The sequence below is a fragment of the Phaethon aethereus genome (genome assembly GCF_964289735.1).
Source record: "Phaethon aethereus genome assembly, chromosome: 2".
Lineage (NCBI taxonomy): Eukaryota > Metazoa > Chordata > Aves > Phaethontiformes > Phaethontidae > Phaethon > Phaethon aethereus.
In genome coordinates this window covers 53162202-53234290 of record NC_138582.1, presented here as the reverse complement: position 1 = coordinate 53234290, position 72089 = coordinate 53162202, and the positions used below count along the sequence as shown (strand labels likewise).

The window sequence follows — 72089 nt, the reverse complement described above, 5'->3', positions numbered from 1 at the left end:
AAAGAAGAAATATGACATAGGGCACTTTGGTTTATACACACCACAACCAAAAGCATGAAAACATTACACTACCAGTATACTTGAGGGAGAGAACAGGTTCACCTTCACAATGCTTCTCTTCTGCAAGCATCTAACACTATATAGACACACACTAACTGAAGGACCAGCTTCTCTTTGAAAGGTATCAAGGTCCACTTTGTGGAGTGTTAAGCTGCAAATAAGAGTTAATGGCAAAAAATTCAAGTTTTGCCTTCTTACATTACAAAACTGATATCCACATGGTTCAAGTCATTTTGCAATGTTTACTTCTTATGGACCACAACACCACATCCTCTACAAGGATCCCCTAAATCTTAGGGGAACTTGTTTCAAGCTCCTCTAGCTCAGAATCCTTCTGTCACCTAAAGGAAAGCATCTTGTCATTTCCTTACCAGCCTAGGACACACCTCATTGCTACAAGATGATATCTCCCTCCAAAAACATTACATAAAGCAGTGTTGGTAAGGTGTGAAGGCCATTACCTACCCACCTGGAAATCATGAGTCATTACTAAACAATCATCTTCTCCAGTGGTAATAGAAGAATGAATGCCTAGTTTTCTGTCCAAGCTCTTTAAAGGTTGTTTGAAGAGGCTATGAAAACAGAACCTCAGCACACACACACACAGGATGACAAACTTGTGAGGTTAAAAAGGGTTAAGCATAAAACTGGACCTAGAAAGTATGTTTCCAAGTTGGTTAGAGAGGGGAAAAAAAACCCCACAAACCATTAAGGCTTACAAGACAGTCCTTGTTTCTCCAGAGGAATGTGGAGTATCTCACTCCTATCTTGGACTACAGCATAAACAAAACATGACTGAGTAGGGGAGTGAAGGTTTTACACTATTCTTTCCTGAAGTATCAAGAAGTCCATCTTACTCTAGTCCTTAGTTTTAAAGAAAGGTGTAGTCTTAATATTGGCACATCAATAAACAGCAGATCTTACTGCACACAAACTATTAACTGCAGGAGGCTGTCACCTAGCATAAGAAACACTGTAAGCAAACCGAATGGGACACTGAGGACACACGCAAGCCTCTGCACAAACATGTGACTGCATGGCTACTCACATGCATACAGCATTGCATAACCAGGGCACACCACAGGAACGCGGCACCCCGGGCAGCTGCTGCTGTGTGCAATACCAGGGGACTAGTACTGGGCAGAAGTTGAAGTTTGCTAAGCCCCAGCACGCCCGCTTTCGCACCGCAGGTGCTGCCAGGCGGGCCTGCTCTGTCACTGGGCTGTCCCGCCCGGCACCGACCCGAGGAGTGAGGGGAAAGGGGAGGGAGAGCACCACCGGGGGTCAGGAGGGGACACCGCGGTACCACGCTGCAGCTTCACGCCGCCCCGAGCCCAGCGGCCTAACCCACACCCGGCGGCTGACGGGACAGCCGCCTCCTTCAGCCACGTTCCCCGCCCGGGAAAGCCCCTGCGTCTCCCCTGAGCCCTGGAGCAACACCCGAGGGGATCCCGCTCCCCCTCCTCCCGAGGGTGCCAGAAGGTCCGGCCTCCCCAGGGAGGGACTCACCCGCGCGGGCGACAGAAGCAAAAGGAAGAGGAGGACGAGCAGGCCGAGGCCGCCCTGTCCGGGGCTGCCTTGCGGGCTCCCCATGACGACGCAGGCAGGGGTTCGGGGGAGCCAACAAGGCTCTCAGTCACAACACCAGCAGACAGCGAAGAGAAGAAGGCGGAGGCAGACGGGGGCGGGCGGGCGGCCGCGCAGGCCCGGAAGGGCCGCTCTCGCCAGGCCGGGCGGTGCTACCGGCCCCGCCGCCAGCCCCTTCGAGCAGCGGGGAGGGGGGCCGCGCCCGCGCGCCGCTGCCAACCGCCGCCGCCCCGCCCCCGGACCCCACCTCCCCCCAGCGGCGGGGCGGGGCCGCGCCTCACGCCACAGGCGGGCCGCGGCTGCGGCTGCGGGGGCGGTGCGAGCTCGGCCCGGTGTCAGGGCGGGGCTGTGCCTCTGCGGGAGGGCAAATCCCGCCGAGGCTGCTTCGGCAGCAGCCGGGCAGCGGCTTTGTATGGGCGCGGCAGCGCTAATCGCCTAGTCTAGAAACGTCGTTTTTTTAAAAGTCGCTTTAAAAATCCTGGCTTTGGCAAAAGCGTCTGAATTTTGCTTTAAAGTCACTGATTCGTTATGCCCAAGCATTAGTCTCACAATCCCGTGTGCTATTCCCGTGCGGCTGCGATCACTATCACTCCCAAGCGAGGCGGGTCAGGCCACGTGGTAGAAAAACGCTGTCCCGGGGCTTTTGCGTCCGGTGAACTTGGCTGGCAGAGCGGCGCGAGGCTGACGTCAGGTGGCCTGACCGATGTTGCAACCCGCGGTTTTGGGGGTGCGGGCTGCACTCTGCCCTCTATTTGGGATCTGTTTGCTTGGGATTGGTTTGAGTTCGGTTTGGGATCTGGCTGGGAGGAGGCCCGCTAAAAGTGGGGTGCGATGTGTTCCCATGCGGCCTCTTTGTGGTTTCCCCGCCACTTTATTGCCTTCGTAGCAGGCTAGCGCACATTGGAGTTTATTTGTAATTTAGCTGATATTGCCATCTGCTGACAAAAATGCAGATAAATCTTGGTGTCATAGCTTTATGGGCTAACTTATGTTGGCTGGGGACCTCTGGAGAGACACATAGTCCAACTTTCTACTGGAAGAAGAATCCAGTTAGATCAGGTGGCTCAGGGAATTGTCCGGTTGGGTTTTGAATAGCTTCAGAGATGGAGATTTCACAGCCTCTTCGAGCCAGCAGTGTGCCCAGGTGGCCAAGAGAGCCAACAGCATCCTGACCTGTATCAGAAATAGTGTGGCCAGCAGGAGTAGGGAAGTGATCGTGCCCCTGTACTCGGCACTGGTGAGGCCGCACATCAAATCCTGTGTTCAGTTTTGGGTCCCTCACTACAAGAAGGACGTTGAGTTGCTGGAGCGTGTCCAAAGAAGGGCAATGAAGCTGGTGAGGGGTCTGGAGCACAAGTCTTATGAGGAGCGGCTGAGGGAACTGGGGTTGTTCATTCTGGAGAAGAGGAGGCTGAGGGGAGACCTTATCGCTCTCTACAACTACCTGAAAGGGGGTTGTGGCGACATGGGTGTTGGTCTGTTCTCCCAAGTAAGTAGTGATAGGACAAGAGGAAATGGCCTCAAGTTGCGCCAAGGGAGGTTTAGATTGGATATTAGGAAAAATTTCTTCACCGAGGGTGTGGTCAAACATTGGAAGAGGCTGCCCAGGGAAGTGGTGGAGTCACCATCACTGGAAGTGTTCAAAAAATGTGTAGACGTGGCACTTCAGGACATGGTGTAGTGGGCATGGTGGCGTTGGGTTGATGGTTGCACTTGATGGTCTTAAAGGTCTTTTCATTAATGATGCTGTGATTCTATGACAAACTGCTTCATTCTTTGACTGCAAATGTTTTTTTTTCCTGTATCTAAAGAGATTTTCCCATGTTCCAGCTTGAGTCTCTTGCCTCCTGTTCTGTCACTGTGCCTGTCCAAGAAGAGTGTGGTTCCCCCTTCCCCACACCCTCCCATCCGGTAGCTGCTGAGAGCAGTAAGAAGTCCCCAGAGCCAGCTTTCTGCTTCAGGCTGAGCAAACACAACTCACGTGCTCCAGCAGCCCCAGCTATCATGGTGGCAGTAAGTTGGACTTGCTCCTGTATGTCAGTGTCTTTTTTTCATTCTGGGGAGCCAGCCCAAACCTGGACACAATACTCCAGATGTGCTCTCTTACAAGTCCCAAAGAGAGAGGAATAAGCCCAACCCTTGACCTACTGGCTCCCCCCTTGCTGATACAGCCCACTGACTCATGTTCAACATCTTGCCCAGCCCAACCGCCCTGTTCTTTTCTGCAAAATTGCTTTCCATCCAGTCGCTGCCCAGCTTGTACTTTTCCATGGAGTTACTCCGTCCCAGGTGTGGAACTTGGCATTTGGCAAGTGCTAAACGGAGCTCGAGTACCTAAAGTTATGTTGTGTTTTAATTTTGATGTCATAAATAAGAAATGTATGCAGCACTATGCAGTGTGATCCTAAAAGCTGGGGACTGAGTTGCCACATTTTCTAGGCACTCCACATAAGCAGAGGATGCAGTGGGCATAGCTTGCATAGCTATAAGTTAAAAAGATGCAAGAACCTTGTTTCAGTGCTTGTGAAAAAGGTCAAGGATATAGCAAAACTGGCTAAACAGAAATGGCATTCCTTTCTGAATGAATTACACAGAGAAGTGATCTAAGAATCATAGCTGAGAGAGAAGCATTTTATAATGTTGCATATCAAGCAAAAGGGAATCTATTGCAGTGACAAGTTCCACCACAAACTAATCAAGTCCATAATATCACACTTGGCTATGACCTACAGTATAAACAGAGAGAAGAGGTAGTATTTTAATATTCATCTAAATCTCTGATGGATAGCTATACTTAGATGGCTGTCTAAATTCACGCTGTTATTGCAGTGCAATCCCTCAGAGAGTGCTGCCTTTTTGCACTCAGAAGCTAAAGTGAAGCGGTACAGGTGTGGAGACTGATGAACAAACACTAACCAGACTAAGCCTATTGTTGGTCACAGAGACTTCTGAAATCTTGCCTAATGGCAGATGCAGAAACCCAAACATGTATCTGTTTTGTGTCGCCTCTGTACGCTGGCAGCCAGCAGACCAAAGCATGATATTCCTTCAGTCCTGCTGCAGCCTTCAGTCTTCATCGTGGCTGCGTGCCATATTCACGGTGAGGGGTGAAGATGCTGAGCTATGTCTAGCAACTCCCAGGACTTAAGTGTAGTTGCATGAGTGTTGTCAATGATTAAAGTTGGCACCATTGACTTTGTCATCTCAAAGTTCTTTTTCCTTCTCTTTTTTTAACATCCCTTTTTCTTTTTAACAACTCTTTTTCCTTCTGGGCAGGGAAAAAGTAGTCCTTACTAGTTAACCCAGATCAATGCTGCCAACAGCTCATTGCCTTGTCTGTGGTACATACAGCCCAGAAGAGACCATCCCCATTGCCAGCTGCTCTCGCTGAAGAACATTTATCAAGTTATGTCTTATAGGGTTCCCTTTTAAACCCGGGATTAAGCATAGCTGTTAGGGATCATCCACTTGGAAGGCTAACCTACTCTGGTTCTCAGCCGTGTACACAAAGCTAAATTTTGCTGCCTGGAAGAAGAGGCCAATATTAATTCACAGTGTAGAGTGTCACTTAGTCCCCCATCATGCCAAATAAGTCCTTTAATTGTCCGTTAGGATCAGTAAGCTCTTTCCCTCACTGAATACCCTGAATGGTGTAGAGGTGCCTGCGGGGAAGCTTGTGTAAAGTAGTTGCCTGATTTGTTCTGTTCTATGTCTTTGACGGAAAGCCCTGAGCGTTGCTTTCAGAGGTGTAGGCCTCAATCTGTTTCCATTGCTTTGCTCAATGCAGAAATGAAACCTGTGTTGCCGCTTCCACTAGAAACTCAAGCGCCTGGTGGTAATGACCTTGCAATTTCTAGATGGCAGTCTGTCTGAAGAATTACTTGCGCATACAAATGGAAACACAGTACGTGATTGCTTTGCAGCAAAATCAGTTAAAATGTCCATTGCTGTTTATTCTCCATAATTTATTATGAGCCTTTATTATTTCTATTGCGATAGCACCCAGAGGCACTTGCAAGAAGTGGGAGCTACATTAAGCAACACCCTACACAAGCACAGGGGAAAGCGGGATATTCTCCTTGGACATCTTGCAATCTGCGTGAAGACAAGCTGCAACAGGTGAGTGAGAAGTTTTACCCAGTTTCTCACCCCTCCACTTTTTTGTAGAGCCAGTCCAAACCACTATAGCTTGTTCCAATACTGTTTTTCCAGCTAAACCAGAATAATACTTGCACAAAACAAAGCTGGTGTTTCCTATTTGGTGTTGCAAGCAAATCATATTCTTTTCATCAGATCTCATTTTCAGCCCTCCTCACCTGTGGAGACCTGCTTGCCTTTTAATTATACCCGCCTCAGTGCACCTATTACTTTGGTCAGATGCTCTTGGCTTCAGACTTCCCATGTAGGATCAAGTCAGACTGAAGGGGCTGACAGCAATCTGCCTGATGCTGCCAGTACTCACTTAAATATACATGTAGTATGTCAGGTGATGCTGGATCAAATCTTTCTATCTTTTCATCTTTGTGTCTGCCTTAGGGTATTTTGATGGCTGCTCTACCAACCTATGCCAGTGTGTCCCTACCTAACCTTAGAAAGTCCTATAGTCACTCCAAGATCACATCCTTTCTGCATTTATCATTGAAGTCGTTGAAACTTGCTAGTTTTTATTACAATTAGGCAAAGTTATTTATTGCCTAGTAGCAAAGCTTGGGACTTGAATTAAAACAATTCAAAGTTTGCTCCAGTTTTGCTACAAACTTGCTGGATGATCTGAGCAGGTCCCAACTTCTTCAGTGCAATTTCCCCTTCTGTGAAGTGGTGCCAATTGCATGGCAACATGTGGTCCAAGAGCTCCAAAATCAGATGTCAAGCAGTGAGCTGTTGAAGGAAAACAGTGTAGAAATGCAGTCTGGAGACAGGCTGCACTTGTTGCTGTGAGCAAATAGGTGCAGTGTGTACTCGTGCCAGATATTGTGCATAAGCACTGGTAATGCTAACAAATTCAAGGTTTGACCTATTCATGGCTCTGTGTGGCTCCCGGTTTGCATTAATGTCGGTTTACTGAGTCCCTGTGAGCACCACACTGCCACTTGGTGAGTAACTCAGGATTTGCTGTTGAAGTGGAGAATATGGACAGAACAATCACAGGGGAGTCCCTGAGGGCACTACCAAAATCTAACTTGCTAGGAGGAACAGGAGACAGGTTTGTGAGCCTGTTTATGCTGGATTTGAAGATATTTTGTCAGTTTTTTAACAGTTTGTCCCAGCGAGTAGGGTCCGATGCAGTAGCATGGTCAAGGGAGCGCCTGCAGAAGCTGTTCTTGGAATCTTCGGAAAGTGGAATAGTTCTTCTGCCTCATCATGCCATGTAGTCTTGGCAAGTAGACCACAAGGCTCTGGTATCACTTTTCCAAAGGGATTGTAGGAGCCTATACCCATATGCTGGATACAAAGTATGTATGCATACATGTATACATATATACCACACAAGAACACAACTGTGCAGTACATACAAGATTGCTGTCTGTTTCAGGTCCATGTTGTAGGTTAGTGTTGTGTTCCATCCATGCATCCAAACCAGTAAACCATTTGCCATAGCAAAAAGTTACATCCCTTGTTCCTTCCTGACTTAGCTGTGTTCACAGCTACCACTGGCACATCCCCTATTGCTCTGCTGATCCCTGCTCCCTGGCAAGGTGCAGCACTACGCAGCCCTTGTGCAAGCTCTGAACAAACTGACTCGTCATTAAAAGCAGGACGTTAAAGTATTTGTCCAGTTAAAAAGCCTCGGCAGCATCCTGAGAGCAAAATGGATTATTTAGAGATAACTTTGGTATGTGTCTCAGATTTCATTTTACTGTGCGGACACAACCACAGTTGCTAGGCATATGGTCTTGTTATTGGTCTCATGAGAGTTAGCATCTCTTTAAATCACTGAGGAGATAAAGCAAAAAATGTGTTGATTAAATACATTTTATGATCAAGGAGACTATTATGATCACATAATGTTACTTCCTGCATATCACATTAATTTCATCCAGTAATCCCTGAATCAAACACAAAATGTTTCAGGTGAAACACATCTTTCAGAATCAAAAGTAATTGTTGTTTTTAAACTCAAATGATGAAGGACTCATCTCAGCAATTTTTTTCAATAGATAATTATCCTCACTCTTGAAAATCCACAGCCTGAAGCTTGAATTTGTCTAGTTTCAGCCTCCTGACACTTTTTTGTTATGCTTTCATGTGCAAAATTAAGGAGCTTTCCACTACCAGAAACCATCCTTTGTAGTGATTTAGGCCATGAACAAGTCACAGCACTTTCTCTTGGTATTCTGAGTAGCTGCAGATGCTTTACTGAGTTGTAGCTGTAGGAATTTCTGATGGTGATTTAAAATGTAGCTCACCAAAATAGGAAATTGTAGGAATGAGGCAAAAAGGCTGGGATGTAAAACACAAGGTTAAAAATATGGTTTTCAGTGTAGACTCTTTTCCCCTTTTATAACTTTCATAATCTACTGCATACCATAATAAGCGTATCAGTAGGGTGTAACTTTTTTTTTTAAACTGAAGTAGGTCAGATCAGTGTAAGGGACAGTTTTACATTTAGGAATAATAACAGAACCACCAAGACATGTTTGACTAACTGAATAAAAGTATAGTCTTATTCCTTTGGTTCCTAAGTTGCTTTTATAATCTTCCCTTCAGATCTGACCTAATGGATGTTAATGTCAAGGGGAGTCTCTCAGTGACGTCTGGATCTTTGAAACAAACCTTGTTATGTCATGCTAAATTAAGTTTTTCTGTTTCTGCCGTACCAAAGCCAGGGCATTGGCTTTATTTGTCGTGTGAATCCTATCTCATCTGTAAAGACCTGGAAAATAATAAAAGCCTAATAAATCAAGTGGAATAGAACAAAATGGTCTTCACATAAATAGGAAATTAATTCTGATATTCTACAGTGAGAGGAGACTACAGAAGAAAGGAAAGAAATACTGAAGTATGCGGACAAGATAATCTGAGTAATATATTAATTTTTATTGAAATGATGGTATGGAAAAATGTGTTTTAGCAAAGCAACATTCCTGTTGCAGAATATTAGTCTTACACAGAGTTACATAAATTTATACAGAGTTTATCAAGTGCATAAAAGGGCAGGTCAAAACAAACTGTGGAATTCAGAAAAGTATGAAACTGTTGTGACATTTCCAGGGACCAAATGCACCGCTGCTGTGAGAAGGCACAACTCCATTTAGCCCCGTGTGTGCAGTACAATATTCCGTTGCTGGAAAAAAGAGCCTTGTGTATAATCTTTGGTTGGACTCATAGGAAACGTTAACATTTTGACACTGCTGACTCGAGGGTTCCAGACAAAGGCAGTATTTTTTGTCTGTTCAGTGTTCATATTAAGTGAAATACAAATGGGACGGGGTTTGTGCTACCTCATTTTCTGTACAACAATTCTGAAATTTCTGAGACAACACAAGATTTGGTTTACTTAGGGATTTCCCAATAGCCACCGTGACTGGCTGAATAAAGCAGCGTGAATTATTCTTGCAATTAGGCTCTGACTCTGAGGCAAATAATCATCATTGTTAAAGTGCATTAAATATGACCTGCAGCTGTTTGATCTGGTGCTCTAATCCTCTCAGCTCTTCTAAACTAAACAAAGATGGGTGGATCAATAGGGAGATGGTTTCGCTCCGAGGGAAGAACAGCATGTGCAAGTCAGGAGGCACAACATTGCCTTTAGTATCATTACTAAATACAGGTCCCTGTACATTTGCACTGCAGCAATCATCTAAATGAAGAGCTCCATGTATTTGGGACCTCTGAGGTTAAACCACTACCATGTCACTGATGGGATGTCACTTCTCTCTATATCCCGTGGGCTTCTCCTTGTGCTCCTCCCCATCTTACAATGGCTTGATACTAGTGAAATAAAAGAAAGATGCCCTGTACTTTTCCTTGACTCATTTGTGTAGCCTGTTCTTGGTTGCACATCCTTTGTACTCACCTGCAGCAGAAGGGAAGTCACAAGGGTATAGCACCTGCATAAATCCCAGGTGGAGAGGACAGCAGGCTGGGCCCCTGGAGCTGAATGTGCAGGGGCAAGCCTAAAAGCAGCGTGCCAGTGGAGGTGATTTTTTGAGGGATGTAAGATGGGTATATATATAGCACTTTTGGGGGAAAAGAAACCCCAAAACCCAACCCAAAAACCAATTGGGCCAGTTATCCTGTCCCAGTTCTATTTCACATCATTACATAGTACCTACCCTCATCCTGCCATCCATGAAATGGATTTGGTGCCCCTTAATTTCTAGTTTAAATTTACTTTTGTCTTTTTGTCCATTTCCTATTGAAATGACCTGATGAACAGTTGCTGTATTTCACTGGTAGGTGAATGAAATAATCTATTTCCCTGCCTCCCCCAGCAATGCATTTTGGAACTTACAAAGGTAGTAGTGTCTGCAGAGCACTGTGAAAGCCTTGCACAAAAGGCATGACAACTATGCGAAGAACTACTGTCAATATTAGTGAATCACTTCACCCACGAAGGGAAAGCAGGTTTCCGTTTTAGAACAACAAACAAACCACAGCAGTATTTACTGAGCACTTTAAAGATAAAAGCAGCTACATAAATACTAAGAATTATTAAGGTTTCTTTGTGAAAAGGTTAATTGCGTGGTGAGAAACAGTATTGCAATTTTCAAGCCCATCTACAGGCAGAATAAGCACCTTTTGGTTACAGGGAACCCAAAACTAAAGACAGCCCTCTCTCCAAATGCTCCGAGATGAAGCAGATGCTCCCAACAGGAAGGTTTCCATGCCTAAAAATCCCGTGTTGGCTGAATAGTATTTTTGCTGAAGTTAGATTCAACTTCAGCCTGAACAGGGCAGACAAAGACTTTGCTGCCAGTTCTCCACTGCGGAGCCCCTCACGCAGCCTGTGTGCTGTTCCAGCCAGCACTAATGAGAGCGAGGAGGGACCTACAAGCCTCTGCCTTCAACCTGTGCTAGCCCCACATTTCAAATTTTGTTTAGAAATAAGAAAAGCCAGTTATAGCCCAATATTGCTCAAAAAAAGAAGACCTGGTAACTGCATCTTCTCAGAAGAAGGTCAGCAGATGCTCTGTATGGGATGTGGCATCCCAGATGTTCTTTGCATTTTGCACGAGAGCCCTGGCTGAGGTGGCCAGTCACGGAGGGAGCTTGGAAAGTCCTGCTCTAAATGGTGGGGAGCACACATGCATCTTCCCATGGACAGGCATAGTTCAAGAAGCAGCTCTTTGCTGAGTAGCTGCCCATTTCGGGGTGAGACCACTTTCACAAGAAAATACGCCTGGCAGGAAGGAGAGGCCATCTGCAGGTACTGGACACCTGCATGTCTTGTCTCAGCTTGCTTACTTCAGCTGTCACAGGACCACTGTCCTCCCTCCTATGCTCTGCCATCAGGAAAAAATAGGAGACCCTCACCGACAGTGGATGCTTCCATATTTTTTAGGAAGATTGCTTGATCATTACAGCCTGTCTGATGTTAAGAGTATTTACTGCTCACCCAGCATGGTTACTGAAGACCTTCTCATGATTATCCTCCTCCTCTACAACTGTGAATGGGCTTTTCATCTTAAGAGTGTGGTTGTTCCCAGCTGTTGATCTGAAGAAACTTGAGGGAGAAAGATCAATATTGAGGCCAGGCTGCCTATAGAGTCCCTCTAGCATTCTCCAAAACAGTATGTTCATCTTCAACCCACTGGGGGTTCCAAATAAACCTCTCCTCTCCAGTATTGCTTGTTAAAGAAGTTATAGTCCAATCCCATGTAATGCTGTGCAACTTAAGTTCCCAATAAGGCTCTTGAGATTTCTGTATGCTCAGTATTTTTTAGTCTTTTGCAGAATTTAACCCTGGATACAGTCAGCGTCTAAGCATCTTGTATAATTCTTTGGTTCTGTACCAGCTCGTCTGCAAGTTTCTGTTAGGCACAACATTATTTTAATTTAAAAATACAGCAGCATAGATTACCTAAACAAATAGATTATTCTGGTGTCTTCTTATATTGTTGGAAAATGTAAAGCTTTCCTTTCTAATGCTGAATAGAAATTGAATAGCAATTCCAGCTTGCAAGCAAAGGTATGCCTACTTCTGTTCTCTTCACCAGAACCCTAACTTCTTACCTAACTTACTCATAAAAAGCATAACTTTATGATTTGGTAATATATATGGCTAATTTGCACTAAGTAAACTACATTCATTTGTGCTAGCTCACGAAAAGATTATTTTTAACTTGCTGAAGCAAAAGTGCCACAATTCAGCTGAATCCTAGGCAGATATTTTCTAAGTGAGGAACATTTTGTTTCCTTACAATCTTCTCTGTCCTCAATTTTTTACACAATTTTTCAGTAATTTGCCAAGGTTTGGAGGCAAGTGAAGTGCCTGGATTTATGTACTGAACTAACACCATACCTCAACTCACTATAAAATAACCTCTAATGTTTTTGTGGCTAACAGGGCTTAGTATATACTGTTTATACTGCAAAAATGACAGGGTTTTAACGGGGTGTCTTACAGCAAAATGGTTAAAACATAGCTCTTCACAAACCATCTACAATTTTCACTGCCTTCCCCACACAGGCACTAGCAGCGTGTCTAAGAGTCTCAACCACAACAAAGGCCAAAATTGCTGTTGAGACTTCATTTTCCATGAAATGCGTTAATTAGTGGGCCTGTTCGAGTGCGGCTACGTGTAACCCTCTCACCAGCTGTTGAAACAACTGTACACTGCACACTTCTCCCTTAACCCCCATCACAGACCTGGGGAACAAGTGCATTGCATAGTAGCTGTGGGTACTAAACCATAGTGTCACATATATGCGTGTGTAGAACATATGTATACTACCTGTATAGCATCTGTGCTGTTGTGCCCGACAGCCAAATTTCTGATGTACTTGTGCCAGTGAGTGATATGCCCCGGTGGGTTTGCTCAGTCACCAGTCCTTCCCTACCCAGAAAAAAGCGTGTACATAGACGGTAGGGCTGGGGATGCATTCCCATAGCATGGCGTATGCATTGCAAAGTGCTACCAACTGCCCCACTGTGTTTCTGTTGCTGGACAGATTGACAGATCAAGATGCTACAACTGAGGAGGACATCTCCTTGCCTATTGTTTGGTTGGTAGCTTTTGGCATAATTTGTAACGCTCTGGATCACTTTTGTGGAGTTTCATGTAGTAGTCAAAATGTTACCAAAGCCCTGGGCTGGCAGGAGGACCTTTCCCGTTGCGATGTTGCAGGTGGGATCTCACCTCTAGCTCCATGCAGCACTTGGAGGTAGAGAAGAATGGTCAGAGCTAACACTGCCAGCCAGGGGAGGGCAGTGGCACCGTGGGGCTGCTCCAGGACCAACTGAATCCAAACAGCCGCGAGGTCTGGGTGATCTTTTGGCACAAAGGGCCAAGTGCTCCCAACCCACATGTGCACCCCAAGGCACCCATTACAGGTGTGCAGCCATGCCAGTATGGGGACACATGTCTGAAATGGCGGAGGGGCTTGCACGTGTGGGGATGCGTACGCTGCAGGCGTGGAGGAGCAAACGCTGGTGCTGGGACCGGTGGATCCTGGAGTACTGCAGTGCAAACACAGCTCTCAGGCCAAACCCTGCTCTCGTTGCTGTTCTTCTGCATTTAACGGTGCCAGGCAGAGGCCCTGGTCTGCGGTGACCCTGTGGCAAGGGCCTCGTGCTTTCATGGAGCGTGTACTGAGAGGCTACTCAGGTCTGTGAACTGTTCCAACATGCCCTTCATGGGCAACCTAGGTTTACTGTCATGCTGCTGTGGTCAGGGCACGTCTCTGTCAAACTGCAGTTTCTACAGGGCTGCATTAGCTTTTCCTCTGCTTTTCCTTCGTACGGAGGAGTCGGAGGATGCGTTCATTTTTCGTTAGTTCTGCTGGCAGTTCATTTGCCTGGAACAAAACATCACATCTCCAGGTTAGCAAAAACGGAAGAGTATTTCCAAACCAGAGTTTAAAAGCATTAAGCTCTAAAGAAGATGGTACTGGTCATTATAATGACGTGCTTATTCCAGTGTTGTCTCCACCCCTGTTGGAGGTAGCTTAAGAAGTCACCTTTCCACACAGTGTGCAAGTCTCACTTAAGTCTTCAAAATAATCCCAGCATGGGATTTGAGTGGTCAGCTTGTTTTGTGCTGACTGTCCAGGCTAAATGGTATCCCTTGGGCTCCCTATGCTTCTGTCACAAAATTAAAAGAGAACATAGCTGCTAATTTTTTGAGGGAGACAAGGAAAGTAAGTCTTTAAGTATAAAAGTCCATAAAAATACAATAAAGACTTTAATTGCTATGAAATAGTCAGTGCTATTCTGTAGCATTTGTAATAGAAAATCAAAGTTTGGTCTTCTGTATTTATTGAATACAGTTTTGGCAACAGTTTCTGTCCTGCAAATATACTCTGTTGTGCCAAATTGCATGTTATTAAAAAAAATGAATCAGTAGGACAGGCTACAGCCACAGACTTTCTTATACTGCTTGCTCTCCTGCTGCAAATCACCATCAGTAGCAGAAAAATCTTGCACGCTGTTTGGGTGATAGTATCAAAACAAAAAGCCTATTAACACGATCTACTGTATGAGAGGCATTAACTCTGCTGCCATCAAGTGGAATGATACAGAAATAACGGGCACAGATTTTCTATTAAATGACCAAACCATTTAGAAGATATATCTGGGATTACTTGTATTACAAACTTTCATTCATCCAGTCATAAACCAGAAGTAAATACCAGACCACCCATTCATAGCTTAACAAACCCAGCTAGATATCAAATATTAGTGACAAGTAGTTCATAAACACAGAATCATCATTAAGGTTGGAAAAGAACTCTAAGATCGTCAAGCCCAATCATCAACCCAGCACCACCATGCCCACTAAACAATATCCTGAAGTGCCACGTCTATATGTTTTTTGAACACTTCCAGTGATGGTGACTCCACCATCTCCCTGGGCAGCCTGTTCCAATGTTTGATCACCTTCTCAGTAAAGAAATTTTTCCTCATATCGAGTCTAAACCTCTCTTGGTGCAACTTGAGGACGTTTAACACAATTCAGAGGAAGACATTTTCATGGAAATTATCAAACACATAGTGTTAAAACACTTTATGGAATAAAAACAAGACAAGTTTTCTGCAGAAAAGTTGCTGCCATAAAATGAATATGAAACCGTTTCAACAAACAGGTTTATAGTAAGATATGGGAAAGGTGCATGTAATTGGGCATTTTTTTTTTGTAATAGCAATGTGCTGAATTCTAATCAAGTTTTCATATGAAAAGCATCCAGATACACATTTCTCTTGCTGTGGAAATATCCTCCTTACACATCTGTATGGAGATATGAATATAACTTATGACTTATCAAAACAGTAATGGATTACGGTTTCCCTAAAATGCAACCTATCTAGCCCATGACTAGTTATAGTTAACACTTTATTTTGTGGTGCTTGAGCGAATGAGTGCATGGCTTAGTTATTCGCAGACTGATGTAACTTCACAAGAACCGGCATCACCAGTGGCACTGCCTACGTAGCCCCCTTATAGATGCTTGTATACAGAAACGAATGGACCAAACGGTGGTGCTTCGGGAGAGGATCAAGAGGCAACCATGGGCTGACATAGAAATGATGACTGCCACCGCCTCCATGGCAGACACGGCTCCACCTCTTGGTGCTCCCCACCTGCTCCTGGCCCGGGACAGTGTGCCAGGACGTACCTTGTTCCTCAGGCATGGGTCCGCTCCTGCTTCGAGGAGCAGTGCCACTGTCCTCGTGTTGCCACTCAGGACAGCTGCGTGGAGGGCAGACGTCCCGTTCTAGAAAATACCAACGGAGATGTTTGTACCGTGCATGGAAGAAATCAAAAGGCAAAATGCAAAGAACAAACCCACAAACAAGAAAGAGGTAACGCAGAAGAGATTAGGTCATCAAAGGTATAGGGCCTGATTTAGACAGGGTGCTGGCAGGCTAGTGGGCTGTGAAGGAGGTAATTTTAAATGCTTTAATAAAAATGAGAGTCAAGCTCACTTTACCACAGCAGTATTTCCTTTTAAAAATTACCCTTGTCAATAGATTAGAGGTGAAATGAACACAGCACTTGCTTCTGCCTGGCAAAATCGGGCATTAGCAAGTGAGACAGAAGCACGATCAGTAATGGAAACCATCTGTGCATTTTATCTTCTTTCTCTGGTTTGATTAATGGTCTCAATGTCAGACAGCTGAATGGTATTTTTTTATGGCTGGCCTTTTGTTTGTGGCTGCAAACTGACAGTTCAAGTAAGTGTGGAAGCTGTTTCATGCCTGTAATTAACAGCTAAGTTAATGCCACCTGGATTTTCAAGTACATCAACATTGCCAATTAGTTGCATGCACAGAGGCTATCAAAGTATGTGCTTTATAGGCACATAAAATTAGATCAGCTATTAAAAAGCAGCTTCCAAATAGCTGTTATTTTTCAAGTCATTTTTTTGAATTCAGAGGAAAACAAAATCAAGTAGAGAATCTGCTCACAGCAGATCTCTTAGAATTCCATTTTTCTGACTAAATGCAATAGAGCAAAGTATAATGCTAAAAAACGCACCGTCAAGAGCAATCCATTTACAGTAGTAATAAAAGCAGATGACGAACAGCAGGAGAATTATTTCTATGACACAACGTGCTTCCTCATTCCAAAAATCAGATTCACAATTTGAAAAGTTCAAAAACACAGTTGAAAAGATTCATTTGTTTGTGGCATTAGAGACTAAGTAAGTTGATTTCATTTTTCTCTTCACTTTTTTCAGCTCAAGCTCCTTATTGTCTTCTACTGGCATAGTCATAAATATCAGGTCTTTCATCAGATCCTGTGCCTTTTTGAGTTTCTGCCTAAAAGTCTGTGTGTTTCGCTACTAACCTTCAGTAGGCCAAGCGTGGGAGAGAATTTCAGCAACTCTTCGATCACATTGTTGTACCCTTTAATGGCAGCCTTCAGTAAAGCAGTCGTACCGTCCTTTAAGAGAGAGAGGAAGGTCAGTCCAGTTATTACCAATGCTTTGCCTGCATTCTCCTTGGCTGGAGGGAAACACCAGCTCTCCCCCACACCTCTGAGAGGAGGATGTCTTCTGCTCATCGTCTTTGAGGAGGCACCTCCACAACATATGCTGCTGGTTTTAGGGCATGTGGAGGATTGTCCCTCTGGCAGGTGAAAACTGCAGGGTAAAATGAGCCAGTGACAGCATATATCATCTTTGTCTCTTATTTATATGGACATTTCCATTCCCTTATTCCAGGAGATCCCTCCAGGAAGCTGTCCCAGACACAAAGGGGAAAAGGGAGCTTGTGGTGGGACTTTACAGTCTGGCAAACAGGACTGACTCTGGGGACGCCGGGCCTCCATTCAGGCAGAGTTGCAGCCTCAAAAAGAGCTAGGAGGCATTAAGCTGCAGACAGGGCACAGGAAGCAGGGCTACTCACATCCCGCGCAGCGTCTCGCTCAGCTCCCCGGAGCAGCATTACTCGCACCACTTCACTGTGACCCATCTGCGATGCAATCCACAAGGGAGCCGTCCCATCCTGCAAACAGAACAAGACTGCTAACGGTTTCACTTCGGGATCCTGTGCTGCCTGGTATTTTATCGCCCAAATCTGCTTACTAGAATGGACGTGCTCCAACTCCTCAGTTAAATCCTGCATCACAGATAGACATATGCAGAGCTGCTTCCAAAAGCGCATGGGAGCTTGGTGTATCAAGTCAGAACCGCTCCAGCTGTGGAGTAGAGCCACCCTTAGTTGCTTCCTCTTGCATAGTTGACCTGAAATGTGCATCGCTGTGTGAACACTAATCTCTTTGGCTTACCAGTTGTGCCTAAACTACATAGAGAAATTTGAAATATGAAGACCAAAGGTATCCTACGTAGTTTGAATTCTAGGCGGCTAGACGTGACAGGTAAATCTCAGCATGCATGGGCAAATTCTGCAGTTGGATCTCTGTACGTACAGAGCAGAAGTTGTTTACAGAAGCTAAGGAACAATGCAAGATGATCACCAACTTTCAATGTTTCGTTACATTATCCACCCTAAGGAAATCTGGTAAAAACATCCTGTTTTACAGTGACTGTATTTCACAAATTTTACCTTCAAGAATTCCTCTAGAAAACAAAGCAATTATCAAGGAATCCAGCATGAAGCAAGCTGCTTTGGAAAAATTGTCCTATGCAGTCATTATTTGAGCAGAAAACCTCAGAAAATTAAAAAGCACATTCAGAATAAGCTCAACTTTGTGATGGATTTCCATCCCAATGCAAAGGTGAGTTGAAGCACTAGAAGTATTTCTCGACGCAATTAGAATTTAGTTTGTGGGTTTTCCTCGTTTTGCTTCTAAATGGCCTGTTTCTCCAGACTGCAAGAGGACTCCAGCAGCTATGTGGTGCCAAATTGATTCTCGTGGGCCTTTAACACGAGGCTTTGCCTCTATGGACTTTAACATAAAAGTGAGGCCTCACATAGCAGGGTGCCTGCTTCTGCCTTCAGCACTTGCCAGTTCCCCTTGCCACCCTCAGCAGCCTGAAGACTTGGCAGGAAAAAGGAAGACAAAATATGTTGTGGCTTCCAAAAGAACCTTAATGAGGAGTTTCAGAAGAAAACAACTTTTTACTTTAAATAAGATATTTCCACCTTGATCAAAGAAGCAATCTCTCTTCTCAGTGCCAACTGAAGATTCATATGACTTGCTCACCAATCAAAAAAAAATTATTGAACCAGTTCTCTGCTTTCTATGGGCTAGTGACTTAATCCTTTGGGAGAATCAGAAAAGTTGTTTCTTCCTTTGATATAATATTCTGGGCTTCCCTTTTTCTGATCCTGAGAAAGAGCAAATGCACATACTGAGATCTTCAGTCTTCTCAAATGATGAAGAAACAGGATCTCTGCACATTCTTGTATCATTTCTCTATAAATTGACTCATTGAAATTAGTGACTGACCTCATTCTAGCATATATCCTGTTAATACAACGAGCATTTTTTGTGATTCAAAAATAACAAAGGCTCTCTTGAATACAGCGTATGTGATGTTAGTGAGATGGCAAAAACTGTCCCTCTCCAATTTATAGAGTTTTCCCTACCAGCAAGCCGACACTTCATATTTTTCCTAATCTCCCCCCACCAGAGGGCTCTAGAAAATAGCAATAAAGACACTGAAAAAGCCTGTAAAACTTGGAAAATATCTGAGAGCAGCCTACACAGTTTACTCTGCATGAAGATCCAATGCTGTGCAAATCCACACTTTACACAAGAAATGCATACACAGACACAGCATGGGGAACATGGCAACCTTCTTTTACTCCCAGTGAAGTTTATAGGAACAACTCTTATCTTCAGGTATAAATGAAAAGGAGCAGAAGGAAACACAAGTGCTGGGTAACATCACCCTTAACTTAGTAGTATTGCTGTTAGACATCATCCTCAGTATCTCAGTTACAGGCTAGAGGCAAAAATACATTGTGAGAAAGAGTGACTGTCTTGGAGGACTTAGTCTGGAGAGAAGAAAGGTGATGAAGTTGATGGTGGGCTCACATTGACTATTGTCAGCTTCTCTCTCTTAAGCAAACAGCATCTAACAGGCAGGTTTATGCCAACATGTGTAATATGTATATAGAGTAGACAAGATTTCTGTCCACTTTTATGTTGGTGTATGGTGCAAAAAAGATACTACATTGTACTAAGAGGCCAGATGAGAATTCCTGTGTAAACAGATATTAGGGCTTGGAGATGAGTCAGGAAGAAAGTGAGAACAGGGAAAGCAGCAGTTCAGAAACTACTTTACTTTTCTTGTCCCTCTGCCCACCCAACAGACTATAGACCACTACATTCCTAGAACAATGTTAAATACCCCGTACATTTTTAAGCTGTGCTTATTTCCATATTGATTACAAGCTAATAAATACAAATTATATCTCATTATGTCCAGCAGTTCCGAACATACTCTGAAATTTCTGATGCTCTTTCTCTCACTTATTAACTAAACACTTTGCTTTGCAGCTTTGAATCTCAATGTTTGCTGGTGGCTTGGAGTTTTAGAAAGGGCCAGATTAGGGTGGGAGGTGAGATACCCCTCGAATTCCCAGTAAGAACTTCCAGGGCCAGAGCGCCCCTACTCTCAGGCTACTCAGCATCATCTCCTCCACTGTTCTGCCCATCAGTCCACTTGCATCACTACACCAGCTGAATTCTTGCTAATAAGAAATTGCTTGCTTGTCTGAAGTCTATACTCTATATAGGTTTACCATCCATGTGTGGTTGCATATTACGTGTTAAGCAAAACACATTACTTGTCAGAGTATTTTGAATCTGCTTAGCCAGACAGGCTAAAGCCTGCTGGGCACAGGCTCCCAAAACAGAGTATAAAATTCACTGGCAAATAATCTTGCTTTGTTTTTGAGTTAGAGAAGCAAAGAAAGGTCTCGTGCACCAGGCTTCAGACGCTGCCCCCAGCTCTGTCTAGACAAAAAGATGACAAAAGAATTCCTGCTCGGCTCTCCAATGTCAGGAAGAACAGAAGGTGGCTAAAAACCAAGAGAAATTGCATTGCCAGGGAAGAAACTTGCCAGGAAGCTTCACTACTCAGTCTTGTGAGAGCTGAGCTGAAGGGTCTGCGCATGGACAGCCAGTGCCGTCTGAGATGCTCTACAGCGTCAGGAGCAGCCCTGTGGGACTGGGAGGTGGGGCACGAGACCGAAGGGGAACTGGTACCCACTGGAGTAGCAGGAGGAGACATACAGGGCAGGTGCACACTCCCAGGCAGATGAATTTAGCCCCCAAATTCACAAGGTAGAGAGGAAAACCTGGATACCACAAGGAAGGAGAAGCACGAACTCATACCTGGCACTCTGCAGCCCTGTATTCGATGTTAGGTTGCTTAGAAAAGTTGCCTACAGCAGTGAGAGCTGTGTAGTTTGTAACTGACAGTAAGAGTCATCTGGCATCAAAACCGCCCCATCTAGAGCTACATTCCTCATGACCAACATGCCACCTTTGAACAAAGTACAAATTTGTTTGTTAAGAAAGGGACTGAAGTCCACCCAACCATTACTTTACTAATTAAAGAGTAAAAATGTTCCGTTTGTTAGGGAAATGTTTCAGGTTACAGTGGGCCCAAATACAAATGCCACGGACTTACCCAGGCATAATCTTAGCAGGGATCGGAGGTACCCTGAAGCAAAGTAAGCCCATACTGCCGGAGATGAAACAGAGCCAGCAGGAGCATTCACACAGACTCAAGTCTTTGCCTCAACTAAGATTTAAAAATGCATTATGAAACATTGTGGTGTAGAAATTGGACTAAAGAGCTAAAAAAATATTGTCAGAAAGAATTAGCTGGTGCATTATAATTATGGATAGCAGAATGCATTTTTTATGGCAACAGGGTTCAGTTAAATCTAAGGCTCCCCAACTTTATTTTGACTGACTCAAAAAGCATTAATGCATACCTTCTACATTGATCTTTTAGACTGAGTTAATTAAACGGCTTTTAACATTTCTTAATCTTGATCTTGGGAGACAGTGTGGAGGCAGCCTAGGAGCAGCCAAAGCATCAGTCCAGGGAACAGTTGCCAGCACAGCTCTGGTGCCGGAGAGGTGGGGGAAGAGGCAGCAGGAAAATTACTTTTGTTTGGGCACGTAAAATACTAATCCAGTTTCTTTACACTATAGCAGCAGCAAAGAGGCTACGCAGACCACAGATGCAGCAGAAGTCATATAGATTAATCACCGCCGCCAGGTTATGATTTGTCAGTCTTTTGGTGTAGATGAAAGGAAATACTGAAAATACCTGGCAAAGCTTGTCACATGCCACGTTGTCCACTGTTATTAGAGTTTTCACATTCATTTGCTCTTGCCTGCTGATTTTTTACTTGCTGCAGTCAGTGATCACAGCCACCTGGCAGACGTATATGACTGATTGCAAGGACAAGACCTTATCCCATCAATTTAAAACGTGCAGTGAAGATCCAGCACAGCTAACTTGCCTGCAGGGTTTCAGTAGACCACAGGGGAAGCTCTCGCAAAGCAGGCAAGGATTCCTGATAAGTCCTATCTCTAAACAGACGTTTCTACGTGCTGGGAGTAAAACTAGCTGTGCAACTCCCACATCTAGCTACTCAAAGCAGCATCTAAATGTGCTGCTTAAGCACTGATTTTAGAGTCAAGAAACAGCTAAACAATTAACGACCCTTTTTTGGAAACCAAGAGAGTCTTATATATGTCTCTGTATACCATGTATGCTTATGTATTCCATAGTTAAACACCTAGGAAATCTCTTGCACCCTTACCTAACACCAGCACACAGTGATGCCAGGTGGATCTAGCCCTTAGGCCCCTAGCAGGGACCTCTGAATCAGCCACAAATCTAGCTCATACATATCATTTAATGATCAAACAGCAGCCCCACTGCCTAGAGAGGAGCTATTTAGTTCTTGTTTACGGTTGCCACCAGTCATGTTTGTTTGTAGGGTCAGGCCCACCAGAGTAACTAGCTGAAGATGAGTAACAAGGCTTTCCACGTGTATCAAGAATTTCCAGAGACTAAGGTAACACTCATGCCTGAGTTTCAGAGTGCACAAGGATGACACAAAGTAAAATTTAAAAAAAGTAAAACCAAAAGTAAAAACTTTTGTCAAAGATCAGCTTCAACACTGAAGCCACAGTACAGAAGGCCTGGTGATTTCAATATACCAAATTTAGTACTGTTTTCTACTAGAGTTCCCAGATTTTCAAAAGTTTTTCCAAGGATTTACAAAAGAACACAGGGATGTGGTAGCCTGTGTAGACCTTCACAAGTAACTCGGTCCAAGAGAAGCAGATCACTAGTTGCAAGCAGTAGCGCAAGGCCCCATCAACATTATACACAGCTGGAGGCTTTTATTTTTATTTAGTTTGGTCCCTGGCCCAAACGTGCATGTATTTCAAACCTGTTCAAAGGATCAGTCAGCGATTTGATCTGCTTTCGGGTATAAGTGCAACTGGTGCAGACCTAGAACACAGCTTCCAGTTTCACTTCTTCCAGAAACAATCTAGTTTGCATGGAAGCAGAAATGACTGGGGTACTCACTTCAAAACCACATTAGCAATCTGAACTAAAACATGGATGCAGTCACAGCCACAATCTGCCTTCCAGTGACACGTCTCCATGGGAACCTGATGCCTGGAGAAAATTCCAGTGTTGATTTTTCATAACTGTAAAAAATTAGACATCAGCTTTGCCCTGAAGTGTTGAGCTTACCTGCCGTGGCTGGTTCACCTTTGCTCCTGAAGAAAGCAGCAATCGGATGACATCTAGATAGCCTCCTTGTGCCGCCAGAAAAATTGCAGAAGCTCCATCCTAAGAACAAATACATCCGGCTTACACTGTGCTGAAATGATGCCATTTTTCCACACCAAACCAAACTGAATCAGGTTCTCGTTCTTAAGCCATTATGCAGCGTAACAACAGATTATACAGCCCTGATCAAGAAATAATTACCAAAATCCAAAGTCTAGTTCGTAACAAACTATGGTAACGTTTTCACTCAGTATGCACAAGTACTTGCTCCCATCATATACCAAACCGAGCATTAAATCCTGGGCTTGGAATACTAAAAGTCTAGTTCATTGAAGCATTGATCTACATAACTACAAATTCATTCCTGTATAGCAATATAGGTTCACTCAGCTTTTACATGCTCATGCAGAAGTGTTCTGCTACATAGACACATGGTGAAAAAATGCTCAGGTACTTTGCAAGACTGGAGACTCCAGCACTGAACTCTGCCCTTGAGGCTGGAGGAGTACGTACTGTGCCATACTACTGTCCCACCCCAGTTGCTACCACACCACTGCTCTGGCACATCTTGTAGAAAAGACTTCACTTGTAGTATAATAATGTAAAAGTAGCACATGCAAGATAACGTGTATCATAGCTCTATCAGAAACCATGCATACGCTTATCACAAAATACAGGGCATTTGAGTGGAAGTCCGTTGTTGACCTTGTTGGCATATCACTATGATGGGACCAAATGCTGTTGTCTGCTGAGAGATACTGCTTAGCTACTGCTCTTCCTGCAAAACTCAGCACAGACTTAGTGAAGCATGAGCTGAATATAGTGCCCCAGGGACTGAATCTAGAATGTTTGACCTTGATTTCCAGACTAATGACCTGATAAACGAGAGAGGTGGCTGCTGGCACTACAAATGCACACCCCTGGTCCCTCTGAAGGGCTGTTTTCTATGGTTGCTATGCGAGTACACGAAATAGGTTGATGGTATCAGGTCCTTTGCAGGCTTCTTCCAGAGACAGGTGTAGTGAGAACACTTCTGTTTAGAAAGTCAACAAGGTTGTGCAATATTAAAAGGGCTCTTTATTGTAGCATCAATCAAGATAGAGAAACTTGGGCTCCGTATTACCCAAGCATTTTGAAAATTATTATTTTTTTGTACTTGATTTGAATTGATGCTGTAATGAGAAAGGAGTTCTGAGGCTATAACATATTTCTGCAAGGAATACTGTTTAGTTAGGGTATTCCCTTGTCTTCTCTACCCCTCACTTGAGTCAATTTAAAATTACAACATCCATCTTGATGTTGGCTTGGGGAGGACTAACGAAATGCATGCTTGAAATCCTGCCCATTTGGCCGCCTGCCAGTGAAACCACCAGCCAGATATCACTTTGCAAATGCCACTTGGCAATGTCCCACAAAAGGAGCCAGGCTAACGCTCGTTTTCAAAAGATTGTGTTATTTCATTAAGCAGCAGTAGTTTCTGACTGGTTTTGCCCAATGGCTGTAAGCCAATTGCAAATATTGCTCATTTCGAGGAGAGGCAACAAGGAAGTTATTTTACTGCCTTCACTTCTAGGTAAGTGTCTGCAGGTGTGGCAGCATGGCTATTTTTAAACCGAGTGGTAACCCCTGGGATTACCTTGCAGAGGTATGAATCACTGCCCTCAGATTAGAAAGGCAATTGCTATTTGCACAGCAGCGAGGGTGAGACACCCTTCTTTATAAATGCAGGGTGAAGGCAGCACAGAGGTGGGGACCCCCCGTGTGACCACTGCACAGCCCCTACCACGCTGGTGGCTTCTGTGGTCACCAGCCCTCGGCTCCCACGCACGCTCATGGGAACCGAGTGTGACAGCATCCTGCAGATCCAAACCCCATGGAAATGGCTGAAAAAAAATTGTATATCCCTGGGGAACGATTTCCTTTTTGTCAGTCTTGAGTGCCCTGGGGTAGGAAAGAGTGATGGGAAGTGGAGGAAAAATCTGCTGCTTGTTTCTGTCAAATGCTGAAAAGCTTAACTTATTTGTGTCTCCGTTGGAGTAAATTAAATCCAGTGCTTCATTGGCTCAATCCAGCTTTCTGGAAAGTCAACTAAAAACAATGTCAGTTCAGCCATTTTAACCATTCCTTGCCCAAAGCACTGACAAGCTAGAGATGCACAAATAGCGAATAATATAATTTTAGCTGATATTTTAAAAAAAGTTGTTGAAGATGTTTAAAGATTTTAACTTTTACTATTTTTTCTGGAAGAAAACTGATGAACTGATTCTCTAGTACGTCAGGGGCTTTATAGCTATTCACTCTTCTCTTTACAATGCAAATCATGGTGGAACATGACATGGTCTTTTCTTCAAGGCTGACGGATAGCACAAATCTGATCCAGATTTGGTACATATTCTTCATAGAGATAATGAACTAAAAGGCAGCCACATCATCGTTTCTGATTTTGTGCTACTTCTCCAGGATCATGAAAAGCAGACAGTTACAAAATTCACATCTTAGAAGAGTAGAGTACTATAAAACCGCAACGTTTGGCACCATTCTCAGTGCTGGCGCCAGAGTATCCGCTGTTGTCCAACCAACAGCACATTTGTTCCACCATCAGTGTTGTCAATATTATCTGTGTCAAATAACTCACATAAAGTTGATCGTGAATGTTGGCACCGTGCTTCAACAGAGTTTCCACAACTTTTGCATGCCCGTACTGACAAGCAGCTAGAAGAGCAGTACCTCCATCCTGTGAAAAAGCAAAGAATGGGTACATTCAGGTGAGAGGGCAAGTGCTGGACTCAATATCACCATAAAACATACAAAAATTTTAAGGCTTTTCAGAATTTGGCTCACAGCAGTTCTGTAGTGACTGGTTACTGAATCTTTCATAATTGCAGTACCAAGTCTTGCCCCATAAATCTGTAAACTTGGCCCTGTCACTTTAACATTTTTCTCCTGAGTTTTTTTTAGTGAGGGACAGAAACCAAGAAAATGCGGCTTTTTGTTCCTCGCCCTCTGCCTTCCCACTAGAAGCTTTGTTCCCTTCACAACTCCAAGATCCTCCATGTCTCTTCCCCTTACAACCAAATCACCCACCCCTGATAAGCTCTTCCATGTATTGAAGGACAGCACACCTTTCCCCTGCTCCAAAGCCTACTGATCATCTACCCTTCTTTGGCATTAACCTCATGCCCTGTCATGTCCTGTCTCTCATCTGTTGATTGTTGGCCTGAAGAAGAGTAGGGAGGATACATCTTAAAACATGCTAGCTAACTGTGGAAGTGTGCATCAGACCAAACCCATGACCATCAGTGAAGGCCCCATTACTTCTGCTGAAGAAGTGATCCTTGCAGGTAGGAGCAATCCCAGGTGGTTATAACTGCTGCAGATCACCACTAAAGGGAGACCTAGACACATGCATGAAATCCTGCTTGTAGAGCCGCTCCCTTGGGAGCCATCTGAGAAGGGAAACACCTCAGTGTCGCTGGCTAATGACTCCAAGCCAGCTGAAACAACTATGACAGCAAATGTGAGTCTTGCCATCTTGTTAAATGCACTGTGCCTCACTCAAAAATTACCCTTATTTCTGACACTGATATGGAGAGGAAGTTCTTATCTTCTGCCTGGGTGTCCTGGTTTCAGCCAGGATAGAACTGGTTTTCTTCGCAGAAGCTAGTGTGAGACTGTGTTTTGGATTTGGGATGAGAAACTGTTGATAATGTGCTGATGTTTTGGGTTGTTGCTGAGCAGTCAAGGACAGTCCAGCTTCTTGTGCTGGGCTGCCAGCAAGGAGGCTGGGGGTGCACGGGAAGCTGGGAGGGGACACAGCCGGGACAGCTGACCCAGGCTGGCCACAGGGATATTCCATACCATACGACGTCATGCCCAGTACATAAACTGGAGTTGGCCGAGGGGCGGAAATCGCTGCTCGGGGACGGGCTGTCGATCACGGGGTGGTGAGCAATTGCTGTATTGGGCATCACTTGTTCTTGTATATTCCTTTGTTGGTATTATCATTGTTGTTTCCTTCTTTCTTTCGGTCCTATTAAACCGTGTTTATCTCAACCCACGAGGTTTTTTTCCTAATTCTCTTCCCCGCCCCACTGCGGGAGGGGGAGTGAGTGAGCGGTTGCATGGTGCTTCGTTGCCGGCTGGGGCTAAACCACGACACTGGGATGGCACCATGCCATCATGCAAGGATGATGCAAACCCCAAACCATCCACACCAGAGGTCATCTCTCTACTTCCTTGCCTTCTCTCTGTCTCAAGCCACTCCTTCACAAGATAAGCCATCTAAAGTATTTCAGATAAATGGTTTCTAGAGCTGTTATTAATGTGGGCAAGAGGTTGTGTTTTCCCTCAGACTTGTTCTCTGAAACAGCTCCAAAGTTTTGTTTTTCCACAGACAGATATCCACAAGAGAAGTTATAGCCCAAATGGCCAAAATGGATCTTTTACAATGGGAAGTGCCAATCAAATTTATTAATCTGTGGTGTTATTTCATGCCTGTAATAACCTCATGAAAACTCAAGCTCTGACATGATTGAACTAACCCACAGGGACTGTTTATAGCTACTCTCAAAACCTCCTATTTACCCGTCCTCCCTACAACACTGAAAAGCAAACAAAGCTTGAGTGTCAGCAAAGTCACAGATGTGAAGCTGTTATGTGACAATCTAAGAACTGCATATTAATTCTGGATTATTTGAGTAAATATAGTGTGTAATCAGGTCAGTGGAATTAAGTTACTTTATAGCTACAATGAGTCATCAGACTTTCCTGTGAAATTAAACTACCCTAATTTAATAGGAACTGCTGGAATAAAACACAAAAGCAGCCACAACGGTTCCCGGATTAAAAAAACACCTGTACACACTTAAAAGACAATGGCAAAAGCTAATAGCTTCGTGAAACCTCTTTCCTGTCTCCAACCAGCTGACAGCCATTTTGCTCGAGTAGTGAGTTACCAGATCAAAGGGCTACAAACAAAAAACAGAGATATTTTTAAAGACTCTTCCCCCGAAGGAAATGGAAGAAGAAAAGTTAGTGAGTTAAGAGAGAAACTGTGCTATCCAAGTTGGAGGTCCTCTGCCGAGAACCAGGGAAGGATGAGCTATAGCAAACTTAAAAAATTGAGGTTCCCCATGTGGAGGGTAAATAGACACGTTCTGTTAGCTGTGTATGGGAATAGTTTGTTTATTGCTTTGTGGTCTGTTTTTTGTTTTCTAAACTTCTTGTGTTCTCAACGAAGTCCTGTTATTTTAAGAAGACAATTTGGTTATTAACATAATTTCTGGAGGGAACCAAAGACAGGTCCCGAATAAAAAGCAGGCCTGCAAAGCAAACCGCAGTTAGCATAGCGGAGCTGATGCCCAACGCTTGGAGTACAACTGTGTGATCCCACCTTGGGAGATGTCACAGCTTGAGGTTTAAGAAGGGAGATACTTCTCACAGGATATGTTTAAGTGTCTCAAAATGGGGATCCTGACCAAGTGTTTGGTTGAATCCAGTGAACAGTTTTAGGCAGATACATTTTTTGAAATAATAATGTATTTCCAAAATACACCATTTAGATCTTTCAGACTAGAGTGACCAAGTTTCCTAGATCACCCTGATCAGAGTCCAGGGATTGGAAAAAAGTATTGGGTGGTCCCCAGTTCCAGCTGTCCACCCTGATCAAATATTTACTTAGTCAGAAAGAATCGGGTAACAACTCCTTGGCTCAAAGATTTGGTCCCTGATAAGGAAGACAGCTGGGCTCTAAGAGCTGCCTTACTGAGTATCTCCTATGAAGTTGAATACATTCAACAGAAAAGGCTGGGTTTCATTTGCATGCTCTGGATGGGTGTACCACTGTGATAAACAGAGATAGGTCTTGCTGTAAGAAGGGGAAGATGGGGCCAGGAATCTTTTCCACTGACCTTGAGGTAAGACAGCACTCAGTTAAACCAGGGAATTGTCAAACAGTGTGAAGGTCCACGGTTTCTTAGGAGGAGAAAACCTCAGCCCCTTTTCACCCCTATTGAGCATCCATCTTGCTTTCTCTTACACTTTCCTCCAGCAAGCTCTAGCTGGAGACCCCAATGTCTTACAGGCCATAGGGAAGGAAGATGAGTTATGAAAAAGAAAAAGAAAAAGTAGTAAATTGCAGAGTTTTAAGATCTCTTTCAGCCATGAGATTCCCTCTTTCCTTTTTGGCTTCAGCTGAGTCAAGCAAAAAGGCTGAAGCAGCATCTTTGTTACTGGCAAGCCTCTTGGAAACTGTGAGCAGGGCAGCACGTGGGAGCAAGGACATGTGAGAAACCACAGAGGTACTTCTGGGGCAATCGCCCTTCTGTAGTGGGCCCAAGGCTGGTGTGTAGCTCAGCGAAGGCACATCGCCTTGGGTTTATTTCTTGCTCATATCCTGTTTTCCTGACACAGCGTAGCTTCTATTAATCCTTCACTGCAAACCCTTCCAGCTCAGGTAGGAGCCAGTTCTCTCAGCTACCTCTGCAGTTCTTCCTCTGAAACCATTTTTCTTATCCCCACCCAGTCTGTCCTCCCCACTGGCAGCACATGCAGCAGCTGCCAGTCTCCCATGGAAGCACTTGGACCAGCAGCACCCGCCAAGACCACGCTATCTGGTGTAACTTCCCTGCCGTTTGCCTACCTCTTCCTTCACCTCTGTCATCATCGCCTGAAAGTAGCTTACAATTATATGGTGGTTTATCATCTCTGAAATATGCTACAAGGGAGAGGAACTGGTCTTCTGCAATCACCACCTGCTGAAAAACAGCCTCTGACATACTGTTTGACCTGCAGTATTGCCCAGAAAACATGCCACCGTGCAAACTCTTTTAAGAACCCACACGCTTATAACATGCCTCAGAGTAAGAAAAGAGAGCATGTTTCAATTTATGATGCATACTTCTAAGGATGCCAGACTGGGAAAATACCGAATAATATTATTGAAAAATAAGTATTTTATAAGAAATATATCATAACCTTCAATATTACTATTTATTATTACTATTCAATATACTATTTATTCTCTTCACCAGCTCAGCAATTACTGCCTATTACTTTATTACACTACTTTAGGATGTTTGCTTTGCCTGTTGTAGTGAGTATGAACTCTAATGATACAAGGGGTAACAAGAACTGAATGCCAATGTTAAGATAGCTCTCCAGCAATCTCTTATATGAGTAACAAATGTAGTAAACAATTTACAGAGAAGTACATGAAAAATAAGATGTTGGGCTTTGCATTTCCTGGATTTAAAGTCCCTGTTTCCTAGGATACATTCAATTTGTTTTCTTATTTCAGTTCCATGTCTTCCTTATAACAGGAACTTCTTTGCAAACGGATTAATTTTGCAGTGCCCTTTAAAAATATCCAGGATCGGCCATATCTTTTACAGCGCTGCTCCCAGCTGAGTGTCTTAATCAGCAAATGCCTTATCTATGACCTGAAAAGGCATATTTTGTCAGCTATATTGCTTCTGGGGTTTTGGGAGGGTGGAGGCTCCTGTTATCTTAGTCACCTGTTAATAGAATGATGGTCTGATGGAATAATTCCAAGCTATGAACACCACAGTACTAAATAAGAAAATTGAACCAATACAAAAACACACTAGAAGGCCAATGGAAGATACGTACTATGAATGCAGTATGTTCCCAATGGTGCCTCCTGCTCAGGTACACACTGCTGCACAAAGTACAAGTTGCTTTCCCACCCAACCTCAGTCTAAAAAATTCGGTGGGTTACCAAAGCCCAGCCTGGAAGCTGTAAGCATTTGAATTCCTGTGCCTAGATCCTCATTTCAGAAGAAAAGCTGCAGTCCCCAGGCAAGGAATGAGTGAAAGAATGAACATGGCAATTTCCAGGATAGGTCCCAGCATTAATGATGAACCTAGTCAAGCCCTCGTACTGCTATTCAGAGAGAGCAGATCCTTTCAGCAAAGAGGACATGGGCATGATAGCTAACCTCAACTTTTTAAGCCTCAACTTCTTAAACCAGTGTCACTTTAATCTTGCACAGATTAATTTTAACTCAGCTATTCTTTGTTCAGCTTTTAAGAGCCTCTTCAGGCACTATAGCTCATGTCATACTGTGAGTGCCAAAGTGACTGATACGCCTCTTGAAGAGGAGATGAGGAGGAGGGAGTGCTTGGACAGGCACATTTGATGCTGCTGGAAAGTAGCCTCACATACACATCGCATGCCCATTTGTCGTGTTACGTCCCATGGGAGTTGGTGTTGTCTTATGACCAGCTCGACTGGCAACAGCAGAAAACTGTGGCCTGGAGAGGAAAAGCAACCTGCAGCTTAAAAGATACTGGACTGGCACATGGGCCAAGTCAGGTCTCAATTCAGAAGAAGAGGCAGGCAGAAATATGGGGGTTGGGAGCGAAGTTTCAATATGAGCAACAGTAGAGCCCAAACCTGCATTTGTCCAAAGATGGAAGCAATTAGGAGCGGCTGAATGCAGGAATATTTTCTTGTAATTTAGGTCGTTACTCCCTTTTATCTGCCCTAGTGACTTACATCAGTATATTTGCATGTTTCGTAAAAGATCATACATTGTCATGAAAGATCAGACGTTTTCAAACCTGCTGTTCACCTCCTGGGCCAAGTCGTTGCCTCTTCACAAACTTCTAGTTCACAGGCTGTGGAAAGGTTTGGTGAAAATGTAACTGTCCCTCTAGACAGAGTAAGGTACTCAGCCTCTGTCTTCCCTCCTTACCAAGTTTCCTGCATTCACTGCTTTCCCTGCCTCTGCAAAACCACTGCCCGATTGCACGCTGAGCTGCAGTGAGTAGTCCAGGCTCTCCCTACCCCTGGGACACCTTTGCTCCTTCAGCATGGCTTTGTGGCCTTTTTATAGGCCAGGTGACACACAGGACAATGTAAGTTCACTCGCCTGATTGTACACAGCTGAATGCAAGAGAAGATGATCACAGAATCACAGAATCATTAAGGTTGGAAAAGACTTTTAAGAACATCAAGTCCAACCACCAACCCAACACCACCATGCCCACTAACCCATGTCCTGAAGTGCCCCATCTACACATTTTTTGAATACTTCTAGTGATGGTGACTCCACCACCTCCCTGGGCAGCCTGTTGCAATGTTTGACCACTCAGTAAAGAAATTTTTCCTAATATTGAGTCTAAACCTCCCCTGGCACACTGTGAGGCCATTTCCTCTCGTTCTGCCATTAGTTACTTGGGAGAAGAGACCAACACCCACCTCACCACAACCCCCTTTCAGGTAGTGGTAGAGAACAATGAGGTCTCCCCTCAGCCTCCTCTTCTCCAGACTAAACCACCCCAGTTCCCTCAGTCAATCCTTCTGAATCTTGCTAACCCTCACCTATACCCTGAAATAAAAGACTGAGGAGCAACCCTTCTTTTAATGTGCAGCTTCTCCCAATAACTCTGTCCCGCATGAGATTATCCAGTGCTTTAAAATCCAGCTGTTGTATTTAACACTGCAACCTCCTACAGCTGCACTCCATGTTGTGTTAAACAGCCACAATTTCATTCATGATTTTAAATTTACTGATTGCTGCTGTGGTCAGAGAGTTACTTACCACAAGCATAGCTCCCTGGGGTACCAGAATCCTACTGTATTGGCATGTGTGGACTCTGGCCACAAAACCTCAGGATTTTCAGTCCCTGGAGCGTAAGGAGTTGAGTCTCTGATGTTCCATCAATTCCCTTAGTATTTAAAGCCTATATTTTCAGGGACTCTGGAAAGCATGTATGAGTTGAGGAAATCATTCAAATCACAGACTATAACATCTTGAAAAATTGGTTACTGTGGGGTAGAGAACTATTCACAGAATCACAGAATCACTAGGTTGGAAAAGACCTTTAAGATCATCAAGTCCAACCATTAATCCAGCACCACCATGTCCCCTAAACCATGTCCTGAAGCGCCACATCCACACGTTTTTTGAACACTTCCAGAGATGGCGACTCCACCACCTCCCTGGGCAGCCTGTTCCAATGCCTGACCACCCTCTCAGTGAAGAAATTTTTCCTAATATCCAATCTAAACCTCCCCTGGTGCAACTTGAGGCCATTTCCTCTTGTCCTATCACTACTTACTTGGGAGAAGAGACCAACACCCTCGTCGCCACAACCCCCTTTCAGGTAGTTGTAGAGAGCGATAAGGTCTCCCCTCAGCCTCCTCTTCTCCAGACTAAACAACCCCAGTTCCCTCAGCCGCTCCTCATAAGACTTGTTCTCCAGACCCCTCACCAGCTTCGTTGCCCTTCTCTGGACACGCTCCAGCACCTCAACATCCTTCTTGTAGTGAGGGGCCCAAAACTGAACACAGGATTCAAGGTGCGGCCTCACCAGTGCCGAGTACAGGGGCACGATCACTTCCCTACTCCTGCTGGCCACACTATTCCTGATACAGGCCAGGACACTGTTGGCCTTCTTGGCCACCTGGGCACACTGCCGGCTCATATTCAGCCGGCTGTCAACCAGCACCCCCAGGTCCCTTTCTGCCGGGCTGCTCTCCAGCCACTCCTCCCCAAGCCTGTAGCATTGCATGGGGTTGTTGTGGCCAAAGTGCAGGACCCTGCACTTGGCCTTATTAAACCTCATACAGTTGGCCTCTGCCCATCGATCCAGCCTGTCCAGATCCCTCTGCAGAGCCCTCCTACCCTCCAGCAGATCAACACTCCCACTCAACTTGGTGTCATCTGCAAACTTACTGAGGGAGCACTCAATTCCCTCATCCAGATCATCAATAAAGATATTGAATAAGACCGGCCCCAGAACCGAGCCCTGGGGAACACCGCTTGTGACCGGCCGCCAGCCGGATTTAACGCCGTTCACCACAACTCTCTGGGCTCGGCCACCCAGCCAGTTCCTCACCCAGCGAAGAGTAAACCCGTCTAAGCCACGAGCCGCCAGTTTGTCCAGGAGAATGCTGTGGGAGACGCTGTCAAAGGCTTTACTAAAGTCCAGGTAGACAACATCCACAGCCTTTCCCTCATCCACTAGGCGGGTCACCTGGTCATAGAAGGAGATCAGGTTGGTCAAGCAGGACCTGTCTTTCATGAACCCATGCTGGCTAGGCCTGATCCTTTGGTTGTCCTGCAGATGCCGTGTGAGCACTCTCAAGACCAACCACTCCATAATCTTCCCTGGTACAGAGGTCAGGCTGACAGGCCTGTAGTTCCCAGGATCCTCCTTCCAGCCTTTCTTGTAGACGGGCGTCACATTGGCAAGCCTCCAGTCTTCTGGGACCTCTCCTGTTAACCAGGACTGCTGATAGATGATGGAGAGTGGCTTGGCAAGCTCCTCCGCCAGCTCTCTCAGTACTCTCGGGTGGATCTCATCAGGTCCCATAGACTTGTGGGTGTCCAGGTGGCTTAGCGTGTCCTTGACTGCTTCCTCCTGGATTATGAGGAGTACATTGTGCTCTCCATCCCCGTCTTCCAGCTCAGGGGGCTGAATATCCTGTGGATACCTGGACTGGCTATTAAAGACTGAGGCGAAGAAGGCATTAAGTACCTCAGCCTTGTCCTCGTCCTTGGAGACAATGTTCCCCGCCATATCCAGTAGGGGATGGAGATTCTTCCTTCTTCAAACACATCGCTATGGATCCCAGGGTAAGTGACTGGCAAGTGTCTTCCCCAGATTATGGGAATGCTCAGAAATATGGCCAGCATGTCAAGGGCAAGAATATTTAATGAAAATATGTTGCTTTTGGTTCTGTTTGCTGAAAGCAGAGGCGCTAGTACTGCCTTGGGCAAAGAAATTGAGTTGATGCACTGCTGTCAGTGGTGAACTGCTGTTCTTAATGCTGTTCACTCCATGTGGGGTGATGAAACAGACCCAGGCTCTGCCATCTGTGCTTTTGGCTATTCTAAGAAGATTTTGAAAAAGGACCTGCTTGAACAAAGAAATAGAAGCTTTAAGGAGCATTTCATCTTCTTGTCACAGATGGGTAAATGGGAATTTAGGAAGGACAGAAGCCATTATGCTTTTATGTATCCTATGGTGGCATACAGAGATATCCCAATGCAGAGGAAATTTCACTCTATGCAAGTGAAGTACATATACACCTAAAATGGGATCCTACCTAACATGTACAAAAATACCCTTTTTCTTGTCTTGGAGGATGGCTCAAGAAGAAAGACTGATATCACTATCAATGGACTGATCTTTGATCAGCTTATGCCATTAGGTCTAGGTAGTAAAAGCCAGTCTCAAGTTAATCTTTTCGCAATATGTTGCATTACTCATATGACTCAGAAAACGTTCAAGTGAGGAAATCTATTTATCATCTTCCTGCTGCCATGTCATGTTTCATGTAAATAGGAAAAAACAGCCTTGAATGTATCAGCATGCAAAAATAGAGCCATCATCTTACTTTATTCTTAAATTCAGTAGAGGCTCCAAATTCAAAGAGAAACTTCACTACATCGTTGTGGCCTTGCTGTGCAGCAAAGAACAGAGAAGTTGCACCTGACTGTAAGGGAAAAATTGATTAAAAATAACCCAAACACATAACGCACTTGACTGAAGTATACACATTTCAAACTAAAAAGTACTGAGCACAATCAGTTGAATATCAGCTGAAAACATACGATGATTTTGAGGACTCCAGAGGACACCAAGTTTCTTTACATCAGTTTTCTTCCCATTGCACTGAGAAATCTGTCCAGCATCATACATTTGAGTAAAATCCAAATTTCACAAGGGACTTCTGCACGAGTTTCTAATATAGACCTCTTAGGATTTAGTCACTTCTACCCAGTCGCCAGATAGGGAAAGCAAGCCCAGAGTGAGAAAAGAAGTCTTGCACAACAGAGGAACAGTCAATTGGAAACCAACCCCTCTTCCACCTACCGGTACAACCTGAGACAAACAGGAGCAGAGCATGGATTTGGATCAGAGTATGGAAAGACCAGGGAGGTGGTTATTTAGTACAGCAGAGCTCCACCTTGCTTGACTCTCCACTAATAAAATGAGACTACTGTTGGTGTAAGTCATCCTTCTCTCTTGCAGCAGTAGCTCCCCATCCAGCCAAGCAGCCTTCAAGCAACTATAACCAGCCCTGCAATGCCTGCTTTCCCTTAACCTCACTGAAGAACTGAAACCTCATATTTTACACTAGTTGTATAAAATATTGTCATTAAAATGTGAGTAAATCAGGACCCCAAAAATATATACATAAAATTTTAATGGCTGTACAGAAGAAAAAGCGAAGGGAAGGGAAGGGAAGGGAAGGGAAGGGAAGGGAAGGGAAGGGAAGGGAAGGGAAGGGAAGGGAAGGGAAGGGAAGGGAAGGGGAAGGGGAAGGGAAGGGGGAAGGGGAAGGGGAAGGGGAGGGGAAGGGGAAGGGGAAGGGGAAGGGGAAGGGGAGGGGAAGGGGAAGGGGAAGGGGAAGGGGAAGGGGAGGGGAAGGGGAAGGGGAAGGGGAAGGGGAAGGGGAAGGGGAGGGGAGGGGAGGGGAGGGGAGGGGAGGGGAGGGGAGGGGAGGGGAGGGGAGGGGAGGGGAGGGGAGGGGAGGGGAGGGGAGGGGAGGGGAGGGGAGGGGAGGGGAGGGGAGGGGAGGGGAGGGGAGGGGAGGGGAGGGAAGGGAAGGGAAGGGAAGGGAAGGGAAGGGAAGGGAAGGGAAGGGAAGGGAAGGGAAGGGAAGGGAAGGGAAGGGAAGGGAAGGGAAGGGAAGGGAAGGGAAGGGAAGGGAAGGGAAGGGAAGGGAAGGGAAGGGAAGGGAAGGGAAGGGAAGGGAAGGGAAGGGAAGGGAAGGGAAGGGAAGGGAAGGGAAGGGAAGGGAAGGGAAGGGAAGGGAAGGGAAGGGAAGGGAAGGGAAGGGAAGGGAAGGGAAGGGAAGGGAAGGGAAGGGAAGGGAAGGGAAGGGAAGGGAAGGGAAGGGAAGGGAAGGGAAGGGAAGGGAAGGGAAGGGAAGGGAAGGGAAGGGAAGGGAAGGGAAGGGAAGGGAAGGGAAGGGAAGGGAAGGGAAGGGAAGGGAAGGGAAGGGAAGGGAAGGGAAGGGAAGGGAAGGGAAGGGAAGGGAAGGGAAGGGAAGGGAAGGGAAGGGAAGGGGGCTTTCCTGACTTTGGGCTCTCTCATCCCATGTAGACGGTGCAGGAAAGGGAAGCTACACATGAAATTCACTCCAGTGACAAAAGCTTTTACAATAGCACATGGCCCCTTGACACCATTTGAGAGCCCACTCTCCCAGACACATCTATGGGGCTCTCACTTCCCCAAGCTTCACAACAATTTCAGAGTACAAGAGCACTGCTTAGAGTATGTGGATTTAGTTTCAGAACAGTGCTGTTGGTCTTTAGGGCTTAAACTTAATCTGTTTTTCTTCCTCTCTGCAACAGAGTGATTTTGGAGGATTTCACTGTTTCTCTTTTTGTTGACTTGCTGAATCAGTGTGTCCTGAGTGATACTCAAGAGCAGCTCCATAAAACCGTTCTCAAGTTTTCCTTTTGTTGCTGCTTTTCAACCAATGTTTACCTAAGGGAAAGGACATGTTTAAATACATGTGTTTTTGGAACAGGATGCCACTGAAAGACACTGACAGTCATGGTTAGAGCAAGTTTAGGCCAGTAAGTGCAAAGACATCATCAAATGTGGCATTCATTGACTCAGTAACTTGCAGATGTCAGCATGAGATTAATGCTTTAGTTCCAGGTAACCAAGGAAAGTGAGAAACATTTGTTTGTATTGTTAAAGTGACGAGCATACTCCTATCCTGCACTGCCTGCCACCACCCCATGTTACTGCATGCCCTCCTTAAATTGCATTTTTCCTTGGACCAGTACAACCCTCATTGTCCCAGAGTAATTCTGCTCTCTGTGTAGCCAGCACATAGACCAGAGTGGCTGCAGGTACTCCTTACAATCATTTGCGCAGAGTTTAAGGGGAAGGCACTTTTCCAAAACCATCCACTGACAGTGTCCCTTCCACAGGCAAGCATGTCATGGTGCAAGAAATGCCTTGAATGCAACGCGGAGATGCAGGGAAGAATGTGGGTGCTTAAGCTGAGTGATTGTTAGAGATGACTTGGCCCAGACTAAGAGGCAGGAACTCCAAAGCATACCGAGACAAAATAATCCCCGGGCTAGCAATGGCATCCACTCCATTTTAATGACCAGACTCTGCAAATCAAAAGGTGAGGGACTTCTCCTGATCACTTATCCTGTCCAGAGAGCTCTAAATTACTGTGCCAATACGTAAAACTGCAGATGCATAAATGGTGTAACTCTGGGGGGGTTACATCTCAGATGTAACTGCCCCTCACCAACCAGATGTGCTGGAAATGTTTGATGAATTATTTATAAATGTACCTCTGACATCTCATTTTCTATTACAAACTCCAGACATCTGATTCCTTGACATCCTCAGGAGAACAGATCCTGTTTATACATGCACTGTGCAGCAAGTAACAAATAAGCAATTGGCAAAAAGCAACAGACAACACTCTTTTATTATTTGTAATAAACCAAGGGTCACTTAATCAATCCCCGTTTGAATGCAGAACTTCTCCTACCTCTCTCTGCAGATTGATATCTGCTCCTTGCAACACCAACTCCCGTACACAGTCTATGTGTCCATAGTAAGATGCTACCATCAGAGCTGTTGTGCCAAGCTGGGAGTAAGGAAGAGAGAGCACCTCTTCTGAAAAGCTGAAGGAAGCTTATGATCATTGAAAAACTTGCTATCATTTAAAACTTACTCTCAAGAATACTTTGAAAATGAGCAATTAGCAGGTGTTAAAGCAAAAACATTGCAGGCTTGCCTGCAGTGCTGGGGGCTGACCGTTCGACAAATACGTATGCAATGACTTCGCCTCATTGTGCCAAAATAAGTGCAACAAGAATAACAAGAATATTTTGGGTTTATACACAGAATTTTTATCAGAGAATCTCACAGATCATTGCATCATTTCCAGAAGAATAACCTTAGACACAGGAGCTGAGTGACTTAGCTGAGTCACTTAATTCTGAGTCATAGTCAGGAGTAAGGTCCAAGTGATTTGAATACTAATTCCCTATCCAAAGGATGAGAGCACACTCGTTCTATGACTCTTCACATTATATGAGAGAACTTTCCATACCAGAACTATGCATTCAAGTTCCGTCAGGACACCATAAGGTCAATCCTCCAGTGAACCAAGTAAGAGTTAGCTTATATGTATGTGTTGTACAGACAATACATGGAAACCACATGCATAAGGATGAAATTCACCCTTCTAAAACATTCACACACACCAGTTCTGTTTAAAGAAGGAATGTGTGACATTACAAAAAAGAAGCATGCAGCCTTAATTGTATGAAAATATTTTAGTCTAGAAAATGTGTATGCCTGATATAATTAATAAATCAGGATATTTTACAGTGCATTGTAAAAATTCTTGACCAAAGTTAGCCTTCTTTTGAGAAAAAACGAGCAGTAGTGGACCTTATTTCTTTACATTGATCCCTGTCCTGTTTACTTCATGTCCCCATCTGAACATCCTTCCCTCCCTGACAGAATGACAGTCATAGCATCAGCTCCAGAAGTACTGCAAGAGAAATACTTACCTACAGGGAAAAAATGAAATTAAAATGAAAAGATAGGTTAAAGTCAATGGGCTTAGAAAATCTCTTGCACTTTGAAGGTATTCAAAGTAAGAGAAGCTGTGGCAGGTTCATGTTCCAGGCTGGAAGGGGCACTAAATCCTGTTACAACACAGGCACAACTCTCAATAAGTCAGTCCCGGCACCAAACAAAAGTAACCTGGGAACTTCTCAACCCTGGTTTTCCCCTGCTCTTTGCAGTAGATTAGTAGAGTCAAGTGTCCCTCCATATGTTGTAGGCAGAATAGCAAGACATACCCATTATCTGTGTTTTCAACCCATTTCTAATCACAAAACTAATTCCAACCCGTGCCAGTTACAGTAAGGAAATCCCTGTGCAATCTTTCTATCATGTGCCTGGGTTTCTCTTTGCTTTGAAATTGTACTGTGCCTTCATGCTGGTGCCAAGTCCAGGAGATACTGGGTGGGGGTGGGTGGGAAGAATTTAGGAGGCCAGCAGTTCTTCTGATGGTACCGCTGGGTGTAGGACATGCCACACAGGGCGGGAACTGCTGCACATCAAATGCAAACTTCTACATTGCCTACACGGGAACTGTGGTCCAGGGTTATTTAAAAAAAAACGCAACTAATTATGAGGACCTCTGCTAGCTGACAGAATCATTGCTACCCGGGCTCGGTTGAGTCGACTCGTCACTGTGATTTATTACTACAATGACATTTTCTTGCAAAGAAAAGCCCGAGGTGCTAGGATCTGTGTTTTTAATGTCAGCGCCACAAAAAACTAGGTAAGACACATTTCTGAGCGCTGGCAAATTCCTAACCCTTGCCACTGATGTAAATCATCACGCTATTTTATCTCAAGTTTCAAACTCGCTTCCTGACAAGAGAAGGTTTTAAATCATCCCTAAGTGCCATAAGACTCTCAAACGTCTCGTGTTAGATCCCTGCCACCGCCTCGGCTCAGCGGGCTGTGGAAAGCAATGTAAAATCAGTGCTGTGGGTGTAGGAGCACTCCGTGCATACACTGTCTTTGCAGTCCACATCTACTCGCCCGCTGTTCAGCAGCAGCTGGAGGAGAGCCAGGTTCCCTTTTCTCGCAGCCCAAAACGCGGCATTGGCCAGCGGTGTTTCTTTCTGGTGGGAGAAAAAAAAAAAAAAAAGGCAGAAATAAACCACTTTGGAAGATACACTGGACAAACCCACACATGAAAATTCTGCGTTCAAGCCAGGCAAGTTCCAGCTTAGTGTGCTGTCCTTTCAAAACCAGGGCATGGAAGGGAAGCTAATTTAATTTCTTTGTGCAGTTCAATAGATCGGTCTCCCTGTGCTGCCTCATGTTGTTTCAGGTCTTCCCTGTGTCCATGGCAGCCTATGTCTCTTAGCTTGCTCTGCAATGAGAGATGACGATGCTAGTCCGGATCCACAGGGAAACACCACAGAACACAACGTGCTAACCGCTACCTGTATTGTCTGCTTCTGTGGTGGGGCTGGGCACAGTTAGAGAGGCTGAATCATCCTGCTGACATGTCCTGCTGCAGGACATCCTCTCTGCTGTCTCATTCTTTTCTGTATGTAAAGTCCCAATGCAGGAAAAATACTGCTCACGCATCTCCCATACTGTTTGGTCTGCCTCCGCCCTGGAACAAACGCCCTGTAACTGCGGGCACATGAGGTATCTCTTGGGTGATGCTAGAAAAAAAAGGCTAAAATCTTGCTGTCTGTAGACTTACAGATTCATTTACTGGGTATGCAAAGCAATACGTAAGGCAAACTTAGGAAACTGTGAAATCTAGATAACACAGGCCACTGTTAAACAAATTGGTAGTAATATAATGCTCTCCTGAGGCTTTCTTAGTCCTAGAAACAATGACACAGTGTGACTTCTCCTGGGTAGGAGCAACTTATCGTTGCCCAGCATAGGAGGAGGACAGCAGAAGAAGACAGAGCCTTTGCTCCTGACCTCCTCATCTGACCCACGCAGGCGGCTGCCAACACGCTGCCCTGATGGGTAAGCCCTGCGACGGGTGAGGTGTGGAGGGGGAACAACGCTGTGATGGCAACGGTACGTATCCTAGTGCAGGCTCATGCCGCGGATTTCTGAATAAGGCCCCAAACCACCAACAGTTCAGGAAAGTATCGTTCCACTGATAGTCATCTTAGACCAAAGCAGTGTCAAAAAATACCCGGAGGCCTTGCGCTCCAGTGAATCCTGCCTTCAGGAGAACCCAGAGAGACTGCAGAGTGGATATAAAAGTCAATCATTCTGCCTCAGAAAATGTCATACACGATCCTCCATGTCTAAATGTCAATGCGCACGTGTAATGCGGTAGAGAAACAGGATTGAACGGTTTTATAGTTGATACTTAAAATGCACACACAGAGCAGAGTTTAAATTGCTTCCTTCGCTGACACGCAGGTAATAAACCTCGCAGAAACCAGCAGACACAAGGCCAGTCCTGTGTGACTCTATCCCAGACCCGTTGCACTGAGCACTTTCCATGGGTTGCATTTTTAATATTCATAGGTTGGAAAATTGGCAGCTGTTTGAGATGAGAAAGTTTCAACCATTCAATAAATTATAAGACGCTTCCTATAAATTGATAGCAATATTTCTTGTACCAGCACACATAGGGGCAGGAGTCTGAAAAATTTAGCAAGCACAATAGGCTAAATTCTGATCTTCCCTTTACAGATAATACATTTCTCCTGGTGAAACTGTAGATAATGTCAACCAAAGTAGAGCTAGCAGTTTATACCCTCCTTGCTGGCAAGGCAGCTGTCTTTTCCTATCTTTACCCTTACAACCACAAAAATTTTACAAAAAAGCAAACAATTGACCTAAAAACAGTGGCCCATGTTGCCCTTTTTGCTTTGATTTATTAGGTACTTATTTATTTATAGAGCTGGTAGGAATATTGTATTATTGTCTTTATTATTGTGACACTCTGTGGAAAGCTATTGCAAGAGAACATTTAGACCTTACAGAATGGGAAATCAAATTCCTTACTTTTTACTGTCTCATTCTGTCCCTTAAAGTTTTAGAAAGCTTTGGGGTATGGCAATATATCCATACAGGGAAAGATTTATTTCATCCAGCCTGGTTTTCACTACAAAAGCACAGGAGCAATGTGACTGCATTTTATTATGCCTACCATACAACAATACCTTTACCGATCAGGTAGGCAGGAACCGGAATCAGTATTCAGATACTTTTTACCTGCTTTCACCATTTTACATAAGGAGAGAGGAGAACTAAGTTGCCAGTGTTCCCCTAGTCTGGAAGTAGAAGTCCAAAGTCTTTAACGTTAATGAGTCATAAATTCCTACCTCTTTTTTTCCCCGGTTATTCCTACAGTAGCTCTCCAGCAAAGTTGTCCTCATACTTTGGATGAGGCCCAAGGAATGGAAGAATTCTGCAGTGCATCAAGGACACCAAATCAGGTTTTTTCCAGTGGTGCTTTTGACCCAGTTTGGAATGACAGCTATCAGTACTTGTACTTCCCCTCGTGCCCCCACGTTGCTGGGGATTCCTTGTGTAAAAGTAGAGTACACAGCACACTCAGACCATCAACCATGTAATGATTAGATAAAAAAAGCAAACACAAACCTGAGCTATTTTGCCTGCTAAGATGAATGGAATGTGCAAAATCATGCAGAAGATCTGGGCACCCTACAAGGACAGCCTCAAGGAGTACCATGTGGCAGTTTCTCTTCTGCTTTCAAACCAAGGGTTTATACCTCTTTACTCTTCATTTTCAGGTGATATCTGCAATACTGACATCACTGGCAGGTAAAATGTAAGACACTACTTTGGGATTAATAATTTGATTAATTGAATAATTTTGGTCAATAAAAGGGTTTTAAACTGCAGAATGTGACATAAGCCTTGACTACTGTTGTTCAGTTATGAACTCAATCCTGTCTCATCAGATACTTCTTAGGGAGAGGTAATGTTGAAATTCAAGAGATTAACTGGATACAATTTTCATGTAATTCTTAGTACAAAGCTAGTCTGCTCCTAAAACTTCCTTAAAGTAAACAACTGATCCTCATCGTTGGCAGTCTGGGAACAGAACGTAATAAATGTTTAAAAAAGTAATTAGCTAATAGCATCAGTGAAAATGACATGTTTCATTATGACATTTGCTCCAGCATCAGCAACTTTCAGGATGCAATTTCTTCCACTTCATCAAGATCTCTAAAGCATTATTTAAAACTCTGGCTGTGCTATTCATTTCAATTGTTTATATGCTTTTACGAGAGTCCAAAGATGAAAAGCTGGCATTATATTCATGCTGTATTGACATCAAGCAAAAACGGTCTATATGAAAATATGTTATAAATAATATATAAATAAATATATAAATAAAATATATGTTTTAAATCTGACAAGACCATTTCTATGCAGGAATACAGAAAAAAAAATGTAATAATGTACCTGTATGTGTCACCTTATGAGGGGAAAAGTATCATCTAAATGCTGTGATCAGCAGCTCCCACTCCCTGCCCTGCCTTTGACTTGCTGTTTGCAGAGAAGAGGTGGGTCACAGTGGGGTAGCAGCTGAGGAGGGACAGTGCAGTTCTTAAACAGTGATCTTGAAGATGAAAGAAAAGAGGCAACAGGCAAAGAGAAAGAAAAGAGAGGAGAACACCAGCCCAGCAGCTTGTCCCTTGTACTGTCAAAATAAAAAAAAGAAATCCCTTTTCTTTCTCAGTTTCCAAACCAGTCCTAATGAAAAGAAAGAAATGAGTAAAAAGTTTTAAGAACTGGAAATCAGGATCAAGCATGATACAATAGATAGTCCCCCCAATAGTGGGACTTAGGAGGAAAGAGAGAGGACTTTATTAGATAGCAATGCCTCCTACATGAAGGATCCTGATAAAAAAGAAAAGTCACTCAAGATATAAATCTAAGTTTAGACAGGCAAAACCTGGTAGAAGAAGAGAGGATATTCATGTGTATAGACAGTGGGAAAGAAATATAAATGCTACGTCAGGGGTAAGTAGGATAGTAAGATGGAAAAGATGAATAGACAGTGGCAAACAGAGATGGTAGGAATCCAAGGTAAGTGCACAGTCTTCTGAGAGAAGGAGAAAATGCCAAGCAAAAAGACACAGAAAAGAGAGAGCAAGCAGCGGGTGGTGGGAGCTGCAGTTCTCCAGAGGGAGAGGGAGCAGGCAGTGAGCTACCTTGAATGGGAGTACCTGAGAGAATAGAAAGTGAGAAATAGGGCACAGAAAAGGAGCTGATAGGGACAGAACAGAAAAGGTCACCTGAAGGACAAGGTAAAAAACCAAGGAGGCCAAAAAAGGAGAAGGCTGCAAGAAGAAGGGGCTGGCACCACCAGGAGCATGGGGCTAGCATCTGTTACGGTGGACACTTGTGAGAAATGAAGGTGGGAAAAAACTCACAGAGGCACAACGGAGGGACAGAAGAGACTAAGACTAAGAAAAAAAAGAGGGTATGAGACCAATGCAGGACCAAAAAGGGGATGACCACAGAGATTTGACTACCCAATGTAAGGCTGAGCTGTACCATGAGCAAAGGTAGCCCACTCCCTGCTACATCAGGGCTTTAACTGCAGGTGGAAACCACCTGCTGCAGCACCATCGAATCGACACTGCCGGTGGGGAGACACACTGACGGGAGTGAGAGGCAAGTATGGGGAAGAATTCATCAAATCAAGCAATGCAACACAAGCAACATGGCAAAGGACTGGCACAGAGCTGGTGATCGATAAGAGAAAGGCAAGCACAGCATCCAGAAAGTGCATAACGGAGGACAAGATGTACATCTAGCATAAATAGTATCTGTTAGCATCACTAAATTGCAGCTTGCTTCCCTCTTTGCCAATTCATTTTCATTAATCCTATCCTCAGATTTAAAACCTTATTTTTGGCCGTCTTTTGAAAATTACTGCTCTTGCATGGTTTTGGATGGAAGAAGCATAAAAAGTGTCAGGAAACACAGACAGAAAAGGGAACGAACCAGCCTGGCTTCAGTGGCCGCCGCAGCCTGAACACGCAGAGCACGGACAAACGCTGCCTCCTCGCTCTTACACAACCAGCGCTAACAGAGATGATGGGAAAAGTGAAGAGGAGGCTCCCGGCCGCACCAACACCCGCAGCGCTGAGCCCGGCCACTCTAAAGCCAGCGTAAAGCTCCACTGGCAGTTTATGTAACGCTAACTGTGCGTCCTTTTGGGGGGTGTCAGCTGTGGGGAGCACCCGCTCCACCAGCTGCCACCACAGCACTCCCGGGGCACGCCACAGCCCGGCAAGGACGTTTCTGGTTTCTTCCCTTCCGCCCTCAAACACCCCTGTTCTTCCTTAAAATAATAATAATAATAAATTAAAATAGAAATCCCTAAATCCAAGGATATTGGCAGAGCATGTCACGGGCTGCCGGCACGGCAAGCCCGAAGCGGGAGAGGCCGAAACGCGCGTCCCCCCGCTCCTCTCCCCGGCGCCCGGCTCACCTTGAACGACATCCTGCACATCGCAGCGCCCCGCCTCCGCGCCGCTCCGCGCCGCTCCGCGCCTCGGGGCTGCGCGGGGCCGGGGCGGGGCGCGGCGCGGGCGGGCGCCTCCCTCCCGCACGGCTTTACGCTGATGGCTTTCTGGCTATTATTCCCCTTTCAAGGGTTTTTTGGGGGAAGGGGAGTGTTAGGGGGGATGATGATGATGATGATGAAGGTTACTATTATTAATTAAAAAATCAGCGGGCACGGCTTCCCCGCAGCCACCCGCAGCCCCTGCTCCCCCAGCAGCAGCACCCCGAGAAGCCAGACCCCACAGTGGGGACCCGTACCACTCAGCCGCTGGTTCAGACCTCCACTGCTCAGAGATAACACCGAAATGGTCCGAAACCCTGGCACCTCCACCCCAGCCCGAGTGCCGTCACCGAGGCTGATGTCACCTCCATGGCACCTCTTTTGTATTTCACAGCCTTTGCCCTTCATATCTAGGAAAAAGCTGTTAAAAAGTATCGTCGTGATATATATATACACCCACGCCGTGTTCCCTTCACCTTGCCTGTATCCAGCTATCACCAACACTGTCCCCATGGGTGATACACTCTCATTAGGAAGACAGTACGTTCTTAAGGGTTTAATTTTAAGCCTTTAAAAATGAACAACCATGAAGCCAATGCGTGTCCTGTTTTGCCTGGCTGCTGCAGATTTCATTCAAAGTCTGTGTGATATGAAGTAGGCAAAACAGGGCATGCTCTGGTGGGAGATTCCTGAATTTCTTTGCTATTGTTGGTTTAAACTGAGCCCTTAGGGATTTTCTTCTTTTGATGTGCACACATAAATCCCATTCACGAGAAAATTACGCGTGTGCATTGAAAGAAAATACTTGCACTAAGATCCAAAAAGTTTACAAATCTGCAAGTGGAGGATTTTCTGCAGGTTTTTTTCCTGAGGCAAGAGTCATCTGTGTATACAGTAAAACAAACCGTAGGCAAGCAGATGAAAGCTGCTAATAGCGTAAGCTCATCTCAGAATGTATGGCCCGGTAGTCAACCTCACCTTAATTACTGAGAAGATCACAGAAACATGGATGATCATTTGTATTGTTTCTGAAACGTAAGGATACTGAATAAACTCAGCAGATTGCATACTTAAGAGTCATCCTCGCTCTGATCCAGTTGCACAGCGATGCTTGCCCACTGATAGAGGAAAGTATTAGTAATCTGTACACACTCCCTGCCTCACCCCTGGAAAATCCCTGTGTTTACCCAACCTATTGTGAATAACACGCCAATCTTTTCACATTCACCAGCCAAAATGTTAAATTTTCTGACAAAGAAAACCCAAAGAATTCTCCAGATGAATGACAAAAAGGGAGACTAATGCAGTACAGGGGTTTTTGGATCTGTATTTATTTTAGACATCAAGGGACAAATCTTGAAGTGCCTTTCTTAATTTGCCCATAAAATCTGAAACTGCATCTGTTTTCAGTTGTACATGGTCTCCTGTGATTTTGCTGTTTTCATATTCAGGTGCAGTAATTTGTGAGAAGTGTTGAGTAGAGAAGTAAATACATAAGGTATGTTCTTTTTTGGTGACCTTTTGAAAGTTTATCCCAGAAAGCATTTAGAAACTGTCTTTTTTGGTGTATATCTTTGGCTAGTCTTACTCTCAAAATACTGTTTACGGACAGAGAGGAAGCACACCTCATATATCCTCTCATATATATATAAACCAAAATATTTATAATTGGTATAACTGAATCCTAGCAGCATAATCCAAGAGTTGTTACCAGAGCAGATGCAATTATTGCAGAAAAACAAAAATAATGAGTCTATGCAGAAAAAAAAAATCAGTATTATTAATACTACAGTTAAAACTTATACACACTTCCTAGTTTCTACCCCTTTTCCTGGTGTTATCCTCACCTTTCCCCTGCTCTGCTGGGTCCTGAAGTCGATGGTTTCATTGTGGTGGGTTGGGATGTTATGGAGAGCTGTCAGCATCTGGAGTTGCTCGCTGCAGGGAATATGATGTTCATGCTGATGGCTTCTTCTTCCTCCCTCTAGGATCTGCACAGTGTTGTTTTATATATTTGCTAACATGCTTTTACATCTTGCTCCTTCTTCTCTGGTCTACAGCTCCACATTACAACCAACCTTAATATATATGGTGGCTTTTATGTTTGTTAGATACTGTTTTTTTGTTATTAGCAGTGGAAATACTGTATTTTAGGGCTACGTGGTTATGCTACCCGCACCTCCTCTATTCTTGATTTTTGGCAGGATATTTAAGATTGCAAGATACTTGAACTGGTTGGGATTTGTTACCTCTTTGGCAGAACTCATCTGCAGGGCAGCAGGCTGCATTCCTACCACCTAATATTTCATCACAGTGATTATTTCAAATATTTTTCGTCATGTTGTTTTGTACAAATCTGAAGGTTATCTAAAATGAGTTGCTGGAACAAATGAAACCATTGACTTTAAAAGCTGATCCAACCATATCCAACATCCGTCCATCCAACACACTTTCTGTGTAAGCTGTAGGCAAACCTCACCTAAGCAAGAACAGTTCAGGCACAGCTATTTATGGAGAATTAAAAGAAGTGGCACAAATTTTGGGTTAGCCAAAACTTTCATTTGGAGATTTTGATCCAAACGTCTACAAGTTTTCATGCACACGCATATGTTCATTTCTATTTGCTTTAAAAATTAGCGATCAACAAGCAAATGCTCATTATAGAATTGTCAGTGAAGAGGAATACGTTTGCTTGTTGTGTATGTAAATGGATAAACGTATTTCAGCAGAGTATCGTGGTTAGTGTATGCTTTGTAACTTCAGTGAGCTCTGCCATGGGATTCTGCCCTCATCTCAAGAATCTATTGCTAAATTTGACTGCCATCTTCTAGACTCCAGAGCTCTTTACTGTGGGATGTATCACACCCTGCATCTGTGCAACTCAGGAGATACTGCACAGACAAATATGTTTCTGCACTAACTTTTCTCATTTATCGTATGGCTATACATCCACAGTGTTGATGCATTTCCTTCCAATATCACCTGTATGAAGATCATTGATGGGAGCCGTGACATATATGCTCTGACTGTAACTTACTGTTTTCTAAAGTTTTACAGAAGGTGGAGATCTTACTACAATGTTATTGATTTCAGCTGTATCTGCATTGTCTGCTTTCCTGGCACATTTGCTTCCATGAACATTTAGGTATTTAAATATTTAAATATTTAAAAAATGTAAATTGGTTTGTATGCTTTTCCAGAAAGAAGTTACTTTAGCCAAAGATTAAAAATAAAAGGTAATTTAAAATGTAAATTGGAACAATCTTCAGCAGTTTCAGTTACAAATTTTGAAGCCTGGTTTTACCCAGGCAACAATAATAGTATCCCTGGCTACTGTGAAGAGCAAATTGTATTTCTATTTTACTAAAGGTATAAATCCTCTTTACTACTCTAGTTCTGTCTGTGTAATTTAAAAATCCAGGACTATTGCCTTTTAGGCTACTGTTGTGTGTTTTTGCCTATGACCTTCTGTGTGGACTTGGGCAAGCTTTTGTGTGAAAATCTTCAAAAATGGCCTCTCACTTTGGCTTCCTTACATTCTCTTGCCTTGTAACTCAAAATGCAGATACTCAGGACAAAGGCTACTTTTGAGAGCATTAGCCTAAGGTTTTTGCACACCAGTTTTTGTCAGCAAGATTCAATATCAGCACACAATAAGACAGCAGCTCTTAAACTTCTTTCTCTTTCCCTGATCTTTGGACCTTTTATATCGCTAAAATCACTCTTGATCTTGGCTAAAGCCTGCACTGCACTGTGGAGTGAACTGAGTTGGCCAGATCGGACCCTACCAACTGTTCTGCAGTGCCAGCATGGAGGTCTATGTAGACCAACAAGTCCCACTGCTTGGCTAGCTACACCAGTTCATGCTGATCTCTCTGGGAATGTCTACAGTAGTGTTTTAGTCTAGATCAGGAGCATGCTTCTGAAGTCAATCTCCTGATTGTCTCCCTTTACTGTGCTGCTGTTCTCATTGTGGAGTGATTGTGTAGTATGCAAACTGGATACATTTTTTAACTAAACTCATAGAATTTCTCCAGGAGCAGACTTAGTGGACTGCAGCTGCAAATAGGTATTCATGTCCTGGCATCAAATGACAGTTGGAGAGAAGAGAAGAGAAGAGAAGAGAAGAGAAGAGAAGAGAAGAGAGGAGAGGAGAGGAGAGGAGAGGAGAGGAGAGGAGAGGAGAGGAGAGGAGAGGAGAGGAGAGGAGAGGAGAGGAGAGGAGAGGAGAGGAGAGGAGAGGAGAGGAGAGGAGAGGAGAGGAGAGGAGAGGAGAGGAGAGGAGAGGAGAGGAGAGGAGAGGAGAGGAGAGGAGAGGAGAGGAGAGGAGAGGAGAGGAGAGGAGAGGAGAGGAGAGGAGAGGAGAGGAGAGGAGAGGAGAGGAGAGGAGAGGAGAGGAGAGGAGAGGAGAGGAGAGGAGAGGAGAGGAGAGGAGAGGAGAGAGAGGAGAAAAAGAGGAGAGAGAGGAGAAAAAGAGGAGAGAGAGGAGAAAAAGAGGAGAGAGAGGAGAAAAAGAGGAGAGAGGGGAGAAAAAGAGGAGAGAGGAGAGAGGAGAGAAAAGAAAAGAAAATGGGTACAGTGTGGACTACAGGTTCTCAGGACCAACTGTTTGCTCTACAGATCTGCTCCTGTTAGCCTGCAGTACTTGCAAATGTAGGCAGCCTGTGCGGTCCAAAGTAGATCACATGACTAGCTTAGATATCTTAGACATGAAGATCAGAGGGATGGAACACCTCTCCTATGAGGACAAGCTGCAAGAGTTGGGGTTGTTCAGCCTGGAGAAGAGAAGGCTCCAGGGAAACCTTATGGCAGACGTTCAGTAATTAAAGGAGGCTTATATGAAAGATAGAGAGAGACTCTTTAGCAGAGACTGTTGCGATGGGACAAGGCGTAATGGTTTTAAGCTAAAAGAGGGCAGATTTAGACTAGATAGAAGGAAGACATTTTACACAATGAGGGTGGTGAGGCACCAGTGAGGCACTGGCACAATCGCTCAGAGACGTGGTAGATGCCTCATCCCTGGAAACCTTCGAGGTCAGGTTGGACGGGGCTCTGAGCAACCTGATCTAGTTGAAGATGTCCCTGCTCAATGCAGGGGGGTTGGACTAGATGACCTTTAAAGGTCCCTTCCAACCCAAAGACTCTATGATTCTATGATCTCTACACTGTGATGCAGTCCTCAGTGTAGAAAAAATACCTGATAATAAGCTGGCTGGTATAACCATGTTGACCCACCCTCCTGCCTGCGAAGTAGTCAAAGCCTTGTGCCACTGCTCCTTCCCATGCCCTGTGTGTGTTCTCTCATCCAGTGAGGATCTGGGAAATCTCATTATTTGCCCAGGACTTACAGATGTCCCACAGTATCCACACATGGACCAAAAAACAACTGGAAATTGGCCTGTCCACTGTGATTTACTGTAGACTTCACGTATGTGCTCCATTAACTCTCTACATGTACTCAACCTTTTCAGGGTGCACTATGCATAGGCAAATTCATGGTACAGAGCAGGCACAATAAATGTGATACTTTCCAAGCATGATGCATCTACTGAGCACAGCTTGTGTCATCAGCTTGTACCGGTGCAATAAGAGTGATACACCCTGGAGTGCCTGGGCATGTCCATCCTCTGCTTGGGAGTATTAATCATTCCTAAACCAGCACCTGGGAGTATTCTTCTGCCCAAAGGGAATCCTCAGCTGCTTCTTGGTTGCAATTTTTAATGTCCTTTGGCTCCTTCACATGCACTTAGGTTTGAAGATCTGGGCTTCCTTCTTTAAATGAGAATAGCACTGCTCATCTCATGTGAAACACTTGAACAACCACAGATAAAACCAGCTGCCTGTCTCAGACGGATTCTTGCTTATGTAGTCAGTTAACTTTTGTTTGCAAAATGCTAGGAGGTCAATATTAATTTGAGTACAATACATTATTGTTATTCCAATGGTTTTTCAATATATTTTTAGACATCTACTCTTAAAAAGAGGAATAGTGACAGATCCGAGAGGTTTCTAAATTAGTTTGATTAACTGATATTTCACTTCTAGCGTTTATTTTTGTGTACAAGGAGACTTAAATCATAAAAACACCAGTACACATTCCTCAGTGTGTCACTGTGAAAATGCATAGGCGCACACACACACACTAGGTGCCTCACAGCCTTGTTACTGAGGTGGTATTTAATCTCCTTAACTTCACCTGTTTATGAAAGAAAAAGATGCTGTTCATTTGAAGCCAAAATGTTATTCTTGATAGCACTCTATGGATGAAGATTTCAAGAACATAACTTCAGGAAGATCTGATACTTGAGACAGTGAAATCAGAAAGTCCTACTATACAATGACAACTCCTAGGATTAATTAATAGAATTGCATGAAGTTAGTTAATTCTGTAATGTCTTTCCAATATATTTGCACCCTCTTTTATTAGACCGATTTCAGGCTTTGGGAAGCACTTTTGTGTGATTCTTTAAGGAATTTTAACTGATTTTGTTGATTTCTTTGTTGTAGAACTTAATTTGAAAATGGAATATTGCAAAATTCAGAGAAAATTAAGTTTGAGTGACTGTCAATTTTGCAATTACCAGGAACACTATAGTCTTCAACTTGTATATTGCACTTTTCCTGTAAAGATCTTAATTTTTTTTTTAAAGTCATATTGGTATATCTGTTATACAAGTGGTAATGCCTAGGTGAGGGAAACTGAGGAATTTTTTCCAAGATGACACAGCAAGCTTATAGAAGGATGGGGACTAGATTCTGCATTTGGTTGAAACATAAACCTCTGAAAATTATCATTCCATGCAATATATTGGAATTTTACCACTCATTCAGTCCCAAAGCTCTCTGCATGCTACCTCCAGTATAGCTCAGGCTTCTTAACTAAAGTGCTTTTTTTGTGCCAGAGAACCAAATACTATGCTCTGTACCTTTAAGAAGGTTGTGTACTGTAAAGAAACCACAAACTCACATTACAGCTCTTCTGCTAACATCCATCATTAACTCTGTCTCCATAAGTAGGCAGGGCATAAGAATGTCTTTTTGCACCTAGCATAAGACATACATTTCATTCCCAATACTTCATGGAAAAGTGTAACACCTAGAAGTTCCTACCCCTTAAACAGTACTGCCCTTGGAAAAAAATGTGCCATTTCTACCCTGGTTCAAGAGTTGCAGCAGAGGTTTGCTTTGCTTAATAATGTGAGTTCCAGCTGCTTCAAGCTGTGTAACACAAACCTCTGCGGGACACAACAACCCATTCTGAACAGCCTTCAGGAGATCCGTTCAAAGACAGAGCTTCTCCTATGACACTTGACTGCTCTGCCTTCATCGCTGCCCTCAACCAGCTTCCATTTAAGAGTTGGAAACAGATTTTAGTAATCCAGGAAGCAGGTCTGTGAAGTGCTGGCAAAAAGAGTTTCCTCCCAAAGGCTGGCCCATGTGATGAATAAGTGCTATCAATTATTCCTTTCACACAGGTGATGGAGCTTGGGGCTGAAGTTTTAAATATTCATCCTGAGTTCAGACTCTGATGAGTGCCTGTGCAGAGAATGAGGTTTTGAAGAGCAGAAGGAATGAATAGTCAGTCTGTCTTTTCCAGAGTTACAGCAAGTCAGAATATCTTTCTTTCATTGTAAAAGAAGCAGAGCAGTCCTTTAAGATATGCCTGAGTTTAAATCATGAAAACAATAGGAAGACTGTAAGACCATAGCAAGTACTCTTCCAGTTAATACTGAAGTGATGGGATCTTTCCAGCATGTTATTAGTTTTCTAAAATAGGTTGTATCCTTTGCATTACCTGAAGTTGTTAATTTTACTAGACCTAGAAGTTTTGAGTTTGCATTATGACTGTACTGGTGAAATGGGTGAAATACTAAAATTTTAAAACAATTTAACTAAAGCTTAGCTTCTTACAGTATAAGATCATAATTAATCTACTTCTTTCAAAAAAAAAGATAGAAATCATAAATGTCCTGCAAATAAATCCTTACGATTATGCACTGCTAGTTAATTTAAATTTTTCCTGTTCCAGAAAATGTATTTAAATAATCAGCAATAACTTTGATAAAGCAGTTTATAATACAAAAGATTTTCCATCTGGCCTATCATTTACACTAATCTTTCCCTTGCTAAGCTGTAGCATAACCAGCTACATGGCTTTTTCTTGTTTCTATAATATTTTAAAAAATACAGGCCTATTTTACTAAAATTAATGTATAAAGAATGTACTTTGAAATGCTCTTTATTTTGGGAGATACTCTTAGAAATGACTAGTGATAATAAGAGAAATAGTAAAAATTACTTTAGAAACAAATTCTGTAGACTTCTCAGGAAAACTGTACTAAATAGTTATGTATCCCATAAACCTTTTAAAAATAGAATGGACAATTTACAAAACTGGACCTGAAAAAGGGAAGTTTATCTAATAATAGAAATAGTTTACCCAACACGTTCATAACTGTATGCATTCATCCTCCTAGGGAGCTCTTACCTTGAATCTTTCTTTTCACTCCATGGTCCTTTTGCTGAGGCCTCCTATGATATAAAATTTCATATCAGATTTGCTGGTATAGCTGCTAGGGACCATGCAAGTGTTATTAGCTTCCTTCACGTGGACCTTCGAACTGACGTCTGGGCTAGTGACCAGAGAGAACTTAACCTTGTGCTTGAATAAGTAGTACAGAATAATTTCCACAGACTTTCATTTGAGCGTTTCAGTGAATTTGCTCTTTTGTTTCCCCTTTTCCATTTGTTCCCAGCAAATTAATGCTTTTAGCCACCGAGGTTGTGACATGTCAGAAAAGTCAATGAAAGGACTACAACTACCATCAAAGACAAATGTTAAGCCCCATATAAGCATCAGCATACCACCTTCATTTTAGTGCAAATTCCTTTCAGCCTTCAAACAGCTGAACGTAAACACTTGTATGTTAGCATCTGTAAAATTTTTTTATCCTTCCAGTCTTGGAACTTTGCTCTCCTGAAGTTTTATTGCTTTAAGGAAATGTGTACATATTTTGACTGAATATCATGGCTGACGTAGTTGCCAAGCCACTCTTCATGATATTTGAAAAGTCCTGGCAGTCAGGTGAAGTCCCTGGTGACTGGCAAAAGGGAAACATTGCACCCATTTTTAATAAAGGTAGAAAGGAGGACCCTGGGAACTACCGACCTGTCAGCCTCACCTCTGTGCCTGGGAAGATCATGGAACTGATCCTCCTAGAAGCTATGCTAAGGCACAAGGAGGACAGGGAGGTGGTGATTCGAGATGGTCAGCATGGCTTCACCAAGGGCAAATCATGACTGACCAACATAGTGGCCTTCTATGATGGAGTGACCACATCAGTAGACAAGGGAAGAGCTATGGATGTTTTCTATCTGGACTTCTGTAAGGCCCCACAACACCCTTCTCTCTAAACTGGAGAGAGATGTATTTGATGGGTGGACTGTTTGGTGGGTGAGGAATTGGTTGGATGGTTGCATTGGGACCATTACTGTTTAATATCCTCATCAATGACATAGTGGGACTGAGTGCACCCCCAGCAAGTTTGCAGATGACACCAAGCTGAGTGGTGCGGTTGACGCACCCGAAGGATAGGATGCCATCCAGAGGGACCTTGACAAGCTCAAGAAGTGGGCCCATGTGAGTCTCATGAGGTTCAGTAAGGCCAAGTGCAGGGTCCTGAACCTGGGTCAGGGCAACCCCCAGTATCAGTACAGGCTGGGGGATGAAGGGATTGAGACCAGCGCCATGGACCTGTTGTAGCTGGTCCAGAAGAGGCCCATAAAAATGATCAGAGGGATGGAACACCTCTCCTATGAAGAAAGGCTGAGAGAGTTGGGGTTGTTCAGCCTGGAGAAGAGAAGGCTCTGGGGAGACGTTATTGCAGCCTTCCAGTACTCAAAGGGGGCCTATAAGAAAGACGGGGACAGACTTTTTAGCAGGGCCTGTTGTGATAGGACAAGGTGTAACGGTTTTAAACTGAAAGAGAGCAGATTTAGACTAGATAGAGGAAGACATTTTTCACAATGAGAGTGGTGAGGCACTGGCACAGGTTGCCCAGAGAGGTGATACTGCCCCATCCCTGGAAATCTTTGAGGTCAGGTTGGACAGGGCTCCGAGCAACCTCATGCAGTTGAAGATGTCCCTGCTCAATGCAGGGGGGTTGGACTAGATGAGCTTTAAAGGTCCCTTCCAACTCAAAGATTCTATGATTTTCTTTGTCTATCAGTTCCTTCTCCTTTCCCGGTTTATCCTCTGTGTATGTTGATTTTATAATCAACTTTAACTCAGTCTAAAGTTAACTGTTTACCTGTTTTCCATCTACGCAGCCAGGGAGAAGCCAGTGAGCCTGCACTCAGGTGCTTTGGGTTTGCAGGCTTTCGAATCCCCCACATGGCACTTAACTACTGACTGATACTGGTGCAGATAATGATAATGGCCGTCTGAGTCCATGGAGAATCTAAACCTGATGGGTAGTGTAGCTCTCAAAATATAAAGGCATATTCAGACGAAATCATGTGGCCATTTTTCCCAGGCATTGCTTGTATATTATTGTATATAATTCTAATGTGGGAGGTAATGTGGGTCTGAAAACATACATATTGCATGATTCTGAGAACGTGCATGTCACATTGCATATGCTACTATGGGTAGGAAAAACAACAGATTATCCAGGGTTTGTTATTTTTTCTACACAGAATATAGTTGACTCCTATTCTTGTTAAGTGGAAGTTTTGCGTAAGTTCACTAACAAATACAGAAAAAAAAATCAATATAAGAAATTGGGCCAAATTCTAATTATCCTCCTAGGACAGGAGGATAGCCCTAAGTAAACAGTTTTGTTAAAGGGACACACACCTCATTAGTGCTGCACAAGAACCACAAAACTGCTCTGTGTTTAGCACAGAAGCGTAGGATTCTCATTGTCTTGTTCACGTGAGACATTCTGAATGACAGAACCATATGTGTTTCATTATTTCTTCTCTGTCCCAAAAGCCTTGCCTGAGGACAACAGAAGCCACACTATCAGGGTCCAGACACTCTGGAGCTTACCCCACTCAGTAAACTGACTCGGTAGGTCAGTTTATCCTCACTTGGAGAGAGTGGAAGCCCTCAAAGGAAGGGACTGAGGACCTTGGGATGAGGGTAAGGATGGCGGGGCATACGCAAGTTTGATAGGAGTCATCTCTGTACATGCGAGATGGAAAATACTTACAATGCCATGTACAAAATTTAGTTGAGTTACTGGCTACAGCTCAATCCGTTCAATTTCTCTGTCACGCTCTGCTGGTCAAAAAATCAGTCCACTGACTGAAAAGAAAGAACTTGTCTGAAGAACATAGGGATACAACTGTATGCTAAAATGCCCAAACGACAAAATAATATTACATCAGTGCCAAGAAGCTAGAACTATCACATCTCCTAACAAAGTGTCTGATAATTAACATGGCTGAAACTAATTGTTATTAACAAAAAACCAGAGATTTATAAGAGTTATAACTCTTATAAATATAAATCTCTCTTCCATAGAGAATTTTGATACTGTATTACATCTGTGTTATGGAAATCCCTAACTGTGCTTAAAAAAACATGTAGCAAATGTATTCTCCATTACATTTTTTACACTTTCACAAGGGATTTGTTCCGAATTTACTATCTTTTCCAAGTTCCAAAAATAAAAATAAGTAAATATTAATGTTCTTGAACTGCATCTGTTTGAATTCTTAGTTACATTTGTCTCCTGATCCTCAGCTGGAATAAACTGATGTGACACTGCAGTACCCTCAGTTTATACTGCTGAAGGTCTGGCTTCCTACCACATTTAAACATAAGGTTCTATTTAAAACTCAAGAACTCGATAAGAGTATGGTTAGGCTAGAGTTGGGGTTGAAGTAAACCTGAGGCAGTGTCTAAATTTGTGACAGCAACACTACCTACAAATACAAAAACCTTGTTGGAAACAGATCCCAGAAAAAGCATTGCCTTATTAATAGAGATTAAATAACAGAAAATTCTTCCAGAGAAAACTATGAAATTCAGATGCCAATCTAATCTAGACTATAGTTTGAAAGCCTGTTAAGAAAAGCAGTTTACAAAGAGGCTTCCATGAGGAGCTGCTCAGCATACTGTGGCAGAGGGTCTGTGCATAGCTGTTTTCCTCAATTATGATGGCAAAAGCAGAAATAATAGCACCAATGTCAACAGGTAAAAAACACACAATGTGAAAAATATGAGAATAGATATTTTATTTTTCCCCACATTTGACTGACAAGTCATCAGGTACTGACCAAATGGAGCACATGCTTCTGCACAAAGAATCAGGCATCATATGACCACGACTTGTTTTCTTCTTTTTGGACTTTAAGTCCATGAGCAAGTCTATAAATATTACAGGAAGCCAAGAAAAAAAAGGAAATCCATTAAGAAGCGAAACAATAAAGTGGATGGATTTTAATGTTGCCCATTAGGAAGTTTCCTCAAGTTTAAAAAAAAAAAGATACATTTTAAATTTTTTTGTCCACAATCCAATCAAGTCATGAGCACTTGCTAGTAAGATGTTTGTAGCTAGAACATTTTGAGAGAGACTAGAAGATATAAAAAATTGCACTTAACACGTCATGGACTTGGAAAAGGCTCTAACATAGTTTGTTACTGTTTGTGCCGTCTACAAAAGGCATGTGTTGGGACATCATGCATTAGAGGAGCGCAGCAGTTCTGAGAAGCAGTTCAGTGAGCAAGTCCCCTCTTACATCAAGGATCACAGCTCAGCCTATCTCTGTTCAAAACTGTAATGATTGGCCTGATGCCGAGGGTTAAGGAAAAGTTTTTCATTAACTTTTCCTATTATGTTATGTAGCAAAGACAAAGATGAAATATCTAGAACAATCAAGAGCTGCTTTAGAAGATGGTGGTTTGAGTCAGACAAAATAGATGAGATGCTTCATTGAGAAAGACAATGAGAAACCAGCCAAATTGCATGGTACTATTTTAAGTCTATACAAGAGTGTGATGGTTCAGGGTTGAGCTATGATGAGGAAGTGGCTGCAGATGTTGCAATTTACCTTGAGAGCCCTTGGAAAGTGAAAGTATTCCTAGAGGTTTTCAATTATAAGAATATGTCAAGTAAACTTAGGAAGCAGAATGTCCAGGAAAATCCTAGTACCTGAGATTGCTGGCTGGCAGAAGGAAAGACAGACCTGATATGAGGCTATAGAGTGATGCTAACTAAAATGGTAGCTACCAAACTACTACGCAACAAGCACAGTTGCATGGTAGTGCAACATTATGCAGACAACCAGTCATGAAAAACCTGAAAGAGCATCAGCCGAGATATCTGAATCATGTGAGATGATAGGACAAAGAATAAAAGAGGCTCCAATTGGATGGATAATAAGATCTAGCAGGAACAGTACAAGAACATTCAGAAAAAGATAGTCTATGAAGAAGGATGGCATCATCCTAGTGTGTACATCCAGAAAGAAACAGGTGAAAGAAAAAAAAAATCAAACAAAAGGACAAGACAAAAGTGCAGTTCTGAATAACCGGGTTCTGGGTTACACTAAGCACTGTAAGCATCTATATCGTTTTGGCTGACAGAACTGCATTTTAGACTTTGGTCCTAGCTTCTGTGTGCCTCAGTATTCCAATTATAAAGAGGATAATTTCTCTGTTTCAAAGTGATATCATACTGTGGTACAAGACATTTCTACAAGATGAAAAAGACATTTTCATCAGAAAAGCAGAGACCCAAATGATCTTAACAGAGTGCATCGTGCTTGATGAAATGCAGTGAAGACGTAGGACTTGCCAGCACATAAATGTACACTGCATCATTTTGCTGTTAAACCAGGGTATGTGCAAGTAACCTTATTTTAGCCTAGGTGTACTGCAAAAAGCTTTTAGTAAAACTAATGAAATTTTACTTATAGATACAAACTGAATAATAGTCATGCACAAGCATTTATGACAGGAGGAAATAGTCAGGGAAATAGTGCCTTATTTCCTTGATAAAAGTAGGGAGCCTAATCTGAGCTTGAAACATTCTGGTTGGGTATTTACACTCTAGGCTACAGGTGTGCTTAACGCGTTATAATTTTGAAAGAAGGAAGAGAGCTCCAGTACTTTGCAGGAAGACTCTTCCACAGACTAAATCTTTAGGACTGGCTTCAACATAAATTCCAGATATTAAACTTTTATGGGGGGACAAGGTGCACGGTTTAATCTTTAATGATCACTGGGTAGAGACTCAGATTTATCTAATCTGAGATACTTTCTAGCTACCTGCTGGCATATTGGTTCATTATTATCTCAAATTGTGAATTCCCACGTCACATGGTGTGGCAATGATGGTGAACATGGTGCCTGCACAGGAATCATAGGTTTTGTTCCTACCTTTTCCCCTGACCTGCTGTGCAGCTCACGTAGCATAGTTCACAAGTCCTCATCCATGCTAGTTTTTCTGTCTTATAAGTTCTGGGGTACTTGGTGCCACCTTCCCCTTCCTTTGGTAAATCATAGAATCATAGAATCTTTGGGTTGGAAGGGACCTTTAAAGGCCATCTAGTCCAACCGCCCTGCAGTGAGCAGGGACATCTTCAGCTAGACCAGGTTGCTCAGAGCCCCGTCCAACCTGACCTCAAAGGTTTCCAGGGATGGGGCATCTACCACCTCTGGGCAACCTGTGCCAGGGTTTCACCACCCTTATGGTGAAAAATTTCTTCCCCATATCTAGTCCAAATCTACCCTCTTTTAGTTTAAAACCATTGCCCCTTGTCCTATCGCAACAGGCCCTGCTAAAAAGTCTGTCCCCATCTTTTTTAGAAGCCCCCTTTAAATACTGGAAGGCTGCAATAACGTCTCCCCGGAGCCTTCTCTTCTCCAGGCTGAACAACCCCAACTCTCTCAGCCTGTCCTCACAGGAGACGTGTTCCATGATCCCTATGACCATTTTTGTGTCCCTCATCTGGAGCCGCTCCAACAGGTCCATGTCTTTCCTGTGCTGAGGGCTCCAGAGCTGGACGCAGGACTCCAGGTGGGGTCTCACCAGAGCGCAGTAGAAGGGCAGAATCCCCTCCCTCGACCTGCTGGCCACGCTGCTCTGGATGCAGCCCAGGATACAGTTGGCCTTCTGGGCTGCGAGGACACATTGCTGGCTCATGTCCAGCTTTTCATCCACCGGTACCCCCAAGTCCTTCTTGGCAGGGCTGCTCTCAATCACTTCTTCCCCCAGCCTGTACTATTACCACTAGTATTACTCACTGAGACTATTTTTTAATGATATCATTTTCACTGCAGGTTTCTGGTTGATGAGCAGAATACGCCAAGTCCTAAATATGTTATGAAATGGCAGTATGAGATGAGATGAGGTGTGCTGTACTGAACATACCAGTAAAAGAATGAAACAGAGAAATTATATCAGCAAGGCTATTTTGGAGAAAATATTCTTGACTTGAAATTTTAAATCCATTCTTAAATGAACATTTTTTTAAAATAGAAAGCACGAACATGAAGAATGATCTATAATCATGGTAGTGTAAGTGCCTCCTAATGTAACATAATCCGTTCATGTTAAAATAATGTAGAACCAGAAACACTTTCAGTTGCCTACATTTATTCCATAAAGTGCTCAACATCTGTCAAGTAACGGTCTACTCCTTGCAGACAGGAAGAAACAAGGAAAACAAACCTTATAAAGGCTGAAGGAAAAAGGAGGAGAGGACTTCCTAGGAGGAAAAAAGGGCAAGTAGCTGGAGAAGAGTGTTTTCTGCAGAGGGCCACTGTCTTATAAATGCGGATTGCTGAAAGGTTCCAGCTAATAAATTCTTGTCTGTGTTTCTGGAACGTGTAATTACAACAAAAGATGACATAAGTGGAACAAGAAGTATCATCCCATGAATTATTGATACTGACCTTTTTACAGGATGAAGTTCTACGTCAGGGTGAGCTGAAGGTCAACAACGTCAGTAAGTGCTTTTCTGTGGGTTTCTGCTGGCTTTGGATTTGACTTAAAGTAGATTTAAAAAAGGAGATACAGAGTTTATAAATTTGGAGAGTTGCATTAAAAAAAAACCCTCAATCCTCTATTCTCCTTACTCTACCTTTCTTCCCTGTGGTCCTAAAGCCCTGCAGAAGCCAGGCTAGACTCGTGCCTGCACATGGTCATACTGCAGCCTTCACAATGCTATCGGAAGAGGAGGACCAACCTGCTAGATAATTTCCATCTGCTAGTGACAGACCACTCTGTCATCTCCACATACACACCCACAGTCACACTCCTGTCTCCTTCCCCACATATATTCTTTTTCTAGAAATCAAGTTATTGAGTACCCGTGTTGGGAATGCTGCTGTAAACATTTTTTCCCAACTGCTTTGAGTCAAAGACAAAAGTTGTCATAACATTTTTCCTAAAATCTGCCCACATCTTTAGGTATCTCTAGAGATTTTCCAAGAAAATCTAAAAGGTGGTAATTTAGTCTCCACTTCTAGAAAACACACTGAATAAAAAAGCTTGTTTGGCATAACTGTTTAACAAAAGGATAGAAAAATCACCCAGAAGGCCAATAAAATCTTTCTAAATCTAGCTATACATTAAGCAAAATGCACATAATTTTATGAGGGAGGTAACAGGGGGATTTCTTCCTCTCTTTTTCTAGCTGGTAGGCTAATTTTCTGAACGCTTGCAGTTTCATCCCTGTTTTTAACTTTTAGGAAAACAGATCCAAGAACATGTCATTATTTTACTGAAGTATTAGGCTCTTGCTCATGTAAGCCATGTTTTCTCATGTGATAATTCCCAGTAAATTCACTGATGCTCCCCGTTTGGGAAAGGGCATCTCTTGTGAGCAAGGGCTGCCTTTTGTGCCGTGCAGCCTACCAGACAGCTTACAAAATTCTTCTCTTTAAAGTGAGGTTGCAAAGGATTTCCTGAAGCTGGATTCCCACACTGGGTTTGCATGGCCAGGTTTTAGAAGGGCGATGGCAGGGGTGGCCTCTGTGAGAAGCTGCTAGAAGCTTCCCTGGTGTCTGATAGAGCCAGTGCCAGTCGGCTCTAAGATGGACCCACCACTGGCCAAGGCCAAGCCATCAGCGATGGCGGTAGCACCTCTGGGGTAACAGATTTAAGAAGGAGAAAAAAACAAACAAAAGCTGCAGCTGGAGAGAGGAGTGAGACGATGTGAGAGAACAGCCCTGCAGCCCCCCAGGCCAGGGCAGCAGGAGGGGCAGGAGGGGCTCCAGGCGCCGGAGCAGAGCGTCCCCGGCAGCCCCTGGGGAAGCCCATGGTGAGGCCGGCTGTGCCCCTGCAGCCATGGAGCTCCACGGGGGAGCAGATCCCCACCTGCAGCCCGGGGAGGGCCCCATGCCGGAGCAGGGGGATGCCCGAAGGAGGCCGTGACCCCATGGGAGGCCCATGTTGGAGGAGGCTCCTGGCAGGACCTGTGGCCCCATGGAGAGAGGAGCCCAGGCTGGAGCAGGTTTGCTGGCAGGACTTGTGACCCCGTAGGGGACCCAGGCTGGAGCAGCCTGTTCCTGAAGGACAGCACCTCATGGAAGGGACCCAGGCTGGAGCAGTTCATGAAGAACTGCAGCCTGTGGAAAGGACCCACATTGGTGGAGGACGGTCTCCCGTGGGAGGGACCCCACGCTGGAGCAGGACAGAGTGTGAGGAGTCCTCCCCCTGAGGAGGAAGGAGCGGCAGAGACAGTGTGTGATGAACTGACCACAACCCCTGTTCCCCATCCCCCCGCGCCGCTCAGGGGTGGAGTTGGTAGAGAAAATTGGGAGTGAAGTTAAGCCTGGGAAGAATGGAGGGGAGGGGGGAAGGTGTTTTTAAGATTTGGTTTTATGTCTTATTATCTTACACTGATTTGTTTGGTAATAAGTTAAACTAGTTTTCCCCAAGTTGAGTCTGTTTTGTGCATGACGGTAATTGCCGAGTGATCTCCCTGTCCTTGTCTTGACCTGTGAGTCTTTCAATTATATTTTCTCTCCCCTGTCCAGCTGAGGAGGGGGGTGATAGAGCAGCTTTGGTGGGCACCTGGCATTCAGCCAGGGCCAACCCACCACAATTCCTTACCTGAACTACCCGCAAAACTATGCCAGAAAAAAATTTTCAGGTGTTGCTCTACGCAAGAGCAGCCAAAGAAAATTTGGAACAGATTCTAGTAGACAGAGGATTTAGCTCTCCATCTCGAATTCTTCATTTAGGCACTTATTTTCTATACTTTCACAGTACATCCCATGATTTTTTTAGAGCTTCATGAAATGCATTTGAATCACCTCGTTTATGTTCTGCTTGGTCTTATTTTAGGCTTGTGCTTCTCAGAAAACCCTTCCCAAGTGTTTGTTTTGGAGACCAGGGACAGAGGTACAGAAGAAGAGTTCAAACCTGTCGTGGTTTAACATAGAAGTGCTGCTTGCAATCCCCACACATGTACAGGCAGGGCTCTGTGCAAGAAGTGTGTCCAAACTAACTAAAGGGTGTTTCTTTTGCAGTTATGGGAATTTGAAGCATTCATAGCAAAAGTTGCCTTGTCGTTACAATCAGCAATGCCACCACTGGAGGCCGATCCGTAGGAATGTACAGGGTTACTGGAATAAACTAATTTCCCCAAATGTTGTGCAAGACAAGAAGTTTCTTTCTGGTTGAAGAGGAGAAAATCTTTCACGGCTTGTTGGATATATACAGAAGCAACGTCTTTCAGAGACTGCTAACTGAATTCCCAGCCTAGAGATAATCTGACTATTCAGGACTGTGATGACTTTGTAATCTTCATAATTGTAATCTTCATCGGTTCCTCTTAATTTTGTACTTTATAATGCATTTCCCTTAAAGTACCCAAATGTTTCTTTTCTACCAGGAACATGCTCTGCTCAGCTGTTATTCAATTTGATTTAATTCCTCTAACAATAAAGAGGACAAGGACGCTCAGCAAATTAATGGACAGCAGGTCTTTGTAAGAGTTTGCTTGCTCTGGACTTAAAGGCCGCTTACATCAGATGCTTCCAGATCTCCATTTGTAAAAACTGATATACTCCAGGATATACTTAGGATTTAACAGGTTTTCAAGAAATAGGTTGAAGAGACCAGTGGATATCCTGTCTGATAGCACGGCATTTTGTTTAATGGAACATTTGAAGATGGTGTTGCTTTTTTGTATTCAAATCAAAGTTTTTTTGAAGTACAAACTATTGTAGGAAGTGACATGATGGACATGTGCAATAAGATAATTTCCTTTCCACAATGTCACAGTTGGAAAAGGAGAATATTTTGAAGGTGCTCTAGAAATTGTAAGCATTTATGGATAGAAAAGCCAAATCTGATATATTTGAATTGCCAGCATGCTACATTTATGAAAGCCAACTTTTACTGTGGAGGAGATAAAAATTGCCTCCCACAGATATGTCTCTATGGTGTGCTAAAGCCATAGTGGCACAAAACCAAGGGTGGTGATATTTTCTTGCAGACAAAATCAATAGCTTGCGGCTGGTGCTTCCTGAAATGGTATACCAGGGATCTCCCTTCCTAGTGCTGTGTGGCATGTAGCAAAGCCCTCATGAAGTTATGAAATACTTTGCTACTCACATGAATCACTATTAAAATATTAGAGGTATGTGTATCTAACTATATCTTTGTGCCTGAATCCGGCAAATTTTATTATGAGAACTGAGTACTGGATGTGTGAGCACATGTGGGGTTGGAAATGTAAATAGGTTAGGATAGCAATGCCATTAAGCAGTGGAACTCCCAATACAGATGACATGGTTCTTAGGCCTCCTTCTCCCTCCACAGCCTCACTTCCAGCTTCTGTGTTATCCAAAGCCTGTGCCAAATACCTTCAAACAGACAGGAGGTTTGTTGTCTGCCCTGGAAGAGGAGGAGCACCCGTTTCACAAGGAGCTGTGAGCACTGGCTGTGCACTGCAGTGGGGTGGCTTGGGCTGCACGGTTTCCAGCAGTCTGAAAATGGCAAGAGGAGTTGTGATTTCCGCAGCACAGCTGTGCAGGGCGTCTCCCCAAGGATCTGCAGATAGCACCTGTGTTGGGGCAACCCCCAGTATCAATACAGGCTGGGGGATGAAGGGATTGAGAGCAGCCCTGCTAAGAAGGACTTGGGGGTACCGGTGGATGAAAAGCTGGACATGAGCCGGCAACGTGCACTCGTAGCCCAGAAGGACAACCATATTGGTTTGAATTCAAAGCAGACCATACTGGTCTGAATTCAAAGCAGTGTGGCCAGCAGGTCGAGGGAGGGGATTCTGCCCCTCTGCTCGGCTCTGGTGAGACCCCACCTGGAGTCCTGCGTCCAGCTCTGGAGCCCTCAGCACAGGAAAGACATGGACCTGTTGGAGCAGCTCCAGAGGAGGGACACAAAAACGATCAGTGGAATGGAAATCCTCTCCTGTGAGGAGAGGCTGAGAGAGTTGGGGTTGTTCAGCCTGGAGAAGAGAAGGCTCCGGGGACATCTTACTGTGGCCTTCCAGTACTTAAAGGCGGCCTATAAGACAGATGGGGAGAGACTTTAGCAGGGCCTGTTGCGATAGGACCAGGGGTAATGGCTTTAAACTAAAAGAGGGCAGACTTTGACTAGACAGAAGGAAGAAATTTTTGCCAGTGAGGGTGGTGAAACCCTGGCACAGGTTGCCCAGAGAGGTGGTAGCTGCCCCATCCCTGGAAACCTTTGAGGCCAGGTTGGACGGGGCTCTGAGCAACCTGCTCTAGTTGAAGATGTTCCTGCTCACTGCAGGGCGGTTGGACTAGATGGCCTTTAAAGGTCCCTTCCAACCCAAAGATTCTATGATTCTATGATTCAATACCCTGTGTGGACACAGCCCTGCGTGAGGAGGAACTTTAATTTTACTGCCCATATGTGACATGACAAGCCATGGCTTACAAGGATGGATGCTCTGAGATTTTTTCACGGTCCCTTCAAAATATCAAAGCCCCACACTCTCGAGGGGGGAGGATCAGAGAGCCCCAGCTAAGCCGTGGGGTGGCGGGGGGGAGTGTCACCTCACAGCAGGCCCGCGGAGCTGGGCGTCAGGGCACGCACATGGGGCAGCCCCACCGGCCAGCAGACCCTTCCTTCCCTGCCTCTCGCTTCGTTTCCCCCGTCCCGCCCCGCACACCCGCTCGGCCCGGCCCGCTCCGCCCGGCGCCTCGGCCCGCCCCGCCCCAGCCCGCGCACGGCAGGCAGGGAGGCGCGGGCAGCGCGCGGGCAGCCCCCCTGCCTCCTCCCCCCGCCTCCCAGCCCGCCCCCTCCCCCCCGCCCAGCGCAGCTATAGGGCCGCCCTGCGGGCGGCCAGGGCAGAGCCCGGCGAAGGATGGCCGCGGCGCCGGGCTCCCCGTTCCTCTGGGCGCTCCTCCCGGCGCTCCTCACTCTCTGCCCCGCGCAACCGGAGCCCCCCGGCCCCCGCGGGATGGGGCTCAGCCTCCACCCGCCGTACTTCAACCTGGCCGCGGCAGCCAGCATCTGGGCCACGGCCACCTGCGGGGAGGCGGCGGCGGGCGGCGGCGGGCGGCCGGAGCTGTACTGCAAGCTGGTGGGGGGGCCGGCCGCCGCCCCCCTGGGCCGCGCCATCCAGGTAACCCGGCGGCTGTGTGGGGATCCCTTCCCCTCGCACCCTCGCTTCTTCCCTCGCCTCTGCCGTCAGGTGTCCCGGCACCTTTTGGAGACCCCCTCACCCCCGTCCCCCTCACCTCCACCATGGGGAGCGGCTGCCCCGCCGCTCCCGGTGCCCAGGGTGCTGCGGCTGCTGCCGGGGATGCGTGAGCCACCGGTCCCGCCGGGCGCCGGGGGATGGCCCGGGGAGTACCCGAGCGGTGCTTTGTGGCCTCGGTCCGCGGAGAGCAGCGTGATGCTTCTGAGAGTAAAGCACCGCTCAAACAATAGTTTGTACTTCAAAAAAAGGTTGGGGACGGGGACGTGGATGGGGTCGTACTGCACCGGTAACCCCACTGGAGAGCGGGGGTCCTCCTGGGGGCGGTGGGAAAATAAGTCTGGCTTTAGTCAGGTGGCTTTGTGGTATTTTACAAGCACTAAGCGGTGAGGCTCCTCGTCTGCGGCTTGCATTGCTTGTGGCAGGAAGGCAGAGGTTCCTTGGGACCCCCCCCGACCGGGAGTGTCGGTGCACAGGGCAGCGAGGATGACGACAACCTCTCCTAGCGTAGTGTGTGGTTATTACACACGTTTTGTGCCAGTCACAAGAAAGACAGCAAAAACCGACAAAACTCCTAGCGAAGGGTTAATGGAAATATATTTTTCCTTTGGTAGAAACTTGTATGAGCATGTCTGTTAGAGGGCAAGGAAGGAGTAACAAACACACCGAACTCTGCGATGTATGGCGGTGGGTGTTCTGTATCGGTTTGATCAGAACTTTGTTGAAAGGGGGACTTCCCTAAAGCCTCAGACCTTCCAAAGGTTTCTATCCTCTCTCGGTGGGAGGAGAAGAGAGCCACAATAAAACTGCAGTTTGAAAGGGATTTTGAAAACTCTAAGGTCCACTTTCTGACTCCAGGCAACACAGAAAGAAGTAAATTTTTAGTATCTTGGAAGAAAGGTTAGTGTTTTGAAGCTTGATGAGGTGTTTGTATGTTTTAATAGTGACATAACCCGTAAGATTTGGTTTCAGAAGAGGTTGCAATGGATGAGTGTTTCTTTTCATTTTTTAATGGGGACAGATGCTCAAGAGAGAGGGACAGGATTAAGAAGGTGCAGTGCTTTGTCATGTGCCAGAAGGGAGTGCGCACCATCGCGCAGCCTTCTCTCGCGGCTCACAAGGCAGCCACATCCAGCTGTGTGCTTTGCCGTGAACTTCTCTCTGTCGTGCCTCCCTGCCTCACCATGACATCTCGGTTTACCTTATATGCGTGTAGTGCCCTCCCTCATAAAAAAGCTTAAAGTGCTTTGGAGATGATCATAGAATCTTCGGGTTGGAATGGACCTTTAAATGTCATCTAGTGCAACCCCCTTGCAGTGAGCAGGGACATCTTCAACTAGAGCAGGTTGCTCAGAGCCCCGTCCAACCTGACCTTGAAGTTTTCCAGGGATGGGGCATCTACCCCCTCTCTGGGCAACCTGTTCTCCACCTTCATTGTAAGAAATGTCTTCCTTCTATCTAGTCTAAATCTGCCCTCTTTCAGTTTAAAACCATTACCTCTTGTCCTGTTGCAGCAGGCCCTGCTTCAAATGTTTGTCCCCATTTTCTTCCCTAGAAACCCAGAGGGATCACTTTTACATCTAGGGACACTGGTCACACCTATGTTTTGAGGAATATTTTTTAAAATAAACTCCCAAATATAAGGGCTGAATAATACACAATTTTACTAATAGGAAAACTGGGTCACAGGTATTCAGTGGTTAAACTAAGGTTACAAAGAAAGGTTGTGATGATCAGGAAACTGCTTGGTGCTCTGTTTTTAACACGCCTTTGAAGTTTAGGCATCCATCCCTCTATACTGATCACGACACCCAGGTTTAAAATCGCCTGAAACAACCACATAACCAGGTGAATATTAAGCCCAATCGCCTCTGCCGCGTTCTCAGCAACACACTATAGCCCACTGCTGCAGTGAAATCTCATACTAACATGCCTTGGGATACAGGAGATCATAGTAAAACAAAAATCAGCAAAGCAAACACCAGATAAACAGGTCAAGCTAGTGGACCAAAGCCTGGTGATGTATGTGATGTGTGTGATGCATTGCCATTGATGCTCTTTGTAATTGCTCCCTTTAGATACTAACACGCAGTTGGAAGTGAGGTTTTGCTGTGTGTAGGAAGAGGCTAGAAAGGGAGGGAGTTCCTCTTGTTAAATATTTGCCTTACAGGTCCTAGGTTAGAGGTGGTTATGGTTCATGCCTGATTCAAGCTCCCAGAAGGACTATTGATAGCTCAGCCCTGGCACAAGGAAGCATGTTGTGCCTCTTACAGTGTTGGTGTGAGCGTGAATACAGCAACGTCTCTCTCCAGTTTTAACAAAGCCCCATTGAGATACATAACATGAATACTTCTGTGGTTTACCAGTAGTTGTTGTGGTTCAGGATGGGTTGGAAAGTCTTTCAAAAGGCCAGGGAAATCCAGCCATGAAAAACACGATAATAGCACAATGTACGTATTATCAAGCCACTCCACCTCACAAGTTCAAAGGCACTGTAAAGAAGAGAATCTCTTCTTTTGTGGAAAATTGGAGAGGAGTGCAGTAAACTCTTATAAAAGCTGAGCTTACATAGAAGGATTTTAAATCAGCATAAGTATTCACATGTTGTTTCTTAAGAGTCTGAGGGAAGGTCATGTGGCCTTTACATGGCATGATAGGTGTAATAGCCACTGTGTCAGGCCAATTCAAGTTAATGCAACGCGGTACACTTGAGTCACTTTTGGGGTCTCTGCAAGGCTGGATTGCAGCTGTTGCTCTATGAATAGGGAAGTTGGAAAGAAGGTGCAGGATGTGATCCTCATTCTGACAAAGGGAGCAGGCAGCTCTGTCAGTGCTATCCCAAGCACTGAAAATAAGGCAAAGAAAAGAGTAACCCCAGCTTCATTTCCTCTGCTCTTCCATTGGCCTCCTTGTTCAGCTTGTCATTTGATGATGTGTCTTTTAACGAAGCCTGTAGTACCCGGCAAATCCAGAAAGAGCATTTGGAGGTCATTTAAAGCCTTTCTGAGAACTGATCGGTGGCATGGACAGTCCCATCACGGGCAGCTCAACCAAGGCTTGTAAGGCAGTGCTGGACATACACAGTGGAAAGTAATATGTTTCCCTTAGCACATTGGCAAGTGGGACAATGACTTAATAAGAACAGTGTTGAGTGAAGAGATGCACTGCAGTGTAAGATATTTCAGCAACTGATAGTTAAATGGCATGCCTGGTTTTGTCTGCCAATCTATTCGCAGTGGTGTATGGGTGTGAATTAAAGTTTAACTGCATGCCTGTCCTGCCTTGCCAGTGGGCGCAGGACTGTTAGGTATGAAATATCAAACAAATCCTTCATTGTTGTCGCTTTCTATGACTTACAGGCGAGACGATTTCATCCCTGGGTGTCTCTGGTCCACACTGGTGTGTTTCAGCAAACTCCTTCATGCAGTTCCAGTTTTCTCCTTTGCTCAGGAGAACCAGGGGAAAGGAGGGTTACAAGGTCACCAGCAAATGCACACCTGCCTGGCTGATGAACTGCTGCCAAAATCACACAAGGTCGCAAGGCCCAGTCTCCTGGAATGGAGACGTGTCCTGTAGCAGGCAGGCTGAATGTGGCGTGCCTGAGATACTGCCAGTGGGACGCAGGGAAGGCTGCTCTGTCCAATAATTTATTTTCTTTCATTTTTTGTTTTGCTGCCTTGTTGGCAGGGTTGCTGGAATGTACTTTAAATAACTGAAACTCCAGCTGTTGCCATGAAATTCTTTGAATTTCGTGCCCAAAAAGAAAAAAGATGGTATCTTGAGTTCAGATCAATTGCTCTGGTATACTGAAATAACATAGGTGCGTGCAAATGTAACGCTTGCATTTAACACTCGTTGTTTTCTGTTCATTTGGCCTTCCTTCGAGGCCATTTCCTGATGAAAGCTGAAACTGCTGCAGCAGCAACTATTTCCTGTGTATTTCTAGCCTGATCACTGTGAACATGAATTTAGATCTAAAGACCATGTTTCATGCACGTTATAAAACTATTTAGGGAAGCTTGTACTGTTGTAATATATACATCAGAACACCAGGTATGCATTTGTCAGGAAAATCTTAACTGGGAAGATGCTCTGATGTGGTGGTAGCTGCAGTGGTTGATGCATAGATTGATTTCTCAGTGTATTGATTTTGCAGATAGTGATACGATGTTCTCTGTCATCACTGTGGAAACTGGCAATGTTGCCTGTAGCTAGCACAGGCTGGTGTGACGTCCACTGCAGCAAACTGTACCTGAATCCAGCAGTCTCCTGGCATATTGTGGTTTGTACAAAAATCAGCCAAACCATCTTCTTTAACAGAGCTGGAGGAGAATTGTGT

General features: G+C 44.4%; 3 protein-coding genes across 4 annotated transcripts in view; 1 reads left to right on the top strand and 2 right to left on the bottom strand.

The window, feature by feature from the left end:
• NPC1 (NPC intracellular cholesterol transporter 1) overlaps positions 1-1653 on the bottom strand; it is a gene marked incomplete at both ends in the record, with an annotated part of 27642 nt that extends 25989 nt beyond the window's left edge. The window contains one exon of the mRNA XM_082015467.1: positions 1570-1653. Within this exon, the coding sequence (XP_081871593.1) occupies positions 1570-1653 (84 nt within the window). The remainder of the gene's footprint in view (positions 1-1569) is intronic.
• Positions 1654-13524: 11871 nt separating this feature from the next.
• Positions 13525-46039, bottom strand: ANKRD29 (ankyrin repeat domain 29; the record flags this gene model as incomplete). 2 transcript variants are annotated; one of them, XM_081996763.1, is made up of 10 exons in its annotated part: positions 13525-13608; positions 15427-15525; positions 16602-16697; positions 17162-17260; positions 22963-23061; positions 25637-25735; positions 35372-35470; positions 38510-38608; positions 40563-40673; positions 46019-46039. In XM_081996763.1, the coding sequence occupies 10 exons, from the start codon at positions 46037-46039 to the stop codon at positions 13525-13527; spliced, it is 906 nt and encodes a 301-aa protein (XP_081852889.1). The 2 variants fall into 2 exon arrangements, with proteins under 2 accessions (XP_081852889.1, XP_081852890.1); XM_081996764.1 differs by lacking the exon at positions 15427-15525.
• A 20940-nt stretch (positions 46040-66979) lies between these two features.
• Positions 66980-72089, top strand: part of LAMA3 (laminin subunit alpha 3) — a gene marked incomplete at its 3' end in the record, with an annotated part of 127710 nt that continues 122600 nt past the window's right edge. The window contains exon 1 of the mRNA XM_081996608.1: positions 66980-67675. Coding sequence (XP_081852734.1) covers positions 67415-67675 — 261 coding nt within the window. The 5' untranslated portion in view covers positions 66980-67414. The remainder of the gene's footprint in view (positions 67676-72089) is intronic.